Source organism: Solanum dulcamara, chromosome 9, assembly GCF_947179165.1.
Source record: "Solanum dulcamara chromosome 9, daSolDulc1.2, whole genome shotgun sequence".
Lineage (NCBI taxonomy): Eukaryota > Viridiplantae > Streptophyta > Magnoliopsida > Solanales > Solanaceae > Solanum > Solanum dulcamara.
In genome coordinates this window covers 22,225,375-22,297,463 of record NC_077245.1, presented here as the reverse complement: position 1 = coordinate 22,297,463, position 72,089 = coordinate 22,225,375, and the positions used below count along the sequence as shown (strand labels likewise).

The window sequence follows — 72,089 nt, the reverse complement described above, 5'->3', positions numbered from 1 at the left end:
TTTAGATAATTAACTTTTATTTTTAAAATTTAATACAACATTATAATTACACTTGTACAACCAAACATTACACTTATAATTACAATATAATTACATTGTGATAGACAAACAGGTCATCATAATTACTAGATTGTGTTATTACTAGGCTGGTAATTACTATCTTAGTAATTACACCAATTTCAATTCTCAGGTGGCTTTCCAAACAGATCCTAAATGATATAAATATCTAAAACATGAAATAAATATCAAAAACACACTCGAACTATTCCTCCTCTTTTTTGAGCTTCATACATAAGCTATTGGAGCGTAAGCTTAAAACACACTTCTTTCTTTTATTCCACTCTCATCATGGTGTGTGTATTATACTCCCTCTTTTATTTAAAAAATTTATCACATTACACTTCATATGGACAAAATATTCCATCTTAACTAAAATTAAATTAACTATTAGAATTAGTTAAAATTAAGATTAAAGTATTACTATCTCCCGCCCCAAATAAAATAAAATATAAATATTTTTTTTATCTCACTCCACCACTTTATCTTACCATACCCCCTCCCCTCCCTCCCCCGCGCTCGCCCCCAAACCCCAATTTTTTAGTTTTTTTCTATTTATTAAATTTCTCTTATAAAAGTATTTAAAAAAAATTCTTACTTCTGTTTGGGGGAGGAAGCACCACAACTAAAGTTTGATATGATGAAAATAATGAAAATAAATTGGACACGAGAATTTTACGTGGAAACCCCTCTAACTGATAGAAGGGAAAAACCACGGGGTAGAAGGATCTCACTATAAAAATATGGAGTACACAGCTCTCAAATACAAGGAGAAAACAATAATAAACACTTCTCTCTTGTAAAAGGAACAACTACTAAAGAGGACACTCAAGACTAAAATATTTATCTTGGTGTATAACTCTCTTTGTATTCTTACTCTCTCTTTCTGGGATGGGATAAATGAGGGCAAGAGGTCTTCTATTTATAGGAAACTAGAAACGCGTAAAATCCGCGTATTGAACCTCCCTTTTTGACTACGCATTCAAACGCGTTTTGTTCCTTTTTTGGCTACGCGTTCAAAACGCGTTTTGTTCCTTTTTTGACTACGCATTCAAAACGCGTTTTGACTATCTTGCAACTTCATCTCCCCAACCCCCACCCCTCCACACACCACATACACTTAAAAAAAATTCTACCCCCTGCTGCCTAATCTTCCACTCTATTGTTTTCTCTTTTTGTGTTATATCTATATCTATATATCTATATATATATATATATATATATATATATATGATTTTAGGAAAATATTTTTTACTTGCCACAAGACTTTTCATAAAATAAAATTTTTATTTGTTATATTCGCTATGCAAATAGAAAAAAATATTTTCCAAAAAATATATGTACATATCTAACACAAAACGAGAAAAATATAAATATAACTCATACATATACATGTTCAGATACAAGAATCATGTATATGGAATATAATGGCATATACATATATATGTTCATATACAACTCAGATACATGAATAAAGTTATTATTTTTCATATTCATAAACTCTTACGCAGATACATGTGTAAACCTAATAGATATATAAAGACTTACTCTAATAAAAAATTATTAGCCATCAAAGTATATGAAGAAAATCTTAAATCAATGAAATTTTAATAATTTGATGTAACTATTGAAAAATAGAAGAAACTATCAATTGAAAACTAGAGATAATCAAATACACACTTAAATAATGATTGAAACAGCTACAAACCTCAACAATCGAATTGTATTGCTCAATTTTCGATTAAGTTTTTCAGGGTTTAAGTGAAGGAGATGGTGTGAGGGAGAAGAAGGAGAGAGAATGTGGGTGATCAACGAGGGATTGAGGAGTGCGAGTATGTTGATTTGGAGTAGTAGCGAGAAATAGGGGATAGATTAGCGTGTGATGTTTAGTATAGGCTATAGGGACCAGTGGATCTTAATGTATCTCACTACAATGGTATAAAATTCTTAAATAGTGAGATAATATATATGATATGAATGTATGCTTAATTAGGTAGTTTTCCCTTTCAATTGCTAGATGGGGTTATGCACAGGCCGACAAATTAGAGTTTTATACCAACCAATAATTTTTTTTTTCTCGAAACTAGTAGTCTTCGATTCATATTTAGTGTAGTTTTAGTCATGCAAGTATCAACTATATAAGAATTAATTATGAAGAGATTAGTTATGTGAGTAATAATTATGTAAAAATTAATTATTTATATATTAATTATGTAGAAATTAATTATATAAATATTAATTATGCAAGTATAATATTAGTTGTTATGTCGGAAATAAACGATTTAAAATTAATTTTAACTTCTAGAGAAAAAATCAATTTTAGAAAAGAAAAGTCGTCATTTAATTTTTTAAAGAAATTAAGAAAACTTAATTTAAAAGACCCTAACATATTTAAGTCTTAAAAATTTAGAGAAAATGGGTAAGAGGTTCTTATTTCCACTTTGAAAAGGTATTAAGTACTCAAAGTGGCCGCTAATGTGCGGTTATCCGACGATTTGAAAACTTATATTTTTTACTAAATCTGAAAAAAAATACTTGAAAAATAAGATAATTAAAATCATTTGAGAAAAAAAATCAACTTAAGACACCTAAAAATAATTTATAAAGAAAATAAACTTTATCAAAATTGACTAAGAAAGAAAATTTAAAATTACTTGAAGAAAAGCAACAAACTCAAAATATTTTAAATAAATTAGGAGTGATTAAGACTTTAGCAAAAAATAGATCAAGTAAGAATTTATTTAAATCATTTTAAATATAATAACTTAAGCCAATTTAGTCAATTAAAGCTAAGCAAGAGACTATCTTCAAATAATTAAAGACCTAAAAAAATTTTGACTAAAAATATTTGATTAAGTAAATAAAGAGCACATGAGTTGATAAAACTAAATTCGCTACAACAAAACCACACAAAGGAAATAGTTCATCTTTTGGGGAATTCAACTAAATTAATTTAAAAAATCTAAAGTTAGAGTTGATCAAAACAAACAATAAATTATCTCAATTAAATAATTTAAGAGAAATAGAATTTGGGCCCTTTGGCCTGGATTTGTTGTTGTCTCCAGGAATTGAACTGTTGCTGATGTGTTTTTGGGTTTTCGACCCATTTCCGCCTTTGTATATTAGTTGTATAATAACTATATATCAGATGTATATTGCAGTATACCAGTCCCTTTCCCCTGCGTTTTACTTTCGTAATCTCTGCATTTTGCCTTTCGTAATCTGTATACTAGCTTCCCTTTCATTGTATATCAACTTCCATTTCCCGAATTGAAGGGGCTGACTCAGAAAAAAGAAGATACAATAGAACTTGGGCCACCGTGGCCGATTTAGGAATGCAAAACGAGAGAGAGAGTCCACCATGGACTCGAATGGATATGTTCATGTGAAAAGAAACAAGTGAGAAGAATTAGAATAGGAATTTAAATATCGAGAACAATCCTTCACTGTTACTTAAAGAAAATTAAATAAGAGGATCACCTACATATTACAATAAATAAGATGCCAAGGAACATAACTTATCATAATGAGCCTTTACTAAAATAGTTGAATACGTTAATGAGTACTCTTTTTGATAAATGTCGATACGACAAAACTTTTTATGTTGAATCTAAAAAGAGATAGTCCTTACATACCTTACTCAATTCCTCTTGAAGCTCTGCTCACTCTCCCGCCACCACTATAAATAAGGAAATCACAAGTCTAAGATTATTTCAGAAATTTACTAGAACTAGTTGACACTTGATTAGCTTATTGTGAAGCTAGAGATTCGGGACTCCAATCTTAGCAAATAGTCAAAGATAAATGACTCTTACCTTGAGTTACTCCAACCGCTAATCCCGTCTACAAGTTTTATCATTTATCTCCTACAAAGCTTTTCAGAAGAGAATTAGAAAACTATCGTGCATGGTATTTACATATTTTAACTTGAGGAGTTGCTCCCCTTTGATTCTTGATAACTTTAAGAGAGAATTTGATTTTTTAGGTGTATGCTTGAATCTTGGAAAACTTGTAGAATGATCCGACTATGTACAAGGTACAAATAGAAAAGCCACCTCCATATAGTGCCTCGCAGAGTGAGGCTCAACGTGAGGGGCTGCTCCTTGCAGCGCGAGTCTGCGGTTTCGACACTGGGCTTCACCCAGCATGCCCCTATCCCCCCAAACTATATGTTTTTCCTCCCCTTTCTTATTTTCACACATACATATTAAATTTTTTGATATTTTTTAATGTATAATAAAAAATCGATGAAACTGACTCGTGAGCCTTATATTACTAAGCTAGTTACTTTGTACATACAGGGTGAAACAAAATAATCTCAATGCAAATATAGCAAAATATATTGTAGATAAAATCTTGACTCTAGAAGTAATAATAAAATGGAAAGACTTTGGTGGATGCTTGAGACATATAAAATTTTATGTCAAATCAACAAGAAATTACATAAACACACAGAGAACATTGGAATGATATGCAAAAAATATTTGGAAAAATGATCAAGCCATGCAAAATATCATTTTCTATGTGGAGAGTATGAAAATTCAAGATTTCAATTGATGATAAACTAAAAAGATAAGGTTTATACTTTCCATCAAAGTGTTAGTGTTGCACTAATTTAAATTTGTCATGACCCAGGCTAGGCCCTGCACGAGACACAACCATTAAGATCCCAAGAGATCCCAACCAACCCTCTTAGCATAACATGAGTATACATAAGATAAGTATGACAACATCAAGAGATAATCATGAATGCAAAATATAAGTCTCAACATGAAAATCTCGATATAAGAGAAATCAAGATAAATCTCTGAATAAACAGGACAACATATGCATAACAATCTAATATGTCTCTACTACTATAGATGAGGCTTAGAAAAAATTCCTAATTCACCAAAACATAATGAAGTGAAAGTCATCACGGAACATAAAAAAATCATAAATGTTGTGTCCTCGAAGCATGAGGACTCACCAACAAATAAATAACAAACTCCAAAATCTGGCCACGAGGATGAGTAGAATGATCATCGGATCCTACATTATAATAAATGTAGGCAAAAGTATGTGTTAGCACATGGAATGTACTAAGTATGTGAGAAACATTCATGAACAAGAATAATTGTACATAATCAATATGAACATGTGATGCATGACCAAATATCTTGAAAACATGAAATAAAACTTGAAATGACTTAAAAATATTTAATGAGGTCAATGCATCATAAATCATCACTAAAGGGGTTATAAGAAGAGCATATACATATGTGGTATTTTAACCATAACCAAGAATTAAGACCATGTAAGCTATAACATGAAATCCGATGTAATTTCCACACTGATAAAAGAGAGGCTACTTGACAAGGTAGACTCCGTATAAACATGAACATGAGCTATATGTGGATCCACTAGCTAGGCCATAAAGGCACCTACGGGGGCACGCAGTTTGGAACTAGGGGTTGCTATTAGGGACTCCCTTACCAAGTTTCCACCGCAAAATTCTCTCGGTGCTAAGTTAATCCCAACAGAATACATAAATTATAGTCATTAGGAAAGACAATATTCAACCAATCCACATCATAAAATACATCATAAGAATAGCTCCTTAAAAACCATGATCATAACATAAACATATAAACACTTACCTTTCTAAGCATCTAAATCATGATTTTATTAATATTGTGAGAAAATCTTTCGCAATTCATGTTACTTGCTTGAAAACATACTTGGATCATAATTCATTACTTCCATAAATCATACATAATACTTTATCAAATTCATGACCACAAATCCATAGTTTATACTTGAAATTCATAACATAATGCATGAATCATTGTAAAACTCCTTGAAAACACGTAATTTAGATTGAATCATAAATGAATATATTATTGAAATTGAATAAAAGCATAATTGAATTGACTCAATACAAATCATCAAAACTAGGATTTAGGAGAATTTCATAAAAGAGATAATTGAGAAAGCCATTGGGACTCTATGGATGAAAGAAGATCCATGGACGTATTCCCACATATCTTGATTAATGAAAGCTCTAAATGCAATTGGAAGTGGAATACTTGAGCTTGATCTTGAAAATCCTTAGCTTGGAGAAGAAGATAGACTTGGGAGAGAAATCCTAGAGAGAGAATTATTATTTTTTGTATTAAGAGAGTAGTTGAGAGAATGAGGGATTAAAGGAGGATTTTGGGTAGTTAATAATTTAGGAATTAGTCCCAAAAACATCCAAGTAACATAATAAAAGAGTGGGGGGAAATTCTGACTTATCCCTTTAAAATTACTAGTCGGAACCCTTTTGCGAAACACTCCACGGACTGTGAAGCCTTCTACGGTCTGTGAAGTGATCCATAGAAGCCAAGGGAAAATTCTGGATTGCACACTTCGAGTCTATGGGCTCTTTCACGATCCATTGAAAGTTGTACGAGTCGTACAGCCGATCGTGAACTTGAACCCCCAATCAAACTAAAGCCTCTTTCCATACGGACCTTCCTACGGTTCATGACCCATCTTGTGGTTCGTATAACAACTCATGAAAGCCAATCTTGCCTGGGACCTTTAGTAGTCGGGTTCACGGACTATTCTATGGTTCATGAAGCTTTCCACAACCCGTAAATCCCTTCGTATACTTTTCTCTTCTTTTTTTTTCCATTTTTTCAGTTCCCTCATATGGAGACCTTCCATGGCCAGTGGTGAGTTCTATGGCTCATTAAGGGCTTCGTGAAAGCCACTTTGGTTAAATTTTTTTGGGATCTTTCTTTTTCTTAACTTTTCAACTTAGGTATTACAAAATTAGGAGACCGCGTCCTACCTTTTTATGAAATTGACAACAGTTATTAGGACTTGGTCCTATTTTTCCTCTTTTGCAAGTTTAAACCGAAGAACTACACATCAAAAATATTATTTTCACATGGTGGAAATTAATCAATTAGAAATAACATGAATCATACTTTCATGTTATTCCTAGAGTTATTTGTGGAATTTATGAAAAAGAAGAAAATATTGCAAGCATAAAGGAGAGACTATATGACAAATAAAATTATTACTCTATTCACTCATACACTATAGCTGTTGATCAAGATTAGGAGTACATTCCAGCCAAGTGGTCAGATATACTTCAAAAGAAGATTAGGATTGTAAAATTTCTGTCGTAAAGTTAAAGTGCTAAAGGTTCTCTCACCAAAATAATAGTTAAAAGTGACTGCATACGGTGCATTTAGAGGTAATCAAGGAGAGTTTTCCTATACTTGTTGTTTTAGATATTCATATGGATATTTAGTGTATGCAACAACAAAGGAGATTGGACAAAATATTAGAAATTGAAGTGCTAAGAATGTTCGAAGCATATAAATACGATGACGAGAAGCAGTTTAAACAAGTAACCATTTAAATCGACTCATTGATTCTGAAAAATGTCTTAGAAATAAATTGGAAACCTCCTTAAAAGATCATTAGCTGGATATAGAGATTCAATAGATTATGCAAAAGCACAAATACAAATAACTCACATTTTAAGGAAGAAAAATCAATTAGCTGACCATATAACTAAATCAACTATGTACTACGAAGATATGAAAAACTAGTCATTTCATAATTTGAGAATAGAGGGGGAGAATCGTCAATAATAACACGTCACTATGTCCATACTTTAGAATCAGAACAATATAAAATTATTGATACACAGACAAGAATGAGCAAAAGTACAATCAAAACGTGAAAAAAGTAAGTTCACGCAAAGATGGATCATACAACCAAAAAAATAGAATTTTTTTTAAATTACATTACGTCGTGAGTAGAGAGAATAGAAGGAACTATTACAATATATTTCATGAAAAAACAACATATTTGTTAGAGAAGGTACCAAAACAGAAAAGTATTACAATCAAAAGTCTGATAAATATACATTATTCTCTCTCGGACACAAATTCATGGCACGGAACCACCCAATATATAAAAAGAAGTGAGGTCACGTCTTCATTTCTCTTCAGTAGATAGAGATCATCCAGACTATAAACTCAACATACAAAAAGAAAAGAGAAAATTAATATGAACACAAGGAAGAGAAGACGAGGAAATTAATCCAGTAACAAATCGAGGTGCAACAACAATGACAAGAACACAAAAAAGAAGACATATAGATAGATTGAAATCAAATTAAGACCACAATTCACTTAGTCCGTCGGTGATGAAGCTTAGTCAGCATGGATCTACAACTGGGTGCAAAGATAAAGATATTGATGAAGATGAAATCCTCATAGAGCTATAGAAATGTAAAAGAGGGAATTTTCAAATTGTGATATTTTACTCTTGTTGTCTTTACTTTTATTGTTTGTGGTGAAGCTAATTTGGGCGTGATATTTTTTCATTTTGGACCTCTTTTATCATTTAGTAAAACCGACCCAAGAGTCATAATTTGCTTTAAGGGAAAAATGATTATTGGATCGAGTCTTTTGATATTATGTTATTTAATTTGGGATTTAGGTATACATGATAAAAAATATATATAATTCAGTGATTATGTAAGAGAAAATTAAAAAGTTGAATAATTTTAAAGTAAAATGGTCTGATGTACCCTTGAACTTGTATAAGTTTTTATTTTGAACCCTTCTACTTAACCTTTTGACATTTGAATTTTTAAACTCATTGAAACACAATATTTTAAACCCATTTTTTTGACTTAATATCCAATGTGACATGACTAAGCAAAGAACGTGTAAAACACATAATTTTTAGAGCGTGTGACCTACTAAAAAGGGTGTAACAATCACATTTAAACTTTAAGTTCAGCCATCTCTTCATTCTTTGCATTATACACCATTGTTGTACAAAATTAAGCAATATCTTGCATCTTTCTCTTCTCTCCAAATTTCTTCTCCATTTTTTTTTGTTCTACTCCTCTCTCTTTTCTTGCATTTTCAGTTCGTTGATTTTATTGTATTTGTTGGTTTGATTTTATTTTTCTTCAACATGATAGTTCATTGTTGCTACTGTGGACTCTATGTTGTATTTAAGATGTTAAGAACATTAACTAATTTTTGAAAAATGTTTTGGGATTGTTAAAAATATGCATATGATAATGGTTGTGGATTTTTTTAAAAATAGGCTGATGCAAATGATTCAACATGCAAAGAACAATACTATATGAATAACCCATCAATGAATTCAGAGCAAGAAAGACAAAAAAGGCATGAAAAGCAAGAAAGATCAGGCATTAGTATCGATATTACTGTTATTACGATTGTTGTGATTTGTCTTCTGGTTGTTATTTTTAAGATGTATTAATTTGTAAGTTCAATATACAATGATAATGAACTATAATGAAATGACAAATGCAAATTTAAAAAAATACAAATCTTCAAATTATGCCTTATAATTACTAAGAAACATATCACAAATTCATAAATAAAAATAAAGCGTTCAGAAAAGCAACTTAACAACAATTGAAAATGAAGGTTGAACCAAAACAATTGGGATCAATTCATTAAGCTAGACAAAGAAAAATCTATTATGTGCCTTGAGTGCTTGGTGTGAATAAGTCTTTATGGCGTGAATATCTGTTGTGGCTTGAGTGTTTGTAGAAGAGTTTGATCTTCTGTAACTTTCTTCTTGTAGCCGTCTTTGAGTAACTGCATCTCTTCCCTTCCACCTTAATTTATTGGGTTTGTAATCAAGATCAATATTGATAAGAACTGAACTTGTCAATGTAAGACTATGTAACACTCTATCAATAGTTTCAGACTCAGAAAACAACAAATATTTTCAGTGAAAGATGCACTAATATCAATTGAATGTCTTTAAATGATATAATATCTATCTCTCTATTACACTGCAACTTGATCTAAATAGCACACCAAAATTAACTGTTTTACATTCTTTTGTCTTGGTCTTTTATATCTAAGAGTTGCGCCACCTCTCAAAGTTGTGTAATTCTTTCTGTAAGACCCCGAAAGTTGGAAAGTCAGAAATCGAGGTTCAATGAAAGTTTCTCAAAAAATCTCAACTTTTGGTACCATTTGATCCTTCATGAGACCCTTGAAGGCCCGTAGTGCTCTCCACGAGCTGTGGAGAGTGCTCGTGAAGATCACCAATAAAAGGAAAAATTTAGAGGAGGGACCACAAATGGCTTCATGTCTCGTGTGGTGAACCACGAGCCGTGGTGTGGCCCGTGAAAGCCAACTCCTAAGGCCTCTGTTCAGGATGCCCACTACGGAAAGGCATCACAAGCCATGGTGAGCACCACATGCCATGATGGCCTACGTGGAGGTCACCCCTCAAAACTCCTAATTCCCAGAATCCATGTCAAAGGCCACGATCACCACCACGGGTCATGGTGAGGTTCACGGACCGTAGTGGGTCCCCTTTGCAGGTGCAATTTCAATTTTAAATTGGGGGTAGTTTGGTCATTTCCTGTATTTTCATTAATGAATGTGGACGATTTTTGGGCATTTATTCTAACTTATTAACTACCCTAATCCCTCCTAACCCTCTCATTCTCACCCTAACACTCTAAATCAAAATCTTCTCTCTAAATGTGTGCTCTCCAAGTCTATTTCTTCCTCAAGCAAGTTCTAAGGATTTCTTTAAGATCAAGCTTCAATTTTCTGCAATTTAGGGTTTCTAAAGGTCAAGGTATGTGGAAATTCATCCTCGGTCCTTTTCACCTATGGAATCCCAAAAATTTCTTCTCAAATCTCGTATGATTTTTTCCTCTAAAATTTCTAATTTCATGATTTGCATTGGGTCTTTTTAATTATGTTTATTGTTCATGCATACTTCTCACATACTTAGTGCATTTCATGTACTAACACACCAATGTAGGGTCCGACGATCACGCTCATCCTTCGGTTCTTGGCTAGAGCTTATTACCCTTGTACTTGTGGTGACTCCTCATATTTCGAGGATGTGACACTTTAATTTTTTATGAGTTTATGATATTCTTTCATCGGTTATATTGGATGAGATAGGAGTTTATCTTACACACCCATCTAGTTAGTAGAGACATGTTGGATGTATGGAGTCTATGTCGTCTTTCTCATTGAGACTTTCATGTTTAGATTTTAGTTCTGCATCTATGTTTTGCTTTATTTCTTATTTATCTTATGTATGCCCATGAATAATATGCTAAGAATCTTAGTTGGGGTCCGTTGAAATTCTAATCGTCATATCGCACCTAGGATCTAGCTTGGACCTTGACACTTTCTTTTTTGCGCGTCAACCCTAAAAGTTGATTGTTGAGTACCTAATAAAGTTGTTGGTTGAGTAGCACTTCCAAATACTATAGAATCAGTTGTAGGCCTCACATCACTTGATGTAGCAATTTTAGACCTCACACCAGTTGATATAGTACTAATATGTCTTTTTTCAGCTGTTGAAGCAGTTGCAGGCCTCACACCAATTGATGTAGCACTGGTAGGCCTTTCTCCAAATGTTGAGGCATTGCAGGCCTCATACCAGTTGATGTAGCATGGCAGGCCTTTCTCCATATGTTGAGGCAGTTACAGGCCTCACACCAACGGTGGAAACAACGATAAGTCTCATACTTGAACATGCATTTATACTTGGTTGACTCCCATTTGTAGCATTGGTAAAATCAAATGTAGTGGATGCTCTAGAATATTTACAAGTTTCAACAGTGAAATTATTTTTCTATAAATATATCTTAAAGTCAATGGCACAATAAAAATAGTATGATTCAGTAATAGAAAAATATTAGAGTTGGACATCCTTTGTTGTTATGCCCAAAAGTCTTGCACACATAATATTTCATTTTTCTTTTCTTTTTTGTAGCTTTTTCAAACGTTTTTTTAAAAGGCTCACCACTTTTCTTCAATTTTTATTTGGTCTTTCTGGCATGACAGTATTTCAAATGGCTCAATGGTTGATCTTGTGCTTTCTAGCAATATCTTAATATGTTTCATAAGTTGAACAAACTTATTATATGCTTTCAAGTATGTTTTCTTCTTATGAAAGTCATTAACAAATGACTCAACAACCCAATCTTTATAATTAATTATAGTAACCGCATGAGCACAAGAAATTTTCTTTAATTGTCATGACCTACAACTACACACCTTCTTTTTGATATCCACAACATGTTTATATACTAGATCATGAATCTCAAAGTCAAGATCACTATTAAACTTCACCTTACAATTGACTATATGTTCAACATTTTCTCTACGAACTTCAATAGAAATTGGTGATACATCACTAATCTATCTTTCTAAAAACTCTCTCATTTGATTTATCTTGACTTTACTCTTATTTACTCTACCATAGTGATGATTGATTTGAATCTAGCACCCAAAATTCAACTGTTGAAATTCTCACACGTGTTATTCTCAGCCACATCATATTTGTTATGTTCTTTAAATTTTTTTTGTATACCATGCTTCATTGTTATACTTTAACAAGTCTTTCGTAATGCCTTATCCTAACTAATTCCTTTTATTAAATTTTATTTGTAAAAATACCTCAAATGATGTCCTGACAATCTATTAGAATTTTTTCTCCTCTCTTCACCTCTCCACTCCTTTTTTTAGTAGGCCTATATATATATAGCATACCATCAAAGTTCAACATTTGACAATAATTCAATAAGTGCTAGATGAAAATCCTGTCAAACAAAGAGAATAAGAGATAATACAATGTCAAATGTTTTATTATAGAAAATTAAAAAAATAAATTTAACAAAAAATTTAGTAATACCTTCTACGTATCAGACTTCAGTATTAGTCCTTCAACTTCAGTTTCTGTAAACTTCAAATCATGTTTGATGCACTTGAGAAATTAAAATTTTGTGTCTTTGATTTCTTTATCAAATACTGCCTATGCTACATGGTACATATAATTATTTTCATATTTGAAAATGTAAAATAATAATTTATTTTTACATATATTCTTGAGATATACACCATTTAAATCAATTACCCTTCCATATTCTTTTATCCATCCACTTTAAAAGGAACCAAAACAAATATAGATATCCATAATTTATCTTTTTTTTTTGAATTTGTATTCTTGGATGTCCTAATAAATACAGTAATTTTAAGATTAGTGATTTCCAACTCCTCAACATAATTGTACACCTAGCAAAATTCTCTATGAAATCATTCAAATGTTCATTCATAACTTTCAATTTTGCCTTTGCACAGTTTGTTTTACCAACATACAATCATGCTTCTTCAATAAAAAAAGCTTGAATCTGATGCAGTTTGATGATAGCCTCACTCTTAATTCTTTTCTTATATTTTTTACTAATTCAAATTGGGTTATACAATTTCTTTCTTGTCCTTTATAACACTTGTGGATAAGAAAATATGTCTTCACATTGTAGTTTTTAGTATTACCATCAAGACTTTCAAAAATATGTCAAGGATAATTCTTTTTCTTACACTTTGTCCTTGTTCTTTTCTTCTCATTAGGTTTTAATTTAATATTAACACCCTTCTGAATAGTGTAGGTTTGCAATGCCTTCCTAAATTCAATATAATTCACAAAAATTATATACAACTGAAATAAATATTTTCGACAGTTGAGTTAAAATAGATATTGATACTTGAATTTCTAGATGATGCATCTACCACTCTATCATTCTCAATAGGGATCTCCTTCATATTCGCTAATGTCACTATTAGGATCTGAGCTATCAAAATAAGGGGTCATCAACACTCAATTTTTCTTCAAATCTTTCTGTCTTACTCTAATAAATTTTTTCAAAACCAATATTTATACCTACAGGGCCAGATGGTATTTTATCTAGATTTACCCTATCAATCTTCTCTTTAACTTGTTCTTAAATGTTAGATTATCTAGCTTGAAGCAACTCCTTATCCAAGTCATTTAAATCATTAATGCTTTTCTCAACATCATAGAGTGATTCAGAATCTGAATGTAACTTATCTACATTTACTTTAGTGGACAGAGCTTAGTTCAAATCCCTATTTTTATTTTGATCAAGTGATTTAAGTAAAGACACAAATATCCTATCTTTTGGTGGGAAGAAGGACACCTCAACATTAGAAATAAGCAATATAGATGTCTCCTCAACAAGTAAAGGTATACTAATTTGATGTAACACAAATACATCAATAAAGTATCCACCATTCAAATTATTAAAAACATCAAAATCAGTATTTAACACGTAATAATCATCCTTGTCGTTGACTCTACATCCAAATATTTTAATTTTTCACACTCGATTCTAGTTCTAATTTATGAAACAACATGATATGCATTTTATTTACATATATGTTAATCTTTTCAAGATCACTGACTTTATTTGCATATCTTAGCTCATCGTTTGATACAAAACAATCTCCACAGTGCAGTTGAAGTGTCACTACTATTGTTGAAACCACTTACTTATCATACTTTTAAAAAAAGTGATAAGAAAAATAATACTTTTAGAGAATTTATACGTCTTGAAAAAGATTCTAATTTTAAAAGTAAAAATAACAATTTTTAAAAAATTTTGTAAGACAAAGTTCTTATACATGTTTGATATATATCAATGGACCAATAATAGACTCCATATCCAAGACAATTGATGGGAAAAAATACGAATTTCGTCAAAATTATAATTTTATGAATAAACTCTAGAATCTAATCGAATTCACGAAATATGTCATTGATGTCAGGCGAAGTCATAACATTACTACAAAGTATATTACACAAATATTAGGTACGAAACAAAGCAATGTAAATTTAAAAAATCAATGTTAATTGACAATAAAATCAAACAAATACACATATGAACAAATATAAATAAATATAAATACAAACAAATAGAAACACAAATAAATACGACAATAATTTGAAAAACTTACATAGATAACTTGAAAATCGAAGATTATGAACAACAACCCTGAAATAAATTTGTGGGAGAATTTGTCGGAAAGAGGTGAAAAAGGAAAAGAAAAAATAGAAATGTCTTGGATGAACAATGAAAAAAGAATTTTTGTTTGTTTACATACCAATCATTTCCTGCGTGTAATAAAAAAAATTGCTTATTAAATTATGTGTAAGCATTTGTGCTACACCCACAACGCCAAGTCAAAAAGTCTATATCTTCTATATCTAGATCTATATATCATTACTAATGGAGGTTAAAGACTTCACATTAAGCCATATTATTAATAGTAGAGGATAAAGACTTCACATTAAGCTAAGTGACATCCTATGAATAAGCCATTTGACATCTTAAATTAAAAATTAGTTAGATTAATTATTTAGTTATTATTTTAAAATTTTAAAAAATCGAATATCAACAAATTAATTTTAAAAAATATTTAAAACTGTAAAAAATGACAAACAACCGTGCAAATTAAAGCTTCGTCTTATTTTTTTCAATTTCCATTTTAATGCAAAGAACATTAAATTCTTATATTATTAATTATTTAAATTTTTTTAAAAAAGAATTACATTTCTTTCTAAAAAAAATAGAAACTTCACAATTATTTTTTAAAAATTGTCCCACGTTGGCATTTATAAAAAACAGATCAGCAAATAAAAGTTTTAGAAAAAAACTGTCTATTTTTTGATTTGTTTAAATTCCTAATTTTAAAATACATTTTAAAAAAATTGAAACTTCACAATAAAAAAAAGTTGAATTTTTCCCATGTTGGATTTTTTTTTTTAAAAAAATAATAATCAGCAAATAAAAGTTTCACAAAAAAATCATCAAATAATTAAAATAAAATAAAACTGCCAATTCAAAACAATTGAAACTTCCTCCCACATTTGAAGAAATTGAAAAATTTCCTACTTTTGGAATACTTTTTTTTTCAAAAAAAAAGCTGAAAGTTCACAATAAAAATAAATAAATCTCCCACGTTGGCATTTTCAAAAAAAAGAGGAAAAACTACACAAAATATACCAACAGAATAAATTATTTACTTAAATTGAACCTACCCCAACTTATTTACCCTGATTGGACCAAAAGCCTAGAGTAATTACAACACTGCCCCTCTCCTTCTTCACGTGACCAGGCCCATTTCTGTCTTCGCATGAACTTCATTATACTGTATATACTCTGATGGTATCAAGAAATAATTGAACAGTTTATTCAGTGATTAGTTAAACATTTTTACTGCAGTATTATTTAGACCTTGATACTTTTATGATACTGTCAGAGTATATATATATATATTATGATAGCATAAAAAAAATAATTGAGCAATGTTTTTCACTGCAATGTTTTTCCGTTCATGATACTATCAGAGTATATATATACTCGAGTATATATATACTCTGATGGTATCAAGAAATAATTGATCAATATCTTTCACTGTAGTGTTTTTTCCTTGATGACGCATGCAAACTTCTTTTGGGGGCATGAAAGTAATGGAATATCCAATGATAAATAACTTTTCTCTTTGAGCACAACAATAATTATCCCATTCAAAAAAATTAAAATAACACGCAGGTACATATTTGTAGGGGTGTGCAAAAAGCAAACCGATAGATAAATCAAACCGAAAAAATATTATTGGGTTATTGTTAATGGGTTATTGGATTAACGAGTTTTTAATGGATTTATAAAAAAAATTATCAAGTTAACAGTTCGATTTCAGTTTTTCTTATTGGGTTATATTGGGTAAACCGATAATCTAATAAGAACCCTTCATAAATATTAAATATTAATAGTTAATAATTAACCTAACAAATATCACTATTTTAGTACTTTATAGTTTAGCGCCTTAGACTTTACTACTTATTCACTGCTTGCTGTTGCCATGTATTTTGGGGAGGAATAAATTTATCTCTCTATTGTTCTTTAAGGTGTTGAATGAGCAACTCTTGTCTTACCTCAGGTTGTTAGTCTATGTTTCCTAGGAGAGTTTGTGGCATGTAGTAGTATTGAACAGATACGGTAATAGTTAATAGAAATAAGATGATTGATAACAGACGAGACTTATTATATTTTGTTCGCTTCGTGTTGATTTAGTTGTCATCTTACCGTGTTCATTTGGGATGGGTATCATGTATTCATATCTGTCCAAATTGATATGTTCATCATTTTTACAATTCCTTATTTGTCCATTGAATTTGAGAACAAATAAATAAATATTGTAAACGTAAGAAAGTGAATTCAATCTAATTTTTAAAAATATTCTGTCATTAAATGTAAATGCTACAGTAATAGTCAATTAAATTGGTGGTTGTCTTTTTCTTTCAAGCTTTCTGATTATCTTGATTAGGAATTTGGTCAGAATTTTGCTGAATATTTGATGGATCTGGCAACTGCTCAATTAAATTGATTTTTGTTTTAGTTTCTAATTGTAGCTTTTGCAAGTTTGTAAATATTTGTAATTTGATTAACATCAGATATATAACATTGCGTCAAATTGTTAGAGAAGTGAGAAGTCATGTATTTATTTTATGACTATATTCTTATTGGTAAATCGAAAATCGAATCGTTAACGATCAAAAATCAATAAAAAATATCTTACTGGATTCTTATTAATTTAACATATTTAAAAATAAAAAACCAATAAACCAACTAAATAATATATAAAATCAAATCGAATCCCACACCACTACCAACGTATTTGAAAAATTTTCTGAGAGTAAGAAGAAAAAATAAGATAAAACAAAGTGAAGGAGGGGGCAAATCAAACAAAAATCACATAAGAGATGCTAAGTTTAGCGCCTTGTATTCAAGAGTAGTGAAACGAGACTTTGAATCTCCGTCAGAAGATGACTTCGCTGGCCTTCCCCAATCAATGGACAGTCATGGCAGAACACAGTAACCAAATACTCACCTGGAAGGTACACTTTGTGAGAGTATTCAAGAAAACCAACCCATTAATCTACTTCCCTAAAATCTCTCTTTACAACCATCACTCGCATTTCCAACTTTGCTTTTCGCAACGTTCCTATAATACTCACGAAAAACCCAATTCTTTTGTGACAAAAGGTTTCATTCTTATAACCTTCTCATTCGCTCTTCTTTCCCTTCGCGTAATTTCCACAATTCTTCTTCCCGAGTTTCCTCAAAGATGGAGCCGACTCATCGAATTCTCTAAACAAGCTGAGTCGGAGCTGATGAGTAGCTGTCCACAGCATTTGATCCGAGCTGTGGTTGCCTATGAGGATAGAAGATTCTTTCGCCATTTTGGCATCGACCCAGTTGGCGTTGCTCGTGCTGTTTTGTCACTCTCGTCTCGTGGTGGTGGTAGCACCATTACCCAACAGGTATGACTATGCAGATAGAGTGTTTGTTGTTATGTCTCAATGAACCTTCTAAACGTTTTGCAATGTTATTATGTCTGGCCCACAGACGAGCAGGCCCTATGCCCAAACACATCGGGGCAAGACAAATAATTAAGCTCTCTGGATAATATTCATTTTTGGGCGTTAACTGCACTTAAAAATTACTCCCTCCGTTCACTTTTTCCCTATTCCAGAGGTCCAACTATATGAGTTTTGAGGATATTTTAAGATAGTAATATGACAAGATTGCAACTTATAATATATTTCGGATAATTTTGGAACATCTAGATTTAAAGTTAAAATATTAAATTAGTTTGAAGATGAGTCAAATTAATTCTATTGAACAAAATGTGATAAGTAAAAGTGAATTCCTTCTGTCTTCAGAAAAGAGAAAGCCAGAACTCTTTCTTTATTTTCTTCTGTTTTAGCGGGATTGAGGCTAGGATAGCTAAAGCTGACAAAATAATTTAGCAGTGAAACTTTCATTTACTTTAATTATGGGGAGGACTCTTTTTTCAGTTTAGAAGTAGAGTCGTCTGTCTATGGTGGAATATTTTAGAGAAGAAATGAGCTGTCAGAAAAGCCAGAGATGTGGGCAAGTATATGGCTTAATTTAGGTAACAGTTGCTGTCAGGACAATTATCTTCAATAAAATAATCATTGAACCATAACTCCATGTATACTGCAAGTGGTCTGTGGTCAGAAGGATTACATGTCACAATTTGAGTTATTTCTTTAGAGTAGTGGGAGACCACCACTCTTGTTTATTAATCTAAAAAATTGGTATTGTCACCTCAAGTGAATATAAAATTTAAAGTAAACGATACCTTTTATTTGAATAATGACTCTAGAGAATATATTATGAAGTCATGGTTCATGAGTGTTCAATATTCTTACTATTAATGACCATGGATCCAGGCGGTAATGCCACATAGACGCTGGAAATGTCATATTTTACGTCCTCAGTTGTTGCTAGCACCTAATGTGACGGTATAGTTCTGCTTGGTCGCCAATCAATATCAAGTTGGTGTAAACAGAGTTAATTCATGTAGTCAACTATAAGCATTAAGGGGAAGTATGAAAAAGAAAATGCAGAAAGTAATTGTAGACCAATTCCAGCCTCATCTATACAATTTCCAGCCAAGCTGTTTTTGTTCTTTCTTTCATCATTACTCTATATGGAGTTCATCTTGTTCTCCCTCATTTTATCTTTGTCCAGTATTCCTGTCTTTGGTTTTACGTTGACAGAATTTGTCTATCCCAACTTTACCGCTTCCAATTTCCAATTTGTCGATAGCACCGGAAGTTTCTTGGTTTCTCGCAATGGAACATTCAAAGCTGCTATCTTCAATCCCGGTCCTGAACAAGTTAATTTCTATTTGTGTGTTATCCATGCTGAATCCAATACCATTATCTGGTCTGCAAATTGTGATGCACCTGTTTCAACTTCAGGAATTATGAGGTTGACCGAGAATGGTATTAGTATTACTGAAAAAGATGGCAGTTTTAAGTGGTCAACTCCACCATTAAAGTTAGCAGTATACGCGATGCAGCTAACTGAGGCTGGAAATCTCCTTCTCCTTGATCAGTTTAATGGGACGCTTTGGCAAAGCTTTAGTTATCCGACAGATACAATTGTGATTGGACAGAAGTTGCGTGTTGGCATGATGCTTTCAAGTGCAATAGCAGGTAATGACTTGTCAAAGGGTCATTACAGGCTTTCTTTGACTGCTTCCGATGCTATGTTACAGTGGCAAGGCCTGACATACTGGAAATTGTCCATGGAAACCAATGCTTATACTAATTCAAATTATGCAGTGGAATACATGTCTGTCAATCAAACAGGTCTGTATCTTTTTGGTCAAAATGGTTCTGTAGTTGTGATAATGGTGAGCTTGTTACAATCCAATTTTCGAATTGCCAAATTGGATGGTTCAGGTCAGTTGATCGTTATTAGTTTTGTTGGCTCTAACATCAAACGAGATTTTATTGGGCCAGTGGATGGGTGTAGAGTACCTTATGTTTGCGGAGGGCTTGGTGTATGCACCTCTGATGTGTTATCAGATAATCCTAAATGTTCCTGTCCTGCTAACTTCAATCTTGGATCACATAATTCAAGCAGCTGCGTGCCTAGTGACAGTTCCTATTCTTTGCCAGTTTGTAATTCCACCAACTACAGCAATCTGTTGAATTCTTCCTCCATGTCGTACATAAGACTTGGCTTTGGTATGGACTACTTCACCACTGATTTCACCAAGCCCTTCAGGGATGGGGTAAATTTGTCCGTATGTCAAAATCTCTGCTCAGTAGACTGTTCATGCTTGGGGATTTTTTATGCAAACTTATCTGGTTCTTGTTACAAACTTGAAGATGAAATAGGGTCAATTATGTTAAGGGCAAGTAGTAATGATGATCTGTTGGGATTTGTTAAGATCCTGGTAGGAGTTTCAACAACCTTAGGGGACAATGATAATTTTGATCAGGAAACTGCAGACTTTCCTTTAGTTGCAGTAGTGATCTTACCTTTCACAGGAATCTTCCTACTCATGGCGCTGGGTTTCATTTTGTGGAGAAGATTTAGATCCCAAAGAATAGGAAAGATAGAATCGAAAAAAAGCCAACCCAGTTTTCCTCCTTCTGAAGACCTGGATGTCTTTTCCATCCCAGGATTACCTGTACGGTTTGAGTACAAACAGCTTAAGGCTGCAACTGATAATTTCAAGACTCAGATCGGCACAGGAGGCTTTGGTGCTGTATATAAGGGTGTGCTCCCAGACAACACTCTGGTTGCAGTAAAGAAGATAATAAATTTAGGCATTCAAGGGCAGAGAGACTTTTGTACTGAGATTGCAATCATTGGCAATATTCACCACATAAACTTGGTCAAGTTGAAAGGTTTCTGTGCTCAAGAGAGACAACGCCTATTGGTGTATGAATATATGAACCGTGGATCGCTTGATCGCACTCTTTTTGGTAATGTACCTGTCTTGGAATGGCAAGAACGGGTTGAGATAGCTCTTGGTTCTGCCCGCGGACTTGCATACTTGCACAGTGGCTGTGAACAAAAGATTGTCCACTGTGATGTGAAGCCAGAGAACATTCTCTTGCACGATAATTTTCAGGCAAAAATATCTGATTTTGGCCTCTCCAAGCTGCTGAATCGTGAACAATCCAGTCTATTCACAACAATGAGGGGGACTCGTGGTTATCTTGCTCCTGAATGGCTCACAAGTTCTGCAATCTCAGACAAAACTGATGTGTATAGCTTTGGAATGGTACTCCTTGAAATTGTAAGTGGAAGGAAAAACTGCTCTTTAAGAACACAAAGTCACAGCCTTGATGATAGTGCCACTGGAGATCACTCATCATCTTCATCTGCACAGGGACTTGTTTATTTCCCTTTATTTGCGTTAGAGATGCATGAGCAAGGAAGGTACCTTGAACTTGCTGACCCAAAACTTGAAGGGCGGGTCAGTGGTGGAGATATTGAGAAGTTTGTGCGGGTAGCATTGTGCTGTGTTCATGAGGATCCATCTCTTAGGCCAACTATGGTTAGTGTTGTTAGCATGTTGGAGGGTGAGATACCACCGACTGCGCCAAGAATGGAATCTCTAAACTTTTTACGCTTCTACGGGCGACGTTTTTCAGAGGCATCAAACATGGAAGAAGCTGGAGGCCAGATTGATGTCATGTTATATCCGCAAGCAAATACTTCTCATACATCCTCTCGGAGCGTCTCTAATGCTTACTTCTCTTACATTTCGTCTCAACAGATCTCTGGTCCAAGATAAAGTCTAGTTGGTGCTACTTGATTCTATAGAAGTGGAGTGCAGATAATTTGTAAATTGTAGTCCAAATGTACATTCGGTTACTCATGAAGAAACATGAAAGTTGAATTTTTAAAAAGGGAATGCACTCCATTCATAACTCTTGGTTCAATCTTGTATAGATACAACAAATGTGTTTGATGTCTGTGTCCGGTAAATGGTGCAAGACAGCCTTTATTCTCTATATTTGATCAGGTTTAAGTATTGCTCCTTCCACCAAATAGGACAAAAGCAAACGAAACAAACTAGAAAATAACTAATACTGCATCTACTAAAAACCAAGATGTTTTAGTGGGAGAATTTTATAGAATGGCATGGAGGATGCTATGTCTGGGCTATAGTAAGTACTCAAAAATAAGAATAACTTGGTTTTGTGTTGAGGTTTGTTTGACTTGCAGATTATGTTTGGTAAAAAAGAAGCAACAGGAGATTTGGGTGTGGAACATCTAAAACTTGACAGCCATTCAAATGAGACCTAGAATTCTATATCAGCTTTGAGGTTCTTCAACAGTAGTTTTTTTTAGTTTTAGTGAGAGATTGGTGGTCCTAAGAGATGAGCTTCATCTTCATGATATTCTGATTTCTTTCATTGAAAATAGATAGCACTTTCTTATGACTTCCTTGTTCAATGTAGAAATGTATGTTTCATCCTGACACCTCCACTATGACCATCCCTTTTCCCTCCGCCCACCCTCCAACCCCAGTAATTAGGAAAAATATTTTGCTTTATGCTGAAGTATTTATTATTCTTCATTTATATGTGGAAAATGCTTCACAATTACAACAATCCAGATAGGAATTCAATAACCCAACCTCTTCGTTAAATGAGGACTAAGTGGAGACTACTGCTGCTAAGAGCTTACTCTAGATTTGTTGCACAAAGATCATTTCCCTTTTTCTTTTTTATTGAACACAAAGGGTACTTTCCTTCCAACTGGCCCCATCTGAATCTCATCTGGTGCGCTTGCAGGAAATTCAACTATACCAGCCAAAGGAATCAAATGTGATTTTTACAGCATCCCTAATTTAACATGATATCTTATGCCCACGAAGTAATATGTGACAACATCTTTCTGAAATTCCAACCTAAAGATCTAGCCAATTATAATGCCTTTTAAAGTTCAACTGGCTGCCTGCTTTTCTTTTTTACAACTTCATCAGTCAGGAATTCAGATTTTAGGTTCAGTTTGTTGATATCATGTTTGTACCATTACTAAAGTTTCATTTATGTGGCAAATACCTCCGTACCACTGGAATTCCTATTCTTTTTGGTTCTTCCTTTTCTTTTTTCTACTTCTTGTTTTCAATTTCTTCGAAATGTCTCCGTTATCTGAAAATGAGATATAGGAATTCCCATTTCTACTCTTTCTTTCTTCCGAATTATTGTTTCTTCTTTGGTCTTAGATACTGGCTAAAAGTAATATTATGCACTTGTCTGATGAGGCATCTTGGAGAACTAATTAAAAGTTTCATTATGGCGTAAAGTGATTCTTTGTTTGTTTCTCACGTCATCATCCCTGATACTTGTGTCAATCTTAATTTTTTGCGTCTCTGCTTAAAAAATTATATTGTCTACCACGGTAAAATGTTCTTTATTCTCTCTATTTACCTGCCATTTGGTTCTAATAATGGGAGGGGCAAAGGTTTGGCTTTTTGCGTGTGTTGCTTGACTCTTTTTGAAGTCGTGTATTTCTGTTTATTCAGTTGAATCTACTTATCCTTGGCAGCTTGTCAAAATTTCATTCTTGAAGAATGAACGCACATTCTTGAGGAAAATTGTTGAGATGATTCTGGCTTTAGCACTAGAGGGAACAATCTCAAAAATGGAAATCTTGAGTGCTTATTTGTCTAAGGTCAAGTACATCCTTATTTATTGCTATCATAACTTCATTCACAAATTACTTCAGCGACTGGAAAATAAAAGCATTTTGCCTTTGTTTCTTTCTTCATATTAATTTATTTTTTCATTAGATCAATTTGTTTATGGTCCGGTTGTGGAACTGGGAATGGAGATAAAACTGAGAAATACAAATTGACCTTTCTTGGATAAAAAGCATCGACCTAATGATATTTCAACTATATTATCAGATGGATATATATTTCATGTTAGTCCCTCCATGATATGTCCCTGTAATCTATTTGGTTTTCCTCTTGTTATGCATGAATTCTAACAGAGCCTAAGGCAAAACAGATATATTGGGGACATGGTATTTGTGGTATTCAATCAGCATCAAACTTGTATTTCGGAAAACACATATCCCTTCTTAGCTTGGGAGAATGTGCTATGCTTGCAGCAATGATACCAGCGCCAGAGCTCCGGTCACCATTCAGGGACACTAGCAGGTTGTAGCTCATAGAAACTTGTAACTTACTTTTTCCGGACGTAGCTTCTTCTGGTCCTGAGTGCTTCTGGTATTCTTTTGGGGTACTACTGCATTCTATTGCTTGTCTGGAAACATAAACCTTGATGTGATATCCTCAGAGGAAAGACCTTCCAAGCTAGAGTTCTGAAAAGGATGGTGGAATTTGGATTTCTTGATGTAGAGATGGCAAGCGTTGCTGTAAAACAGCATCTCAGATTTAATTCTGGAAGCCCAGATCACCCAGATGGATTCTTGGTTATATCGTCTTTCTCTCAAGAGGTGAATACAGATTCTTATTTTTCAACCTATAATTTTTTTTCTTTTTTTCCAGTTTCGTTTCAATACTTATCTTAAATTTTGAGCCGGTGCATTTTCCCTCTACAAAACTCAATGAGACGAATCATCTTTGTCAAATCCGTACAACAAGATCATAGTTTGTCAGCTCCTTTTCCCATCATTCCTCAGTTGAAGATCATTTTCCATGTTACATCCATTACGTGAGATTATTATCATGATCATTTTTACTTTTTCAGACACCCTAAGAAAAGCATTTAACATCTAAAACTTATGAAACATGGTAATTGGCCTAGGAATTACTAATACTTATCTAGCATCGACAACTCCAAAAATAATTTTTTACGCTGCTGGTTGAATGAACTAGCTTCTAATTTACTTTTTGTTGTTTCTGTTGAATTTTTCACTTAGCATTCAAGTATGGGCACAAAGTGTGACGGAGGTTCATTCTCGACCATCAAGAGAGTATGGGACTGGGAAACAGAAAGCAAAATCTGGGAAGTGAAAGAGGACATGGACAGATGGGCAACTGGTGTAAAAGATCGGGAAGCATCGATAATTCCAAGTTCAAATCAAAACTTCTTTTCATGATCAGATGTAAGAGATCTCTTCCAACATTCTCTATTGATTTCTGACACAGTTGGTGAGTTTCAGATTTGATTATCTCATGCTAGCTGATTAACGTAGTTTTTTGTGTGGCAGTGCTTTTGCCAAAGGTGCAATAAAGAGAAACAACAAATATGTGCCAGTGTTATTTGGTGGCAAGATATAAAAATTTCAGTCTTATATAAAGCACTAAAATTTAAATTGACGATACTTAAAAAATGGTATACCCTTTAAAAGACTGTAGTTACAAATGTCGTGCTTTTCTTTCTGTTATTCTTGTCTTCTTTTTGTTCTAGTTTTTTATGTTTTATTTTTATCTTTTGTACCAAGTTGAAAGGAAAACATTTTAGTGATTGATTATTTTGGACCAAAAAGTTTGAGCTGAAAAAGTACTTTCGGGTATCTACTCAACATTGAAAAACTACTTTTAAATGTTACTGCAACTCAGTTCTCTCTGCTAAACGATTTGCTTATTTTTGAGTCATTGAGCTTATTGAATAGAATTGATAATAATGAGTCAAGATTGAACTTAGCACAAATTTGATTAGTGAATTCATCAACTCATTGCGTGATATACAAATTGGTGTAATAACATCATGCATAAAGATCATTAAAAGGGCATTAGAAGGAACACGAAAAAGGTCCCAGGAGAATTCAGAGCTGGAGGGACTTTGAATATGTTCCTCGTGAAAACGGTTTCTAACTTCTGAAACATCTAAGTACATACTTTAAGTGACAAATGTCTATTTAAATGGATATATGTCTTGCATTCATTGGTTGGTGCAAGTATAGCGTGCATTTTAGTTTTCTCCAATTAGCACCGCCAGACAAGCATTTTCAATTAGGAACTGAGAATTTTGATGGTTACTTGTTATGAATTTCACCAATCACACATTCAATTCTCCCTGAATACGTTCATGGATGCAGTGAAAAGGAGCTAAACAGAAATTTAGAGAGAAAGGGAGAGAGGGAGCAGGAAAATACCTCTTCAAGCATTTTGATTCAATTACAACCGAGATGAATCACACCAGGATATATTCTAGTACACAGTTGGATTTTCTATCTTGACAGCTATACATACTAACTCACTCTATCAGTTAAGTCCACCTAACTTCAACTGCTAGCTAACCATAGTTGTAACTAACTTGTTGCAATTCCTCAGCTTGTAAACTCTCACACTCCCCTTCAAGCTCTAGGGTGTAGAATGTTTAAAAGTCCAAGCTTGCTCAAAAGGAAATTGTGTTGAGCATATCCAAGTCCTTTATTTAACAAATCAACCTGTTGATCCTTGGTTCCAATATGCTTTGTGTGACTTCTGCCTTCCCTGATCTTATCTCTCACAAAGTGACAGTCAATTTCTATATGTTTGGTCCTTTCATGGAAAATGGAATTTGCTATTATTTGCAAAGTAGCCTTACTATCTCAGTACACATTTACTGGAGTTATGATGTTCACCCCCAACTCTTTAAACAGTCCCAACAACCAAACAACTTCTAATGTGGCTGTTGCCAAACTTTTGTATTCTGCTTCAGCAGAAATTCTTGATACTGTGTGCTTCTTTGACTTCCATGAGATCAATGATTCACCAAACTTCTATATAGTCAGTCACTGGTCTTCTAGTGTTTGGATTGTCATGCCCCGAGTCTACACCCTAGGCGTGGCCGGCACTCTGAAACCATTGCTGGTTCCCAAGCGAACCCTTGGCCTGGCTACTCACTAAGAGGAAGACTATAGCTCAAGTACTAACTCAGATGGGCATATATAAGAATGTAAGTAATTCTAACTCATGATAATAATCTCAAAATGCTCAAGTTTGTATATAATAAATGGATAGTTTAAAACATAACTCTGACAGATGGGCTCAAACTCTGTCTAACTAGTCTATGAAGCCTTTAAAACTGACTCTGAAATAGGTACTGGGACAGGCCCAAGGCTACCCCAAAATACTAATAAGTAAAGACTGAAGTAAAGACTTAAGAGCTCCTCTGAATGCAAAGAGGTCTCACCAAAAGTTAGATGGAAATCTAATTCAACGATGAGCCTGTTGAGGATCTCTATCACCTGTATCTGTATCATAAAACGATGCAGTGCCAAATGACGTCAGTACATGGAATGTACGACATGTAAAATAGTTGAAAGGAAACTTACTCAAAGATACTCAACTGAACTCAATTCAATGAAATAGCTCAACACAATGAAACATGCAATATATATATATATATATATATATATATATATATATAATAAGACAGTGCTTTAAAAGATATGAACAATAAATGCAACTCAGTATGAAAATAATAATACTTTTACTCTTGGGGAGTTTCTCTAACCGATAACCATCACTTAGGAGTTATGTGATGATACAACGAACTGTTGTCGTTGTCGCAATCGTCCAATACCTTGCCAGGGTGAGGGATGCAACTTATCTCATGGATCCATATAAAAGCCCTCAATGAGGCTATGAGGAGTCGCCTGAATGAACGACATGATCCTATCCTACGCTGGCTACATAGTTTATGGGGTTCAAGTTTTTCTATACTTTTACCCAAATCGGTGCTCAATACTACTCCCAAAATATATTTATTATGCTCATATCTCAAGTGAGTGTATGTACTCAATTAGCTCATTTAGTCTCATTGGACTTTACTCTATTAGCTCAACTCTTCTCAACTCATCTCTTCTCTTTAAAGTAGTTATATTTTCAACTCAATGAATGCATTTAAAAGCATAACTTGATTTCTCAACTCAATCTCAAATAGATATTTAAATGCATTATTACTCAACTCATTTAGACTCAATAATAATCTTGCTCAAAATGGTGAATAAAGACTTCTCAAAGCTCAAACTCATGCTCAATTAAAAGATAAAATATGTCATTCTTTAAACTCAAAGCAATGCATAAAATTAATTAATGCAACTTTTTCAACTAGGTTCATGTGAATGTAGACATGAACGACAATTTAAGAACTCAAATTATGGGAACCATCATAATATATTTATATATACAGAGAACTCAATAAGGAATCTCATAGATAACTCAAGAACTCAATTGAAGGGCTTGAAACTCAAACTCAAACTCAATTTTGACTGAATAAAGAGGTGGGGCACGAGGACTAACTCAGTCCAACATTGTGATTAACCTTATATACCTGGAACGACGATTATCTAAGTGAAATAGGAAGATCTTGTTTGAAACTCTTGAACACTAGCTTTTCTCCTTCTCTCCAATTCTTGCTCTCAAAAGATTCCAAGTGTTAATGAGAGAAAAACCTCGTTGGGTACTAAAGAGGGACTAATTTTAGTCCCAAAACAGCTTGGTTTAAGTTTGAGAAAGGTGGGAAAAGACCGGAATACCCCCACTTAAAAACTGTCTCTGGCCGCTACGGGCTCTTCTACCGTCCGTAGAAGACTGATCGTAGAAGTTATGGTCCATAATTCGGACTTTCTGGAAATTTGCTCAATGGGTCTACGACCAACTTTCTACGGGCCGTAGACCCTAAGACGGGTTGTTCAAGGCCTCTCGTAGGAATTGATTGGGGATTGGGCTTGGGGTATACTGACCCCTTTCTACGGATCATGCAAACTCTTACGGGTCGTAGACCCTATCATAGGATCTAAGTGCACATTCCAGTAGCTACTGGAATGTGTCACTGAATCTACGATCGAACTCTACAGGTATTAGGGAAGTTGACTGGTCGTAAGGTGGGGTCATAGAAAGGGTCCTCAGTAACTCGAATTTGGCTAAGTATAGAGGGGTTCCACGAGCCCTTCCTACGGCTCGTAGAAGACTCTACGGGTCGTAGAGTGGGTCATGGACCTACTGACAGTGGTTTCTTCTCAGTTTTTCTCAAGGTTCTCAGAATTTATCGAACTTAAAAGAATACGGGGTGTTACATGGACATTGATGTACAATCTGCATTTCAGAAACATGCCAGGTTATCTTCACCTTTGTTGCTTAGCAAAATCCCCATTCTTGGACTTTGTTTGATCTATCTCGCAACTCTCAATTTTGCTTCCCAATGAGACATCTTAGGTGCTTGCATAAACTGACTGAGTGTTTGCACAACAAACACTATATCTGGCCTTGTAACTGCCAGGTAAATTGATCTCCCTATCAATCTTTGATATTCAGTGATGTCTTCTAATACTGCATCACCTCTTATCCCAGCATGTTTATCATACTCAACTGAAGTGAACTTTTGATTCAGATCTATAGGAGTAGACACTGGCTTAGATCCTCCGAATTCTAAATCTGAAGCTAATTTAAGTGCATACTTCCTTTGGTTCAATAGGATCCTTTTACTTGACCTTAACACTTCTGTCCCCAAGAAGTATTTCAATTCACCAATGTCCTTCACTTTGAACTTCAGTTTCAATACCTCTTTTGTATGAACTCTTCACTATTTCCAGTAATCATCAGATCATCCACATAGATCAAAATTGCTACAAACTTCTGTCCTTGCTGCTTAGCGAATAGGGAATAGTCATGCAGACTCTGCTTGTATCCTGCATTTGTTAAAGCTTCATTAAGCTTGATGTTCCATTGCCTTGATGCTTGTTTCAACCCATACAAGGACTTCATTAATCTGCATACATTTTGTCCCCTTCTCTTCTAAAGCCCTGAGGCAACTCCATATACACCTCCTCATACAAATCTCCTTGCAAAAGTGCATTATATACATCCTGCACACTCCAACCTCTGGTAGTAGCTAAGGTACGGATCTCACAATTACCATTTTGGCAACTGGTGAGTAGGGGTGTTCATGGTTCGGTTTGGAATTGTTTTGGGTTAAAATCAAAACCAAACCAAACCAAACCAAATATAATTCATATCCATCTGTTTGGTTCACTTTTTTCGACTTTTTAGAAACATAATGATATTTCTCTCTTTTATTTTTTCCTACAATCATCAAATAATTTTTCATCAGTTTCCAAGTTATAATCCGTTATTAATCTTTTATTGTGGTAGCTATAATTTTCTTGGATTATAGAGAAAATTTCGTAGTATCTATAAGCTTTAATCAAGTGAAAAGTTCATAAGAAATACAAAAAGAATATATAGGTAAATCTCATAGTTGTTTCGTTGAATAAAGGAATTTGGATTCATGACTTATGTTTAATAAATGAGCTTAAGGTGTAAAGTTCATTAACCTATTAAAAAAGGGCAGTCCGGTGCACTTAAGCTCCCGCTATGCGCAGGGTCCGGGGAAGGGCCCGACCACAAGGGTCTGTTGTACGCAGCCTTACCTTGCATTTCTGCCTGAGGCTGTTTCCAAGGCTTGAACCCGTGACCTCCTGGTCACATGGCAGCAACTTTACCAGTTCATTAACCTATTAGAGATAAAAATATATTTCAAAATACAAAAAAATATAGATAAATTTCATAGTTTTTTCGTTGAATAAATGAATTTGGATTCATGATTTATGAGTTTAAGGTGTAAAGTTCATTAACCTATTAGAGATAAATAAATTTTTCATGTAAAAGTATACAAAGTATTTAAAATTATTTACAAACAATAATATATTGTATATATATAATTATAAAATTTGTGTATATAAATTTATCGGTTCGGTTCAATTTTTGGTTTGGATCAAATTTTTAACCGAACTGTAAACACCACTATTGGTGAGAATGTCTCATGGTAACCTGGCCCTTCTTTTTGGTTGTATCCTTTTGCAACTAGTTTGCCCTTGAATCTGTCTACTTCCCCTATGCTTTATACTTGTTAGTGATTGTCAAGTGATTGTCATAGTACTAGTCGTACCCTTGTAGTTCTTGCCATATGTTGGTTATTGTGTTTTGAGTATTCACACTATTTTGCTGTTATTGTTTCTCTTGTTGACTCTAAATTATTTTTCATATTAATTGTTATGATTTCTTCATTGTTTTCTTCTTCCTTTTACTTGGGTTTGATCACTTGAGCCGAGGGTCTTTCGAAAACAACCTCTCTACCTCCTTGAGGTAGTGGTAAGGTTTGCGTACACTCTACCTTTCCCATACCTCACTTAATGGGGCTTCACTGGGTATATTGTTGTTGTTGGTGTTGTACACCCATTTTGAACTTATAGCAGTTTTTCCCTTTGGAAGATGCACCATCTCCCATGTACTATTTTCTTCCAAAGCCTTTATCTCCAAACTCATGGCTTCAATCAATATTTGATCCTTAGAAGCTTCTGCGTAGTTCTGAGCTCTCTAAGAGTATCATTTGAAAGATAGTCTGATAAATAATATAGGACTGTTCCATTGGCTTTCTTAGTGATGACATAGTCTTGATGCCACAATGGCTCTTTGATATTTCTATCAAATCTTCTGACTTCAACAGAACCTGGTTGAAGTGATTGACGTCCAACATTGTGTACTTCTGCTTCACCAGACATCTCCCCAACAGGTGTTCCGCTATCATCATCTATAGGTTCAGCAAATGTCTCATCTGTACCACTCTCCTTTGATGTTGCAAAATCCTCAATGCCAGGAATCTCATTGTTGGCAGGAAGCATATCACTCTCCTGTTTATCTGTTGCTCTTGTATGTGGTTCAGGAATGTGAAGTGACTCAAGATCATGAGAAGATACATCACTCCCCCTGTTATGAACTGTGAGAGGCACTTTAACTGTGGAAAAAGCTTTGGCAAAAGGAAAAATGTGTTCTTTAAAAATGACATCCCTGTGATGGTGACTCTCAACACGCACACAAGTGTACGTGGTTGTTCAAAGAGTACAAATTGGTGTAGTTAGGATATTGTACCCAAAGACTGGTGATTCAGCAAGAATCTCGTAAATTTTAATGCCGCAATTTTAGACAAGTGTTAAAGTAACTGAAAGAGAATTTCTTTATTGTTATTTATATCTACCTAAATTTAAAGATCGAAAGCAAGTAAAGATTGTGCTCACAAAGAGAGATTTCAGGGTTACTACTTTGTTTCACAATCTTGTAAAGTATTTGATTTCATCGACTTAATTCACTTAACTAGTTGTTGATTTATGGGTTTAATATCATGAATATGGTTTTTCAATCCTTTAATTATCTATCCAAAGTGGCTTCACACCTACATCGTTGGGCAGGGATATGGTAAACCAATTCGAACGCATTTATCTGTTTTTATTTTGTAGCCAACTAAGGCGATCCAAGTATATTCCTATTCTAGCCGCAAATCGATTCTTTATTTTACTAAGTAAAGATCTTATTCCCTATATTCTACGTTCTATCTCATGATTCTTTTTTTGAGTCCACAATGAGAATATAAATGTACTTCAATGGTAGCTAAGCCTTAAAATATAAGCTCAAAAATATAAGAATAACTGATATGATAGACATATACTTGAGAGACATGTCACATTATCTTTCTAATATATATATATATATATATATATATATATATATATAATATTATTAGGCCAAACACATACACAACCCCTTTAACTTGTACCTAAATTTTATTTTGGTACTCTAACTCAATCTTATTTTTTTTAATCCTCCAACTCTATTTTTCATGTGTCATTTAAACACAAAATGCTGACCGGACAAATTGGTGAGATTACTCACCCTTTAAAGCATATGAGAGATCCTTTATAATGTTAATATTCAATATTTTTTAACGATTAAAATAATTTTCACTATATAGTATAATAGAAGATAGATATAAACAATATATTAAAAATAGGTGGTGAAATTTGTCCCATTTTCCTAAAAAAATTATCATTTAATCATTTCCTAATATTTATGATTTTGAAAACAACTAATATATTACTTATTAAATCATTCCTCATTTGTATTACTAACATATAGGAACACTAATATTTAAAATTATTTTCACTTTACCTTATAATATAATTTATTTAGGACTTTTAATTAAATTATAATTTTAACATCATAAATTTGAGTCATTAAGAAGCTTAAATTTTAGATAAATATAGAAATGGTTGATAAATCAAACTCCAATCGTATATGTCTGAAGTTAACTTGCATAAATAATATGTCAAATTTTGGAAAAATAAAATAAAATTTCATTATAAAAAAATAAAACATAAAAACAAACAAAATAAAATTATCAAATCCATTGTTACAAGCAATAAAATTTGTTCGAAAGAAAATTCAATGACGTGGCAGTATATTATTTGCTGAAGGGACGTAAGAAGGAGAAAAACATGAGAAATAGAGATCGGAAGCACTGATAAAAGGTAGGCGCGTTAAGAAGTCTGGATTCTGCAAGACAGCTCCAACGAACCATGGCTTACGTCGAGAGAGGTAAAAATCTTTGATTCCATTATTAGTTCTTAACCCTTTTGCTAGTCCTTATTATTTGAACCCCTTTTACTTGTTGATTGGAATTGCTAGAGATTTTTTTTTTTTTTTGATTTGGTGATTTCTTCTCAATTTCTGAAGTAAAAAAAATTCTGGGTTTTGTAAATTATTTGATTTGATCTTTCATGGACTTGAATGGGGGTTTGGTCGCTGTTCTTGATATTATTGTAATTTAATATCAAATTCCTAATGTCTTTGCTTAGTTTATTTGACCTTAGGATCTTTTTGTTTAATTGATCCTTTTTTACATACAAAATCAAATTCCTAATGTCTTTTTTTTTTTTCATGTCATGGGGTCTGGAGTAATCTATCCCCGCACCAACAAAATGCAAAACAAAACAAAAATTAATATTGTTTGATGTTGGTGTAACGATTTGGTATAGATATGATTCTGGAAATGATTAGCGGTGATTTGGATTGCTAAATCTCTTTATTCAAGTTATTTATGGTTCCCTTTGACAATTTATCAGTGACTTTTGTCTCTACATTCTACATTTAATCAACTCAAGGAAATGTGATTCTAATAATCATTTCGTAGTAATTTTGCTATTTTAAGTTTTCCAAATCTCTGACATGATGATTATTAGAAATAAGGTTTTCTAAATATCCTAGATAGGAAGGGTTGCCAGACATTGAAGGATCGTAGGTAGCCGTGTGTTGTAGTACTCTTACGAGGAAGAAGTAGGGAGTTAGTCTCCTGTTTTCATCTTCTCCGTGTTTAGTAGTTTACCTAGGATCCACATAGTATCTTATTCTTCATTTTTTCTACTAGGTATTACTTCAATTGCTTTGTTTATCTTGCTATTTTGTTGTCGTTATTCTTTTTTGAATAAGGTACTAGTATTCAGTCCAAAAACATCAGCATCTAACACTGCTGATGGATCACTTAACAAACAGAATCCCAATACACTGATTTAACAGTGAAGGTCCCTTTGTTGCACAACTTCCAGACTGGTTTGTCTGTAATAGTAGTAGTGCCTGTAAAAAGGAATTTAACACCAGTTGCAAATATGCAATGCTAGAAATTTCCCAATCATTTAATGCCCTCCTAAACAAAAGGTTCCACCCTTGTTCTTTCCATACATGGGATACTTATCATCTTTTTGAAGACTGATAAGGTGTAAATCATGGAATAGAGTTCTAAGATTACTTTGCCCAATCCAATGATCTTCCCAGAAGGAAGATTTTTCCCTATCACCAACCTCTTCATGCTCAGATTTTCAATGCATTCATTCGACATCCTTCTGATGGTTTTCCATACACTGCATCCATAGAGTATAGGAACCTATCTAGCCTAGCAACACTTTGATGATCACCCCCCCACCCCACCCCACCCCGAACCAAGTGAATTTCTCTCCCATAAGACAAGGATCATGTAGCTCCAAGTCTTCAATCCATCATGAAAAGACATTCATGATGTTTGTAACTCTGTTGCACCCCCTTCTTTCCACCATATGCCTCACAATGTTGAAATCTCCACTTGTGACGCAAGGTCTACCACACAACTCCTTCATTGCAGCCATCTCTTCCCAGCACTCTTTAACTTCTCATTTCTACTATGTGGGGCATAATATTCCAATGAAATACCAGGAAAAGGAGTTTTGTGTTGATTCGAACTTGTAAGTGATTGAGTAGGTACTTTCCTCCACCTTAGTGCCAGTCCATACTTAACTATCCCACATAAGAAGTATTTCCCCCTTACTTCCATCTGCTTCAATGAATCCAAGCCTCATCCATCTTCAAGACCATAGTTGATATGCAATCCCCTTATTTACCTTAGTTTCCCGGAGACAAACCACACCTGCTTTCCATTTTTGCAAACAAGTCTTAACCAGATTCTTATTGGTGTTGTTGTTAAGACCCCTCCTCATGTTCCATGTGCTTAGCTTAATATTCATTGAAAGGCCAGACTCAGAACCCTCCCCCTGTTTCTAACACTTGAGACTAGATTGAAGCTTCTTCAGTTTATCCTTACATATGCCCCTGCTGTTAGGGGTGGTAATCGCTTTCCCATGCTTTTTTCTATCACGCTCTGTTTTCCTTCCGTCAATTCTCATGAGTAGTGCAATTATCTCCTCCTCAAATTCTTCGAATGCTACCCCATATGTGTTGCTCAACTCCAATATGTGTGAGTTGATCCAATTTGATGCCTCGGTTTCATCCAGATCTTCCTCTGATAGATTCTGCATATAACTGGTTCGGCATCAAGGATTTGCTGCAATTGTAGTTCCGTCTGGTTTAAATCTTTGGATGTATCCCCTTCTTCAGAATGTCTGCTTGTGCTATTCGCTTCAGTGATCTGTTTTGAATTTTGGGTTTGCATGTATTTATTCTTCTCTACCATTGTCGGTTCAACCAATCATTCCTCCTGTCCTTGGCTATGAACCTCCCCAATTTGTCAGCTATGAAATTCCACCCCGAGTTGAACATCAGTTCTGGAATGATTATTACTGACTTCTCTTAACCTGTACATTAATGATGCTAATGTATCGGCCAAACCTGTTGTAGTTTTTGGAACAGAATATCTCAGCAAGTCTGTCCCTTCTCTTCCATATTCTTTCCAAGTTACCATTCACCTTAGATGCCTTTCTCAGGATCTGACCGATCCAAACCATTGTGTTCCTGCTAAAAGTTGTTCTTCTGATGAAGTTGCTGCTCCTTTCTGTCCATTCGTACGATGTTTCTGCTGTCCCACTGTTTCTTGCTATGTCCTATGATTTTAAACCACCGCAAAATAAATGCTATTATCCAGTGAAATCAAAAGTGGCTAAAAGAAAAAGTAGAGGATTTTTTTCAGTGATCGGTCGAAGACATTGACCATCTTCTCCTTCATTGTCGGGTAGCATCGAAATTATGGTGGGAAATCTGGTGCTGGTTTGGAATATGTTGGGCTATGCCCAGCATTTTGAAAGAATTAATGTTTAGTTGAAATTGCGGTTGTTGGAGAAGATAAAGGGGCATGTAATGTTTGCTCCACTAGCTCTCACGTGGGTCATTTGGAGAGGAAGAAACATGGGAGATTTTGAATATGCTGAGATGACTCTGTACAATTGAGGAGTAGCCCCTTGTCTCTTGCTTCCTTTTGGTGCACCCGTTAGGTTCCTTTTTGTATATATAATTGGGTGTTGTTCGTAGAAAAAATCTCTTGTTGCAGTTTTTTTTTCTAATTTTTGGTATACATCTTGTATACGGGCGTCCCCATGTCCACTTTATTAATAAAAAATATTACTTCATCCCCCCAAAAAAGATACATGTAAAATTTAGATAACCTTTTGTTATAGAAAACTGCTAACCTTTAAAAAGAAAATTATTTACTATGAATCTGAAATGAAATGTGCCCAAATATAGCCAAATGGATATAGAGGATCAATATAGTTTACTCCAACTAATTTGGGATTAAGATAGTAGATTGATTGATTGTGTGGCTATACTCACTCATTTATGAAGTTGCTTGAGTGCAACAATGTTTCTGAGCTTGCATGCTAAGCACTTGTTTTGGCTGATTCAGTTGACCGACCTTAGCTTCTTACTAGAAGAAACTTAAATTCTTCTCTTGATCCAAGTCAGTCAGAAAATCATGCTGCTATATACTTACACTTGACTTATAATATTGTGAGAGAGCTCCTCATATAACCACCTCATTTTGCAGGTGTGGTAAAATCCAAGCGTTCTATATGGCGATTGAAGACTATCACTGATTTCTTTTGGTCCATCATCAACTTCATTAGTGTGTTTTTTGTTACTATGTTTTCGGTAATGATGTTCATTTCCAGATTAAGAACCACATATATGCTAGTATCATGCTTTTGTAGACTCTGTATTAACTACCTCAATACCTTCGTAGATGGAAAAAACAGATTCCTACAGAAAAGGTTCAGGATCCAGCAAGAAGTGGGATGGGGGTGGTCCTGGAAGTGGTCCATATGGTGGTGGTCCACGTGGGCCACCCCGTGGGTTGGATAATGTCCGAGGCATTGACCACAGTATGTTAACTGTTATCTTCGATTGTTTTGGCGTTTATTTGCTGAAATGTTCTTTGAAATTTTTTACTTAATCTCACCATTGTTCCTACTGCAGGCTCTCTTCCTGCCTGTGGTTCTTGCTGCGGATAAATGCTGCCTATGCAACTTTTGAGAATCTATGATTTGGGATCTTATTCCATAAACACATGTACTGAATTGGATGTAGATTTCTGCACTTGCGTTTACATTCAAAACTTGGAAGCGTGTTCATATGTCCCTTTCATCCTAAACCTTGAATAGTATAACTCAAGATGGTGTTCTTCTTTTGTATTTATACGTCTGTATGCTGGCTTCTGCTTTTTAAAAAATCTATATATTTCAACTTCTTTAAAAGGAAATAAATTGCATGTTGGATATGAATCTGTCTTGCTTTGAGCTAGTTGAAGCTTTCTCCTATTTCAGCCCATTTTTCTCGTTAATGCCTAATAGTGAAATTTGTGAGGGTAATGCGCACAAATGCCCCTTGGAGTGGCTTTTAATTTTTGCCTTTTAATTTGAATTAAAAAAAAAAAAGAAAACCGATAATGTTGTTGAAGGTGGAAAAAAACAAAACAAAAAAGTTGCTGAGGCAAAAGGAAATTTAAAAGGTATAAGTTTAAGGCCATGCTACATTGCATAAGTTCAATAACACAAGTAGTTTTCTAGGCATAAATTTAGTAGCATAAGTTATGTCCATTGACGAGAACTTCTGTCCAAGACACAAGTTATGTCCAATGCATATGTTCAATGCATAAATGCAATGGCACAAATTATGGTTAAAGACCAAACTTCTCTTTCATTCTCAAAAAAACTTCTCTCGCTCTATCCCCGCAGGGACAGAGAACCCGTCGATGTCTCGGCTGTGCTATCGGAAGAAATTAAGCTTAAGATATAAGTTATGTCCTAATACAGAAGTTTAGTGGTCCAAATTATGCCGTATCACATAAGTTCAATGGCAGAAGCTATGCCTCAAAGCATATCTTACGATAAAGTTCACTTAAAGTCTTATCTTGCGAATCAAAAGTTATTCCTTAAGGTAAGTATTCTTTAAAAATATTTGTGTGCAAATTTAGTTGTGCCCAATGAAGTTAGGTCATATGTAAGGATACTTTGATCCATAAACTATCATTAAATAAGCAGTAGGGGCAACAATTAAAGATCACAAATTTGAAGGGTAAAATTAAAGACCGCTTCAAAATAGAGATAGTTTGTGCAAAAATCTAAAATTTGTGAGATGCACACGATTGTACTTCTGTGGCTATAAATGCCTTTGATTTCTCAGACTTTTAACAATGAATTTTTTGAACTTCTTCTTTTGCACGAATAAATCTAGTGTATTTTACCTCAGTTGAGTGGTTCACTGACACCATTGATTTTGGTATAAGTATACTGGTGAGTAAAATCTTTCTATTCTGGAAGATATATTCCATTAACCTCGGATGCTTAAGAGGAATAATTTTCTGAAGGATACACTGTGGGTTTAATTTTCTTCGTTTCAAACATTATTTTTGTTTTTGCTACAGATCTATCTTCATTACTGATTTTTAACTTTCTAATTTTGAAATTATATTTTAAAGTTTGTTATTTCTTACGAATTTCTGCAAAATTGTTATTTTAACTATCTTAATAATACAGAGTAGATAACAAAATAAGTATCTAACAGTATTGGCTGTGTCTAATATATTTACAACTGCTGCAATAGATTGCCTGCACATAGTTTAATTAGCTGAATGCTGATAGTCTTAATAGCTGAGTAGTTTTATTGCACGTATGTACTCATCATTTTTGGAGTCTGGTTCATTGGATCCTAATATATATCGTGATTTACAAGTATCAAACAGTTTGTTAATACGACTTTAGAATAGAGATATTCACGTTTTTTGTCAGACGACGCAAGCAGGCACGTGAAGTGAGCCGGTGGAACTTTATATATATCTTCTTCTTCGATTTTTTGGTTAAGAACCAGAAAAACTTTGAAATCCATTTCTAGGAAGACCAATTAATTTTTAAGAAACTTATAAGATTTGTTATTACTGAATAAAAACCATTACACCTTATGGAATTGTGCTATAAGATTCATAAATTTGTCCAATTTTCAAGTTTTAATGAGAAGACAAAACGACAGCTCACGTGCATACAAATTCAGAAGAAAGTTTTGGGAATAAACACAATGTGTGATCATGCATGCACGGTTTTGCTGGAATTGGGAGCACATGACATGAAAAATAAATCTTCCCTTACAAACATATGATTCTCATTTATCTTTATAATTGTTACTCCTCCTGTATTAAGATTAGCAAATAAAAAACAATAAAGATGAAAATAAAAAATAGTATCCGAATCCACAGAATTCACTGTGTGTCCCTTAAGGAATTTAATCCACTCACTGTACCCGAAGTTATGGATTATTTCCTCCCAAGATAAAACGGATAAACTATTAAAGAAGTAGCGGTACCTTAAACTTCAATAATTTCAGCGAACTCAAAAGCCAGCAACAAAATCACACAAAGACTCAACTTTGTTTGAAAGAAAATATATATGCAGAAGAAGGAGAAATTTGATGTTTAAAAATGAGAGGAAAATTCTCTATTTATAGACAACAAAGGGTAGTGTGAACATGTGCTTATTGTGGCTCATCGGAACAGACACAACCTTCTCAAAAGACACAACCTTTCAGAAAAGTCGCAACTCTTTTTAAAAATTCACAACTTTTTAGAAAAGTCACAACCTTTCATTTCTCATTCACACCTTTAAAACCCAACAATAATTATATATATTAGGGAAAATACTCAAATATTCCATTGAACTTTGAGAAGAGACTCGCGTATGCCATCCGTTAAAAGTTTGGCTCATCTATGCCATTGCTGTTTAATAAAAAGCTCGTCTATGCCATTATTTTTTAATTCCGATTTTGCAAAACCACCTTAACAATTTTTAACACTTTTCTATTGGAGTTTTTGAATCGAATATACTCTTTTTGCTTCTTTTTCTTCTTCAAAAACACATGAAGAACACCAAAAACTCCAAATTTTCAACTTCTTCAATTTTTCACGAAATTACCTCAATTTTAATAGTAGCATCCCCCGAGCGAGATATCAAAATCAAATATCTTTTGAGCTCGAATTCAACCTAACCCAACAAGACACATTTAAAATTTCTTTAAAGTTTTAAAACTTCAACTTCTTTTAATGATAGAATTTTCGCCACAACTCTAAATTACTTGAAAATTTGAACATAGACTCAAAAAATGCTATGTTAAAGTTCACTATGTGTACGGTCAGAATTTCAAGTGATTTGGAGTTGTGGAGAAAATTCTACCATTAAAGAAGATTAAAGTTTTGAAAGTTTGAAGAAATTTTAAGTGTGTATTGTTGGGTTAGGTTGAACCCGAGATTGAAAGATATTGAGTTTTGATATCTAGCTCGGAGGGATGCTACTAATGAAATTTGAGCCGATTTCGTGAAAAATTGAACAAGTTGAAAATTTGAAGTTTTTGATGTTATTCATGTGTTCATGGTGTTCTTGAAAAAGAAGAAGCAAAAAAAGTACATTTAGTTCAAAATTCTAATAGAAAAGTGTTAAAAGTTGTTTGAGTGGTTTTGCAAAATCAAAGTTAAAAAATAATGACATAGATAAGTCTTTTCTCAAATGGCAATGACGTAGATTAGGGCCGGCTCAACGTAATTGGAGGCCTAGAGCAAAATTACAATTAGAGGCCTAAAATCTAAACAAACTTATTTATTTGAAATTTATTTTTCTTATATTTTAGATGAAAATTATTAGAATTTAATATTATTTTTTCTGTTATCAGTCTTAGGTAAGATTTTATTAACTCCACGTTGAAAACATCCTTTCATGCTTGTTGTAAGACTTGAAAATTTAAGAAAAAATAAAAAAAAGAATTTAATTCGCTTTGTTCAACACTTTTTGTTATTGATTCATATTATTGACAAAATACAAAAGGAGTTAAAGAAAATACAATAATATAATTTTTTTCTACAAAAAAATTAACAAATAATATATTCTTGATAAAATTTGAGGCCCCCAACATCTGCCTTGTTTTACCAAGCATAGAGCCGGCCCTCACATAAATAAGACAAAATTTTAACGGATGACATAAAAAAAGCCTTTTTTTTAAAAGTTCGATAGCATATTTGAGCCTTTTTCTTATATAATAATTACCTGTTAACTTGCCTATAATTAATTAAAATAACAAATAAGATTAGGGATTGCCATCTTTTTCTTGTTCTTGTTCTGCATAATCTTTATGTCCAGGGGTGGAGCTAGAATGTAGCGAACCCGACAATTTTGTTTTAAATTCTAGATTTATTTTAAGAAATTAATTTAATATGTATAAATTATTAATTTAAAATTAACTAATTTAATAGGAATTGATATTTTCTATGTATAATAGTTCAATTTGTCCAGGCTCCTCTTCTTATTTATATTTTATTTAAATTTCAGCATATCAATTTATGCCTAGCCTATTCTTTTTTTTGTGTTTTTCTTTCTTTTTTATACCTTTATAAAAGGCAGCCAACAACAATTGTTGAAAAGTTATTGCTAGCCAGCAACCAACAGCCTCTTTTTACGCGTTTTAATAAAACACGAAAATGCGTAAAATCCTTTTATGCATTTTCATTCTCCTATAAATAGAGGGCCTCATGCCCTCATTTAATTCATTCAAAAAAAGAGAGAGTAAGAATACAAAGAGAGTTATACACCAAGATAAATATTATAGTCTTGAGTGTCCTCTTTAATAGTTATTGCTTTTATAAGAAAGAAATATTTATTGTTGTTTTCTCCTTATACTTGAGAGTAGTGTACTCCCATATTATCATAGTAAAATGATTCTACTCCATGGTTTTTTCCCTCTATCTTTTAGAGGGGTTTCCACGTAAAATTCTCGTGTCTAATTTATTTTCATTATTTATTATCATATCAAACTTTAGTTGTGGTGCTTCCTCCCTCAACAGTGGTATCAGAGCCCTCAGTTATTCTATTTATTTTATACGAAGGTACTATTTTTGAATAGTAAATTTTCGTGAATAGTAAAATTTGGTGAAAAATACTATTCATGTAAATAGTAAATTTCAATGACGGTACAGTTTGTCACGATTGTTCGCAAAAATATTTAAAACTGATCTAGAAGGGTGTGAAAGAAATAATAATGTCGAGTACAATAAAGTTTGACGTTGAAAAATTCAATGAGACTAATTTCCCATTGTGGAAAATAAAAATAAGAGCGATATTGAGAAAGAACAATTGTTTAGCTGCAATTGAAGGCAGACCCACAGACTTTACTAATGATAGCAAGTGGAACGACATAGACAACAACAAAATTTCTGATTTACACTTGACACTAGCTGATCAAGTATTTTCTAGTGTGGTTGAAAAATAGACGGCGAAGGAAATATGAGATACTCTTACGGGATTGTATGAGGTCAAGTCTTTGCATAATAAAATATTCTTAAAAAGAAGATTGTATACTCTTCAAATGGTAGAGTCCATGTCGGTTACTGAACACATCAATACTTTGAATACTCTATTTTCGCAACTTATAACAATGGGTTGCAAAATAGAGGGGAATGAACGTGAGGAACTTCTTCTTCAAAGTCTGGCTGACTCGTATGATCAACTCATCATCAACCTGACGAACAATACAGAAAGTCTAGTTTTCGATGAAATTGCAGCCTCCGTCTTAGAAGAAGAAAATCGACGCAAAAATAAGAAAGACAGACAAGCAAGTTCGCAGCAAGCTGCAGTTTTGATGATGGTGAGATGAAGACCAACAGAATGTGGCCCCAATGGGAGTCACAATCATGGTAGATCTCAATCAATAAGTAAGAAGAATATCAAGTGTTACAACTGTGGCAAGAAAGGGCACTTCAAGAAAGATTGTTGGTTCAAGAAGAAGAGTGAACACCCTGAGTCATCAAATGCTCAAGGAAATGTTACAAGTACCTCGGATGATGACGATATTTTATTTAGTGAAAAAATATCAAATAATGAAGGTAGAAAATGTTTCACTGATGTTTGGATCATGGACACAGGAGCAACATGACACGTGACTTCCCGAAGAGAATGGTTCCATCAATATAATCCTATCTCAGGAGGGTCTGTGTTTATGGGAGACGGTCATGCTTTGGATGTTATTGGTATTGGATCCATCAAAATAAAGATGTATGATTGCACAATACGCACCATCCAGGAGGTACGACATGTAAAAGACTTGAGGAAGAATCTGTTGTATTTGGGACAATTAGATGATAATGGATATTCATATAAGACTCATGGTGGAGTCATGAAAATATCCAAAGGAGCGCTTGTAGTGATGAAAGCAGAAAAACTTGCTGCAAATCTATATGTGCTTAAATGTGAAGCACACCAAGAAGGAGAAACATCAACCGCTTCAGCAAGATCATTTGAAGAATCAACGATGATATGGCATCATAAACTTGACCATATGTCGGAATGAGGTTTGAAGATTCTTACTGAGCAAAAGCTTCTTCCAGGGCTCAAAAAGGTTTCACTATCCTTTTGTGAGCATTGTGTTACCAGTAAGCAACATAGACTGAAGTTTAGCAGCTTTGTTAAAAGCAAAGAAATATTAGATCTGGTCCACTCTGATGTCTGGCAAACACCGATGGAGTCCCTAGGAGGAGCAAAATATTTTGTGTCATTTATCAACAATTACTCTAAGAGAAGTTGGGTGTATCCAATCAAAAGAAAGACAAATGTTTTTTCAATTTTCAAAGAGTTCAAAGCACGGGTGAAACTTGAATCTGAGAAAAAGATCAAGTGTTTGAGGACAGATAATGGAGGAGAATACACTGGTGATGAATTTGATAACTTCTGTAAACAAGAAGGTATTAAATGAAAGTTCACGGTGGCATATACTCCATAAAAAAATAAAGTAGCAGAGCGGATGAACAAAACCTTGTTGGAACGGACAAGAGCTATGTTGGCAACTGCAGGGTTGGAAAAATCATTCTGGGCAGAAGCAATCAAAACCGCCTATTATATGATCAATCGGTCACCATCAACCACAATTGATCTAAAAACGCCAATGGAGATTGTGGACAGGAAACCAGCTGATTATTCTCGCTTACATATATTCGAAAGTCCTACTTACATTAATAAAAAACTGCCAAAAAGCAACGCAAAAAAGCGACGGACTACGTCGCTTTTTTTGTCAAAATCGATGAAAAAGCGACGCAGTCACTGTCGTCAGTTTTTGCTTGACGCTTTTGAAGGAGAGACGGACAGGGTCGTAAAAAGCGATGAACTACGTCGCTCCTAATTTTTTTAATTAAAAAAATATATAAACAAATACAACGGACTCCGTTTTTTTAGTTTTTTTTTTAAAAAAATTATTTAATATAAAGCGATGGACTTTTAGTCTCTGTTCGTCGCTTTGTTTATCTGAATTTTTTTCAGAAAAGCGACGGACAGGATCATTTTGTCCGTCGCTTTTCTGGAAAATTATTTTAAAAAAAAAACCAGAAAAGCGACGGACTAAAGGACCCTGTTCATCGCTTTTCTGAAAAAATATTTTAAAAAAATAACCAGAAAAGCGACGGACTAAAGGACCCTGTCCATCGCTTTTTCTGCAACAATTTTGACAGCAGAAACCTGCAGTTTCTACTGTCCACCTGCAATCAAAATTCAATTCAATTGTATTCAATTCAGCCTATTCAAACACAAATAACAACAAAAAAAATTCACAAAATACATAATAACAAACATAATTAAATACTTAAAATGAATAAAATTATAATTTAGAATGATTTAAAGTGTTTCAAAATTAACAAAAAATATTCAAAATGTTCATAAACAAACATAGGGAACCCTAAGGACTATTTGCTAGATATTCATCACTATCGTTGGAATCATCCGGAGTGGACGCTCTTGAATAACGGGGCGGAGGCTGACGGACAAGGTTGAAAACTTGTTCTTTAATTTGCTCAACTTGTTCATTCATACTTTTTTGATCCTCGATCCTTTTTTTCTCCGATTCTATCAATGCGCGTGAAAGTTCTGCAATTTACTGAGACATTGCAGCTATCTGAACCCCGTCAATGGCCTTGGCTTGACGCGACGATCCAATACTTTCTAAACCTGATTGGAGTCGTCGTACATTATTCTTAGAGCCCATTCCATATATTCGGCCCTTGTGGCTGCCTCCAACCACTTTTTCTGTCCAAATTTGAGTGGACTGTTCAGGCGTTAGCTGAACCGAATCTCCCATCTCACGTACGTGCCGCTCATAATCTTGCTACATATTAGAAAATAAAAGTTTTAATCAAACTATATATATATATATATATATATATATATATATATATATATATATCAAAATACATTATAATATATCTTGAATAACTTACATAGGCTCGTTCGGTCCTTTCTTCCACCCACTCATCCGGATCCGACTCATTAGTCTTTTTCTTCACATGAGTCTTTTTAAAGACTTCATGGCGATAGAGAGTGCGTCCCAATTCTTTTTTCTATAAATAAAAATACAATTAATGAAATAATATTTTGTGAAATAATTTATTTCAGAAAATAAATTTAAACTTAAAATTTAGAAATTGTACCATCTCCCTCTGAATCGTACCAACACTCTTTGCACCTCCGGTGTGCAACGAGCCACCCTTTAGGTTGACTCTTGCTTTTTTTCCTTGATCGGAAAAGGCCTTGAATTCTTCGGTATCCCAATACCGGCATAATTCTTCAAATATATGAGGTAGCATCCAACTCGAAGGTGCCCGATCATCCCTAGCTTTCTTTAGCCAGCTAGACAGTCTGGCGCTCGCTTTTCTTTCAAAAGTGGTCGCAATGATCATATTGTACCTTGGCTCCCAGGTACATAAAGTCTGAAAAAAATGAGTAACGTGAAATAATTAGTTAAGTAAAATATTAAAGGTAACTTAAAAAACTAGAATTAAATATATATATACCTTGAATTCATTAAACATTGCCTGACGAATATTGTTTAGAATCTTCCGCCAAGAGTGATAGGGCTCAGTATATAGCCTCCTAACACTCTCCTGAAGAGCCCTAGAAGCATCCTTCGAAGGATGTCACTTGCAAGACACATAATAAACGTGTAATTATATCATCACTAAGTTATTAATCTAGCAATAATAAATAAATAAATAAAACATTAAACTTACGAGGATCCATCAGGCTCAATCATGACTCTCCCAAGTCTGTCCCTCTTCCCAAGAGCTAACCCAGACACATCATGTAATGCCTCTGTTCTAGCAGTAGAAGAAGGTGTAGGTGATGTTGTGGGAGTGTCAGTCTCAACACTAAATTTTCTAAGTCTCAGATTAGATATGGTATGATCTATAAAACTTCTTGCACCGTCAATAAATTCAGGTTTTAAACCACCACCAACTTCATAATGCATGTTATACATCCACAAACGATGATTCATCTACAAAATTACATATATTCAAGCGTAATTAGTTCATAAAGACTATAATTCATTGAGACTACAACTGACATTAATTCAAGTTATAATTAATTAATTCATATAATAATTCAGTTCAAGTTATAATTAATTTAAGTTATAATTAATTAATTCATGTAATAATTAAGTTCAATCTCTACTTAATTCAAATTGTAATTAATTCAAGTTATAATTAATTAATTCATATAATAATTAATTCAATTTATAATTAAGTTCAAGTTCTAATTAATTCAAGTTATAATTAAGTTCAAGTCCGAATTAATTCAAGTTATAATTAAGTTCAAGTTCTAATTAATTCAAGTTATAATTAAGTTCAAATTCTAATTAAGTTCATATTCTAATTAATTCAAGTTATAATTAATTAATTTATATAATAATTAAGTTCAAGTTCTAATTAATTCAAGTTATAATTAAGTTCATATTCTAATTAATTCAAGTTAACATTAATTTCATGTTCTAATTAATTCAAGTTATAATTAATTTCAATTTCTAATTAATTCAAGTTATAAGTAATTCAAGTAAAAATTAAGTTTCAAACCTCATGACATTCAGGTTGAAGTTATAAATTAAAATATCCTAAAATTCAATTATCTAAGTTATTCAAACTAGCTATAAAGTTTAAAGAGTTCAAAATTTATACAAACCTAAAAAATTTCTAAGTTTAACTTCAAAAGTCCTAAAGTTCAACTTCATGACTTTAAATATAACTCTACTTAGCTTAATTAGTTCTAAAGTCTAAAGATTTCAAATATTATACAAACCTAAAGTTCAAAATTAATATCTAAGTTATTCTAATTATAAGTTCTAAACTAAAGTCCTATATATAATTCAAGTATCCAATTTCCAATATTTTTCTAAGTTTCAAACTTCAAAATTTTCTATATTCATGTATCTAAGTTATTCTAAAGTTCAACATTAGCTTAATTAGTTCAAAAGGAAGTTTAACCTCAACAAGATTTCTAAAGTAAACAAAAATTTCAACTTCAAAGTTCTAATTAAGTTCAACTTCTATATTTAAGTATCCTAAAATTCAAGTATCTAAATTATTCTAATTATAAGTTCTAAAGTCCTAAAACTCAAGCCTCTAATTAAGTTCCAATATTTTTCTTTAAGTTTCAAACTTCAAAACTTCCTAAATTACAATCCAATATACAAATGAACTACAACAAACTAAATGTAATGACTTAATTAACTAACTAACATCATAAATTACTAAAAAATTTACAATCTAATTCAACAACCCAAATCTAAATTAAGCCCTAAAATCAAAATTATAACTACATTCACTAATTTCACTATCCAATATACAAATGAACTACAACAAACTAAATATAATGACCTAATTAACTAACTAACATCATAAATTACTAAAAAATTTACAATCTAATTCAACAACTCAAATCTAAATTAAGCCCTAAAATCAAAATTATAACTACATTCACTAATTTCACTATCCAATATACAAATGAACTACAACAAACTAAATGTAATCACCTAATTAACTACCTAACATCACAAATTACTAAAAAATTTACAATCTAATTCAACAACCCAAATCTAAATTAAGCCCTAAAATCAAAACTATAACTACATTCACTAATTTTACAATCCAATATACAAATGAACTACAACAAACTAAATGTAATCAACTAATTAACAAATGACAAATAAAAAAAATTAAAATTTAGTTTTAGGTTTAAGCCCTAATCTCTTAAACATGACTAATAGTCCAAAAGCTCCAAAAGACGGCGGCGGCGGCGGTTGACTGACGGAGGACTGAGATACAATGGTGGGGCGGTGGTGGGACGGCGGTGAGAGGGAGGGATTTAGAGAGAAGGCAGGGAGAAATAGAGAGTTTAGAGAGAAAGGGAAAACTAAAAAAAGAACGTTCAGTCTTGAACATATTTAACAAAAAGCGACGGACAGCGTCTCTAAGTCCGTCGCTTTTAAAAAAATATTTGACAGCCATTTTGACCAAAAAGCGACGGACAAAGCGACACCGTCCGTTGCTATTTTAAATATGTTGACCAAATATTTTGACCAGTAGCGACGGACTTAGCGACCCAGTCCGTCGCTACGTTAAAAAAATAGAAAAAAATAAAAGAGACGGACTAGGCGTCACTGTCCGTCACTCCTATTAAAAAAATTTTAAAAATAAAAAAAACGACGGACAACATCGTTTTCTCCGTCGCATTTTATTTGCGACGCAGTCCGTCGCTTTTTGTTCGATCGATTTTTGGCAGTTTTTTAGTAGTGTTATGTTATGTACAACACCCAAGAAAAATTGAAGTTGGATCCGAAATCCAGGGAATGCATTTTCTTAAGGTATGCTGATGGAGTCAAGGGGTATTGCTTGTGGGATCCCACTGACCGCAAGGTGGTAATCAGCAGAGATGTTGTATTTGTTGAAAATAAGATAGAAGCAAAAGAAGGTAGCACTTCAAAAGAAATATCAGAGACTACTACAGTTGAAGTTGAAGAAAGAAAAGAAGTTCCAGTTTCTTCTGAAGTAGCACCAGAACACGAAGAACAAGGGCAAGCTAAGATCGAAACTCCACAAGTTCGATGGTCAACTAGGGAGAGAAAAGAACCAGCTTGGCACTCAGATTATTCTATGGAGGGCAATGTTGCATACTGTCTATTAACAGAGGATGGGGAGCCTTCAACTTTTCACGAGGCTATGAAATTCCAAGAATCATCTCTGTGGATGGCAGCAATACAAGAAGAAATTGAAGCTCTTCATAAAAATAAAACATGGGATTTTGTTCAATTACCACAAGAAAGGAAGGCCATTGAAAACAAATGGGTCTACAAGATCAAATACAATGGTAATGATCAAGTAGAGAAGTATCGTGCAAGATTAGTGGTGAAAGAATTCGCTCAGAAAGAAGGTATAGACTTCAATGAGATATTTTCTCCGGTGGTCCGACTCACAACAATTCGAGTGGTCCTGATGATGTGTGCTATATTTGACTTGTACTTGGAGCAGTTAGATGTCAAAACTATATTTCTTCATGGAGAACTTGAAGAAGAAATTTACATGCTCCAACCAGAAGGTTTTGAAGAACAGGAAAAAGAGAACTTGGTTTGCAGATTGGACAAATCTTTATACGATCTCAAACAGACGCCGAGATGTTGGTATAAGAGATTTGATTCCTTCATTATAAGCCTTGGATACGACAGACATTGTTCAGATCCTTGTGTTTATTACAAGAGATTTGGTGATGACGATTTTGTTATTTTGCTGTTGTATGTTGATGAAATATTGGTAGCAGGCCCCAACAAAGATTGTCTCACAAATTTAAAGGCACAGTTAGCTAGGGAGTTTGAAATGAAGGACTTGAGACCAACAAACAAGATTCTAGGGATGCAAATTCATCAAGACAGAAATAATAGAAAGATTTGGCTTTCTCAAAAGAACTACTTGAAGAAAATCTTGCGACACTTCAAGATATAAAACTGTAAGTCAATTTCTACCCCACTTCCTATTAATTTCAAGTTATCCTCAAGAATGAATCCTAGCAATGAAGTAGAGGGGATGGAGATGTCTCAAGTGCCATATGCATCAGCAGTGGAAACTTTAATGTTCGCCATGGTATGTACAAGACCTGACATTGCACAAACAGTGGGAGTAGTTAGTCGATACATGGCTAATCCTGACAGAGAGAATTGAAATATTGTTAAGAGGATCCTGAGATATATCAAGGGTACCTCAGATGTTGCAATATGTTATGGAGGATCAGACTTTACTGTTAAAGGTTATGTTGATTCAAATTATGTAGGTGATCTTGATAAAAGCAAGTCCACCATAGGTTATGTGTTTACTCTTGGTGGAGGAGTTGTAAGCTGGGTTTCAAAATTGCAATCTATAGTAGCTACATCTACGACGAAAGCAAAATATGTAGCAGCTACACAAGCTAGCAAAGAGGCAATATGGATGCAGATGTTACTGGAGGAGCTCGGGCACAAACAAGAGAATGTTGCTCTATTTTGTGACAGTGAGAGCGCTTTGCATCTTGCAAAGAATCCGACATTTTATTCAAAGATAAAACACATACGAGTTCAGTATCACTTTGTTCGTGAGAAGGTGAACGAAGGCAGTGTGGATATTCAAAAAATTCACACTAATGACAACCTAGCAGATATGTTTATGAAATCGATCAATAGTAACAAGTTTAAATGGTGTCAATCTTCTGTTGGCCTAGCAGAAACATAACATTGAAGTAATTAGGTAGAAAAGATGGTGTGAAGACTTAATTGATTCTAAATTAAATCTTCAAGTGGGATAATGCAAGAAAAGTCAAAAAAGGGAGGAAAAGTAAAAGGCAGCCAGCAACAATTGTTGAAAAGTTATTGCTAGCCAGCAACCAACAGCCTCCTTTTACGCGTTTTAATAAAACACAAAAATGTCCCTAATTATTATATTTTTTGGCTAAAAAATATCCTTCAACTAACAAAGTAGCTCAAAATACCCTTCTTACTAACAATTACTCCAAATAAGGAAAAATGGGTTAGTATTTTTTTTTTGGGTTGTGTGTGCGTGTTTGAATGTGTATAGAACTTCCAATTTTAAAAAATAAAAAAGATGACATATATACCTACTTTTTTCTTTTTCTGGTTCCTTACATATTCTATTTTAAATATGATATTACGTACCATTTCTTACCTAACTAATTAAAATTTATTTTTCTACATTAATAATAATGAATTTATTTTACTAACTCTAACAATGATATGATTAAAAAAAATAATCAAATTCAGTTATACCTTAGTATGTTATACTAATAGTACTTATTGTAATTTTTAGTCATCCCAAGTTATATAATAGTTTGAAAGAAATACTAGGATAAATATCTAGTTGAAAAATTAATGCAGGTAATTAAAATTTATATAAAACATAAAATTGACATTATATAAAAATTATGATTTAAAATAATCAAATTAAATAGACAAAAAATTGAATTATTATACATAGAAAATATCAATTGAGAGTTATGATTTTAAGTCGAAGTTCGGGTAGTCATCCAAACAAGGTTTTGGGGTAGTTTGAATGAGTGGCTCCTCATACTTTGTAAGCTAATTTGAGGTAGGTTGAAGGAGTGGCAGTTATGATACCAAGTATCGCTTTCCATCATCAGTTACATGTTTCTTATTTAATTTTCATTTCAGATTTTACACAAAACAAATAATAAGTTGAGTTCAGTAGGTGGTATTAGTGAACCACAATAGTCCACGAGAAAAAAAAAAGAAAAGGATCCCCACTTTGTTTGGTAAATCCTATTTCCCTTCATAATGTTAGGTAAAGGCAATAAAATTGGCAAAAAAAAGGTTTGAATGAGAAAGAGTAAAAATACACCGCGTCACTTTCCTATAAAAGGGAAATAAAATGTGAGGGGACTAAAGAGAAAGAAAGAAAAACAAGAGTTCAAGGTTCAGAGCACAACAACAGCCCTAACGATGGAGGTGGCAAGGGTCCAAGCAATAGCATCAACAACAAAATGCATGGACACAATTCCATCGGAATATATTCGTTCAGAGAACGAACAACCTGCAGCGACAACGCTGCAGGGAGTGGTTCTTGAGGTGCCAGTCATCGACATAAGTGATATTGTCGATGAAGAAAAAGTAGTGAAAGAGATTAGGGAGGCTAGCAAAGAGTGGGGTATTTTTCAAGTGATAAATCACGGGATTCCTGATGAATTGATTGCGAATTTACAGAAAGTTGGGAAGGAGTTCTTTGAGGAAGTGCCACAAGAGGAAAAAGAGTTGATTGCAAAGAATCCAGGGTCGCAATGTATAGAAGGGTATGGGACTTCTTTGCAGAAGGAAGTTGAAGGCAAAAAAGGTTGGGTTGATCATTTGTTTCATAAGATTTGGCCTCCTTCAGTCATCAACTATCGTTATTGGCCTAAAAACCCTCCTTCCTACAGGTTTTCTCTCACTTTATCTCTTTTATCTTTTTCCTTATTTGGTTGTTGGTTAGAGTTATGCATCTATTAGTAATATAAAAATTAGTTATGAGTGAATATATGTATTATTTTATGCATGTATTAGGTATTTCACTTTATATCCTCCATAAAATAATACATATTCTCTAATAACTAATATATGTATTAGTTATGCAGCAAACCTCGTATTAATTATATATATATGAATAACTTATTTTTTATCCACCTACCTAATGTTGTATAAATTATACAAAAAATCAATACATGAATAATTTATTTTTATCCGGCTAATAAACGATACCTAACTATATTTTATGTATTATATATACAATATGAGAGTAGTAAAAAATAAATAGATTACCTATTACTTACAACAAGATTAAAAATATATTAGTAATAATGAAAATTCATTAATGATGTGAGATGTATATATAAGGTAAATAATTAATGAAAGAAATATGCATGCACGCAACCATTTTCATGGTTGTTACGGTAGTGTTGTCATGATTTGTTTAAAGCCTTTTGCGTTCGTTAGGGCGCCATTTTTGCTTCTTTGTGCATTTATTATAGTTTGCTTCTTTAAGTTTTCAAGTTAGACTAGTTTACTACTACTTTGTTGATGAATGCTGTTGTAAGATGGATTGAGCTCCTCTCTTTTTTTGTCTTCTAAGTTCTTGTTTAGATCGAAGATATATAGTATATCTTAAAATTAAGAGATAAGTGTCAAAAATACACCTAAATTATTATATTTTTTGAATTTCATACCTAAACTATTACTTATTAGTTTGGAAAACTAATAAGTCATAGTTTATGTATGAAAAACTCACACTCCCAATAGTTTAGGTATAAAACTAAAAAAAAGAGGATAATTCAGATGTGTTTTTGACACTTATCTTTAAAATTTATGATTATAATTTAATTGTCTAAAATAAAGCACTAATCATAATTTAGATAATTAATTCCTTTTTTAACAAAAAATTAATTTATGTGATAACATCTTAATTTTCCCAAGATCAATGTTGAAGTTATATTTTTACCTTTTTTTCTCCATTTCAAAATATTAACTGAGAAAGAAATTGAGAAATGGACAGTAAGAAAGATAACATAACGGAGCTGGAAAATTAAGTAGGAATATAATATTTTAAAAATATATATATTTATGAACAAAATAATATGTAGTGTTTGTAGGATTACTACAAAATTTGGAAGCAAATATATAAAAAATTAATTATCTAAATCATAAATCATAATTAGGATCTTGCTTTAGTCAATTAAATAATTTATATTAATTTTAACTTGTGCCACATGTCTTCGATTCAAGCAAGATTTTAAAAAATTGAATATAAGACAAATGAAAATTAGGAGCGGGATCCATGTTAGATGTTTATGATTGAATATAATATAATATTCTAAGTTTATTACGTACGTAGTATAAATGAACGAAAAGTAACTAAATTCATTTTTCTCAAAACTCCTTCGGTTTATATACTCAACTACCACACTTAAATTCCTGCATTTAATCACAATGTCCAAACTGTCCAACAACCATACGGAAAACATTCAAATGTAAAATCAAATCATGCGGCTAGACTTTGATAAGTTTTAAATCTTAAATTCGTCATATTAATTTATTTATTTATATTAATTTTTTAGAGAAAAATCAAATAAAATGTCTATTGAGTCAAAATTTTTATCTAAAATAACTCAATTATCATTTTTTTTAATAAAAAATATCATTCAACACTTTTCAATTGCAAGGGAATTGTAATTCGCCGCTTTCTTCCCTTCAATGGTCAAAAATTTTTGCTCCCCTTTTTCTTTGTCTTCATCTTCGGTTGTCTCCTTCTCTTTCTTTTCTAATATTTGTCCTCTTCAGGTCGTTGAGGAAGATGAGCTAACATATATGGATGTATCTATTTCTGATAAATGATTATACATCATATATACACGATTATATATTATCTACACAATATGATACATTATATAATTATGGGATTCCTATAATTATTTATACGATATCAATACATTACATATATATACGACCATTTTTGTTGAAAATAGTTTTTGTCACCGATTACATAATTAACCAATTTATTTTTTTATTTTTGTAGGGAAGCAAATGAAGAATACGCAAAGAGGCTGCGAGAAGTTGTAGATAGGATCTTTAGGAGCTTGTCACTTGGGCTTGGTTTGGAAGGCCATGAAATGATGGAGGCAGCTGGTAGTGAAGACATAGTTTACTTGTTAAAGATCAATTATTATCCACCATGCCCACGGCCCGATTTGGCTCTTGGAGTTGTGGCCCATACAGATATGTCGTATATCACCCTTCTTGTCCCAAATGAAGTCCAAGGCCTCCAAGTGTTTAAGGATGGCCATTGGTATGATGTCAACTACATACCAAATGCCATAATTGTCCACATTGGTGACCAAGTTGAGGTACATCTCCTATTCCCTTCTTGTTTATCATACTATCATTTTCGGTGCATTGAACTTGTTTCTAGGGTTAGGTTTTCCCATACCCCAAACCTAATTGGACCATCACCAAGTATTCATATATTCAACTTCAATTTTTTTTCGATTGTTAATAAATTTTAAATACCCTAGTTATTATTATTATAGGTATTCGGTAAAAAATTTCACGGATTTTTAGAATGATGATTTTAAATGATAATTACTCACTCTGTTAACTTTTACTTGTCACTATTCCTAAAATAGATTTTAAATTTTTACTTTTCACTTTTAATATATATCAATAAATGAATTTTTTTTTGTTCGTGTTTTATTCTTAGTATTAACTACTTATTTTCCAAATCATTAATAAACATCAATTAATAAGGGTAGTGTGGTAAAATAATCATGTAAATCATTGTTTTCTTGATGGGTGTTTAAAGTCTAAATGTGACAAGTAAAAATGAATGAAGAAAGTAGTAATTAGGTCTTAAATTTAATATTTGTACATATTTAATGAATTTCTTAATTCAAATATACATTCGAGTAAAAGTTAGATTTGTCCAAACACGTACACGGGCTTCTAGCCCTATCATACTCTCTCTCTCTCTTTCTCTTTATGTTCCTATTTCTGAAATTGAGTGAATGGTTGAACAGATTCTTAGCAATGGAAAATATAAGAGTGTGTATCATAGGACAACAGTTAACAAGGACAAGACAAGAATGTCTTGGCCTGTTTTCTTGGAGCCTCCATCAGAGCATGAAGTTGGGCCAATCCCTAAGCTGATTAATGAGGCCAACCCACCCAAATTCAAGACCAAGAAGTACAAGGATTACGTCTATTGTAAACTTAACAAACTTCCTCAGTGAAGAATTATGTATCCATGTCCTAATTAGCTTGTACTTCATCAGTGACATATTTTATTACACTTGAGAACTTTGTGTTTAATTTTAAGCTGTTCGAAACAAGCTAATGATGATGACATGTTAATACATACGCGTAGATATTTCCTTTCGTTTTTGACCCATTTCACTGTGTTTGATTCTAGGCATGTCAAATTATTAATGCATACAAGGTCTTAAATCTGTGAAGATTTAACAAAAGGTGTTTTTAAGTCTTGTTTTTAATATTGGTGACTTTGGTTTGGTCAAATAGAAATAAATGAAAAGTAGACTTAATTAGAGTAATTAAAAATCTGTGTGGGGTATATTAATATTTTAAAAAATTTGAAAAGTCTTTCTTATCTTTTTAAATTTCAAATTTCTTTTCTCATTATCTTTTTAATCTTCCTTTTTCTCTCCTTTTTTTCGTTTCAAATTTCTCTCTCCCTCATCCGTTCTTTCTTCTCTTTTTCTCTTCCTCTATTTTCTTCTTCTTCTTCTTTATGGTCTTTTTTGCTGCAGTCATCACCGCCTACTTTCATCAATGAATATTGCGCTCTTTTCATTTTCTTTCTTATCCTTATTTTTACAACCTGTTGCAACATGTTAGCAATATGTTGCAATAAGCAATATGTTGCAATAAGTTATATGTTGCAACATATGTCATCATCTGTTGCAACATATGTCGTCATCTATTGCAACATATATAGTCATATGTTGCAACATATATAGTCATGTGTTGCAACATATGTCTATTTATTGTAACAAATGATATCTGTTGCAACATATGATTTACCTGTTGCAATAACTTTAGCAGTTGTGAGGTGAAGGAGAGAGTGGTTATGGCAACATAAAAGGTGTTGATATTGGTGGTAACAATGAAGGTGGATATGATGGTTGTTGTGGCGGCGATGATGGAGTAGAAGGAGGTGGCAATGGTGGTGGTGGAAGACGAGGAGGTGGTGGTGATGGAGGAAGAAGAAGAAGAATTTATGGTGGTGGAGGCGGTGACGATGATGGAGGAGAAGGAGGTGACAACGGTGGTGGCGGAGGAGAAAATGGTGGTGGTGGAAGACGAGGAGGTGGTGGTGATAGAGGAAGAAGAGGAAGAATTAGTGGTGGTGGAGGTGGTGACGGCAGCAGAAGGGGGAGGGGGAGAGGTGGGATGGAAAAGATAGGGTTTTTGTATAAATAATAAAACTTGAGGGTTTTAAAATTAGTGTCACTAGGAATAATCTTAAATTTGTCACCTCTACTCAATAATTAAGATTTAAGTCACTTTTTCTTAATTTTAAAACTCTTTTGTCGCCCTTAATTAAAATCCTCCTTAAACTTTTGAATAATAGTAATAATACTTTTTATTTTAGAGTCTACTCTTCTAGTTTGCCACTTGACTGGTTGGAGAGGGGCGTTCAGGCACTTGACGGTAAGGAAAGGGGTTTTGAGAAAATTAGTTCACACCTATCTTTGATGAAAGAAGCCGCAAGTTTAGGTAGAAAGAACAGTTAGTGTCAAAGAGATGACTTCTGTTGAACTCTTCCTTTACATGAAGGGTAATATGCAAAGTTGTTAATATATTTTTTGAAGATTAGTTTGAGATGCAAAGTTTTTTCTTTTTATATGAAAAAATATACTTTTTCTATAAATAATACTCCTTCCATTTAAATTTGTTCGTATGATTTTGACTTGACACTGAGTTTGGAGTTCAACAAGATTTTTTTTTTAATCTTGTAGTGTTAAACTAAATATTAAAATAGACACTACAATCTTTTAATCTATATTAAGAATACTTATAATAATCTTATTATTGTGAAAAAATGAAGTTCCTCAAATTTAGGGACTTAAAGACAAGTGTTAGATTGTAGTTTAGATGATTTGACAAACTTAAATCTGGTATGGGACCTGATCCCATATTAGAATCGAATTACTTTGTGCAACTGAAAGTGACAACCGATAAATAGCACACTGCTATAACTATTTTGTGAGTGCTCGAATTGTGTCAGTATAGCTGACCTCCTAACCAATAGAATTTCTCTAAGAGGACATAATCATCCTATATTATGTCTCATTTATATTGGCACAAACAAGCTTTCAAGAAATTATCGTTCTCACAACCAAAAAGGCAAGAACATTTTATTCTCAAGAAATAGAAACGAAGGAACAACAATGGATTTCGAGATTGTCATTGTGTGTTGTTTCTAAGTTTTATTTCTTCACTCATTTTATGAAAACCATGTCCTAGTCTATAAAAGAACTTGGTGTTTGCTTTGAATCTGTCGTTTGCTCACTCCATAATCCGTAGCTAGAGTTAGCTAGGATGAGTTATTTTGAAGTCTAAATTAGTTTGAGGAGATTAGTTTAGTGGGAAACAAAGTTATTGCTTAATGGTTGAAGATTCCAGGTATCATAGTAAGGGGGAAGGGATTAAGTGTTTAATCCCTGAGATTGCAGAGTTTGTAATTATTTGTTGCTCCTTCTTTGATAATGGATACTGGGTGAAATCCTATGAGACAGGTCATAATTTTTCCTCCCTTTAGCAAGGAGGTTTTCACGTAAAATACCTTGTGTTTTTACCTTTTCTGTTATTTATTGTTCTTGCTGTAATAAGGGATCAGGTCAAGTGTTTATCGATAGAAGCTTACATGCCATCAATTGGTATTAGAGCGAGGACTCTCTATAAGGTTAACACCTATAGAGGATCTTATGATAACGACTGTTCCTACTAATCTAAAAAAAGGACAATCAACAACTCGACCTCCTCATTTTAATGATCAATTTTATTGATGGTGAAAGACTAGAATGCATAACTATATCATGGTTGAAGATGTGAGCTGTGGACATTGTGATATATGGATTACATGTTCCTATGAATGAAGTGAAAGAAGGTGAGATTACTAGACTTGTTCCCAAGACACGAAGGAAATATAATGAAGTTGATAGAAAGAAAGTGGAGAAGAACTATAAAGCAAAGAAGCTACTTGTTTGTGATATAGGACCTGATGAATACAACATAATTTATGCTTGTGAATCAGTAAAAAAAATCTGAAATTATTTGATAACTGCTCCTGAAGGTACTATTCAACTAAAAGAGTCAAAAATGGACATGCTAACCATTCAATATGAAAATTTCACTATGAAGGAAAGAAAGTCTATCCATGATGCATACCAGGCTCTTATCTATTACAAATGAACTAAGGCGTTTGGGGAACCTATTCACCCTAGTAAGAAGTCCATAAAGGTGTTGAGGGTACTTCCCAAATCTTTAAAGAGCAAGGTTGATATAATCACTGAAGCAAATGATTTGAAAACCCTCACCATAGATGAGTTGATTATTAATCTTCAAACTCTTATGCTCAACAAGCAACAAGATTCTTAGAAACAAAGAAAGATAGCTCTCAAGGCTGTTCCTAGTGATGATAGTGAGGAAGATGAAGACATGGCATACCTGACTCATAGGTTCAAGAAGATACTGAGAAAGCAAGAAGGATTCATGAAGAAGGAGAAATCATGTAGGTCAGCTATTGCTATTGATTTATGTCACAAGTGTGGTAAATTAGGATACTTTATTAAAGATTGTCCCATGCACAAATTGAACTATAAGGATTATGTGATGTCTGGAGGTGACAAGCATAAGAAGAAGGACCAGGTCCCTGAAAAATTCAAAAAAAGAGTTGTAGCAGATCAGATAGTAAAGAAGGCCTTAGCTGTTTGGGGAAACTTCTCAAGTAAATCAGAGAAATCTGAACATCCTGAAGATGTTTTCATGCTGGCTATCAAGAATGATTAAGATGCCTTCAGTTCAATATTTGCATTCATGGAAAAGTCAGATGATGAAGAGGTAACTCCTGATGACTTTAAACAAAACTTGAATGCTCATTCTTCTAGAAAATTGCGAGGCCTAGCTGTTGTATTTGTTGAGTCATTAAATAAGATAACTACTGAAAGGGACCTTTTGAGCAATAATCTCGACAACTTTCAAGATGAAAAAATTGCTTTAGTTATTCAAATGTCTGAAATGAAAATAAAAATGATTCTTCTAGAATTTAAAAATTTAAAACTTTCAAGGAAATTAAAGAATTAAGTTAATTGTGTCTCTAAGGGAAAGTGTGAAGCCAATAGATTACAAATTGAACTTGAAATCAAGCTAAAATCTGTCGAATTAAAGTTGAATATGGCTTTAGAAAAAAATAGTCAGTTGGAGAGGGACATGTTAAAGAAGAACTAAATAAATCACTCAAATGGACCACCTCTTCCAAAATACTAGAGAACTTAACTCATTAGAGACGCAATGGTGGAAAGAGTTTAGGTTGTGTAAAGATAGATCCTCCTTATAACCCTCATAGTAAACATATTACTGTGTCAGACAATTTTCTATGCATCCATTGTGGTGGAAATGAATATCCCAAACAGAATTGTCCGTCCTTAAAAAGAATTAAAGAAAACTTTTCAAAGTATTCTGAACAAAAGAAACAGTTAAAAGTTGGACCTTGTCCTTGATCAAAGTTAAAGAAAAATATTTACCTGAAGAAAATGGCTCTACCATACTGGACAAGAAACATACTTGTTCCTCCTTTATCTTCTTACTAGGAACTCATACTTAATTGGGTTTCTAATCTTAACAAGTGATCTGTGTACATGTGAGTGAAGGAAGCAACAGCCAGTGCTAGTACATGGATTGTGGCTGCTCAAAGTACATGATTGAAAATGTTGAAAGTTTTCTTTTACTCAAGGCACTTCAAGGTGGAGGTGTCTCATTTGGAAACGATAAAAAGGTCTATATTCTTGGTATTGAAAAAATAGGAAAAACTCTTGAACAGTTAATTGAAAATATGTATTATATGAATGAGCTAAAATGCAGTTGATTAAGTGTATCACAAATTTGTGACAAGAGAAATCAAGTCAGATTTCTGTCTGAAAAGTGCGTTATTACAAATTTGACGTCAAAAGAAGTAAAAATGCAGCACTATGACACAAAAAACTTGTCATGTCAGTACTTCATTGCTCAACAAGATTATATCCAAGGACCTGGTTCGAGGTTGCCAGAGATGCAGTTCACAGATAGCACGATATGTGAAACTTGTGTTAAGGGAAAACAAACCAGATCTTCTTTCAAACAAAAGAAACAAATCAGCACAACGAGATCTTTGAAACTAATTTACATGGATCTATGTGGACCAGTTAAAATTCAAAGCAAAGGAGGAAAGAAATTTATTCTACTGATTGTAGATGATTTTTCAAGATCCTCTTTGACCATATTCTTAAGAACTAAGGATGAAACTTATAATGTACTTATGATCTTTGTCAAAATAATACAAACAAAGGTGAACTGTAAGATTGCTGGGATCAAGTCAGAATATGAGACTGAATTTGAAAATGCCAAGAAGGATAATTTTTATGTTGAAAATGAGATACATCACAATGTATCAGCTCCTAGAACTCCTTAGCAAAATGGTGTGGTAGAAAGAAAGAATAGAACTCTAGTGAATATTGCTAGAATTATGTTGATAGACTCTGTTCTTCCAAAGAATTTCTGGGCAGAGGCAGTGAATACTTCTTATTATGTGACTAACAGGTGTTTGATAAGACTCATTCTCAATAAAACACCATATGACTTGCTGAGCTATAGGAAGCCTAGAGTGAATTATCTAAGGGCTTTTGGGTGAAAGCGTTTTGTTCTCAACAATGGTAAAAATGATCTTGGTAAGTTTGATCTATGAAGTAATGAAAGTGTGTTTATTGAGTACTCTACTTATGGCAAAATATATAGAATTTTCAACAATAGAACGTATTGCATTGAAGAGAGTGTTCATGTAATCTTTGATGAATCTGGTGAACTTGAGAGATTGAAAAATCAAGATGAAGATGAGGTTGAAGAGCTACTCCATTTTTAGAGAGAAGAAATCAAAGACAAACCAGCTGATGATAATCAATATCAAAAATAATGATCATCTTAATTTTCTTGAAGATGCAGGTATTCCTGATGAGGGACCTAGTTAGACTGATAGACTAGAACAAAGTAATGAAACTTAACCAGAAAATGCTAATGATGGTGACACAAATGTAGAAGCAAAAAAAAGTCATCATGAAGTAAAAAGGTCAACATGAAAGCATCAATTTTCCCATCCCATTGATAATGTCATTTCTCCTTCAGATTCAGGTGTTCAAACCAGATGTAATGTGAGAAATATGGTGGTATTCTCAACATTAATTTCCTTTATTGAACCCAAAATTGCAAAAGAAACATTGAAAGATGCTGACTGATCAAGTCTATGCAAGAAGAACTATATTAGTTTGAAATAAGTAAGGTGTGGCTTCTGGTTCCTCGACCATTTGATAGAACCATCATAGGGACCAGGTGTGTATACAGAAATAAGCTTGATGAACATGGTATAATTGTTAGAAATAAGTCGAGATTAGTGGTTTAAATCAGAAAGAAGGCATTAATTATGATGAAACCTTTGCACCTATAAAAAGGATGGAAGAAATAAGAATACTCATTGCTTTTTCTGCCTTCACGGGTTTTAAGTTATACCGGATGTCAAAAGTGCTTTCTTAAATAGCTACTTGAAAGATGAGGTCTATATTAAACAATCTCCCGATTTTGAAAATGCCGATCATCCTCATCATGTCCTTAAGTTGGACAAGGCCCTTTATGGCTTGAAACAGACACCAAAAGCATGATATGGGAGATTTTCCAAGTTCTTATTGGAAAATGGCTTTAAGAGAGGCAAAATTTATAACACTTTGTTCTTAAAGACAAAAGGAAGGGACCTATTGATAATTCAATGATATGTGGATGATATCATCTTCGGTGCAACATCAGAACCAATGTATGATGAAATTTCAAGTCTCATGAGAAGTGAGTTTGAGATGAGTATGATGAGAGAATTAAGGTTTTTCTTGGGCTTACAAATAAAGTAATCTTTAATAGGGACCTCAATTAGTCAAGTAAAGTACATCAAAGAGCTTCTGAAGAAATTTCAAATAAAGGATGCCAAGCCTATTAACACTCCTATGGGGACAAGCTCCAAACTAGATGTAGATGAACCTGATCTTAAAGTAAATCAGACCATGTACAGGGGTATCATTGGTTCATTGTTATACTTGACTGCGAGTAGACCAGATATTGTGTTCAGTGTTGGAATGCATGCTAGGTTTCAAGCAAGACTAAAAGAATCTCATCTGAAGGCTGCTAAGAGAATTCTAGGGTACTTGAAGAAAATATAGGACATGTTCTTATACTATCCTTCAAGTGATTCATTTGAATTGGTAGGCTATGCTGATGCATACTATGCAGGGTATCAAGTTGATAGAAAAAGCAGTTCTAGGATGGCTCATTTTTTAGGGTCATCTCTTGTCTCATATGGTATTAAAAGGTAGAATTCAGTTTCTTTTTTAACAGCTGAGGCTGAGTATATAATTGTTGCATCTTATTGTGCATAGTTATTGTACATCAAATAATATCTCAAGGGTTTTAGTGTGCTTTCTCATACTATTCCACTTCTGTGTGATGACACAAGTACTCTCAACATGGTAAAAAATTAAGTTCATCACAAGAGGACCAAACATATTAATGTTAGACATCACTTTTGGGAAAACAATGTTGAAAAGGGGAATATTAGCATGCAGTTCTGCAAGACTATAGATCAGATTGGTGATATCTTCATGAAACCTGAGTAAAGACATGTTTGAGAGAAATCAAACGAAGATGGGTCTGTTGAAAAATGCTTAAATGACTAAGCTCAGCCTTCACTCTTCTATTTTGACTATGATCAGAAAGAAGGTATCCTACTTTATGATACTTTATGTTCTTTAACTTGGTTTACTTCTTGCCTTTTTAATGATATCAAAAAGAGAAAAATATAGGTTGTACTTGGTGAAGTCTGAATGCTCTGTTTTTAATAAGGAATGGGACCTGATTGAAAAGGGGAAGTGTTTATGATAGGGGGAGGTTATTGAGATTGTGAATGGGGGAGTGTGTGTTGATTATGGTGTTGATTGTGAATGAGAGACTGATAAACTTTTTGTATCTGAGTTTGTCATCATTACAAAGGGAGAAATTGTTAGATTATAGTTTTGATGATTTGACAAACTGGGATCTGGGATGGAACCTGATCCTATGTTAGAATCGAATTTCTTTGTACAACTTGATCCCATGTTAGAATCGAATTTCTTTGTGCAACTGAAAGTGACAGCTAATAAATAGTACACTACTATAACCGTTTTATGAGTGCTCAGGCTATGTCAGTATGGTAGGCCTCCTGGCCAATAAAATTGCTCTAAGAGGACATAATCATCCTATATTATGTCTCATCTATATCGGCACAAACAAGCTTTCAAGAAATTATGTCTCTCATAATCAAAAAGGCAAGAACATTTTCACTCTCAAGAAATAGAAACGAAGGAACAATAATTGAGCTCAAGATTGTCATTGTGTATTATTTCTAAGTTTTATTTCTCCTCTCATTTCATGTAAACCAGATCCTAATCTATAAAGGAACTTGGTATTTCTTTGAATATGTCTTTTGCTCACTTTGATATCTGTAGCTGGAGTACTTTGCTAGGATGAGTTGTTTTGAAGTCTAAATCAGTCTGAGGAGATTAGTTTAGTGGGCAACGGAGTTGTTGCTTAATGGTTGAAGATGCTAGGTATCATAGTAAAGGGGAAGGGATTAAGAGTTTAATCCTTGGGATTGCAAGAGTTTGTAATCATTTGTTGATCCTTATTTGATAATGGAATTTGGGTGAAATCTTGTGAGACAGGTCCTAGTTTTTTTCTCCCTTGAGCAAGGGGGTTTCCATGTAAAATACTTGTGTTTTAATTTTATTGTTCTTGATATAGTAAGGGACCAGGTCGAGTGTTTACTGGTAGAAGCGTACAGGCCATCAGCAAGTGTCTTATTTTTCAATGCATAAAGTCGCTCCTGTCCATATGTATAATAACTAAGATTAATAAACCCTAAACTCAGCAAAATTATATTATAATGATAAAGCTATTCACTAAAATGATTTTTGTTGAATACATAATGAAAAATTGTACATATAGTAGAGAATGGACTTACTAGAAAGAGGTAAAGTTAGAAGGAAATATGATCAGTGAGGATTTTCTTATGAATTAAAAGTTAAATTATCTCAATATTTTTTTTCCATATGCGTGATCAATTGACATTTGGTGCCTTGGTGGGCGACTGGTACTACATTATTTCTTTATTTGATGACAATATCAAAGGCTTAAACTAAGACTGCGTACAATAGACCCTTGTGGTCGGGCCCTTCCCCGGACCCTGCGCATAGCGGGAGCTTTAGTGCATCGGGCTGCCCTTTTATCAAAGGCTTAAACTAAATTATTTCTTTAGTGTGAACCATACAATGTTGGATGAAAGGAAGTTTATGAGTCTTTCACTTTAAAAATACATGTAATTGAACTCATTATGTTTTTGGAGAAAAAGAGAAAAGAAAAACTCCCAGCATCAGAAAAAGCAGTAACCACATTATCTGAACCACTTGACAGTAATAGCCCTTGCCCAGGTTGCCTCTTTAGATATCTAACTATTCTTAATACAGCATTCATAGAGACTTCTTAGGCTGCTGTAAGAACTGGCTCAATGTTTGAGTACTAAAGGATATATCAGGTCTTATAATCTGTAGATACAATAGCTTTCCTATCAACCTTTGATATATTGTTTGATCTACCAAAGGATCATCTGAGACTTCCTTGGTTCTGTTCACTTGTTCATCATACTTCTTAGAGGTTAATTTGATATTGGTATCAATTGGAGTTCTTGCAGGCTTGGCTAGTGATATTCCAACTTCAGCTATAAATTCAAGAGTGTATTTCCTTTGGTGCATTAGTATACCCTCTGATGATCTGGTGAACTCAATGCCTAAGAAGTACTTTAAGTCACCTAGATCTTTCATCTTAAATGCTTGTTGTAGGGCCTTCTTTATTTCTTCTATTAGCTTCAAACTGCTGTCAGTTACCAACATATCATCTACATATAAAAGTACAATGATGATCCCTTTCTTTGACTTGTTGATGAATAAAGAATAATCATATTGATTTTGCCTAAACTTTAGTTTGATGAGAGCTTCAGTAAGCTTATGATTCCATTGTCTTGGTGCCTGTTTCAGTCTATATAAGGACTTTGTCAGTCTACATACCTTCTCCCTTTGACTAACAAAGCCTTGAGGCAGTTGCATGTAAATTTCATGCTCTAGATTACCTTATAGAAAAGCATTAAACACATTCATCTGATGAATATGCCATTTCCTAGAAGCTGCAAGTGCCACTATAGATCTCACTGTAACCATATTAACCACAGGTGAGAATGTTTCTTTGTAATCTATGCTTTCTTATTGATTAGCCTTTAGCAACTAACCTGACCTTGAATCTCTTTATTTCTCCTGCTAACTTATACTTAACTTTATAGATCCATCTACAACCAATAGGTTTCTTATCCTTTGGCAACTCAGTAACCTCCCATGTCTTGTTTCTTTCAAGAGCTTGAATTTCAGCTTGCATAGCATCCACCCATCTTTTGTCCTTCACTGCCTCTGCATAAGTGGTAGGTTCCTTAATAATGGAAGTTGCTGCAATATAACACTAATAAGCAGGAGATAAATATGCATAGATCATGTAGTTTTCCATTGGATACTGAACTTCCTTATCAATGTTAAGAGACACAAAGTCCTTTAACCAAGTAGGAGTATGCTTTGTCCTGGTAGACCTCCTGATAGGAGGTGCACTTGAACCTTCTTGAGCAGTGGGAACTAATACTTCAGGCAGAAATTCAACATCTGAATGATTAGGCTCAGAATCATCTTCAATACAGTTAGTCTCTAGATCAACACTAGTAGGGTCATTTGATGTAGTATCCACTGATACACTTGGTGCTTGAGCAGGAATGCTAGACTCAAAAACCAATTGAATAAATTCTGGAAATAGTACCTCTGAACCTGGCAATGTGTCTATAAACATTGGTTGTGACTTAGAACTATGTGACTGAGAGAAAGGGAATAGGTCCTCTCTGAATATAATATCACTACTAACAAAAAATGATCTAGTAGATAGATCTAACAAAACATTACCCTTATGCACCTTTGAGTATCCCACATGGATTGCTGACTTAGATCTAGGCATCAGTTTATTAGGCTCATTAAGATTTGTGGCAAAGAACAAACATCCAATAGTTCTTAAGTGAGTTAGAGCAGGCTTGGAACCATAAAGTCTCTCATAAGGAGTTTGATAATTAAGTACACTACTAGGTAATCTGTTAATGAGGTAGGATGTTGTAAGTACCTAGTGACCCCAAAACTTCAAAGGAATTTTAGATTGAAACCTTAGTGCTTTTGTTACCTCAAGCAAATGTCTATGTTTTCTCTCAGCCACTTCATTCTGCTGTGGAGTGTATGGACAAGTTCTTTGATGAATGATTCCCAACTCTTTGAACATAGTGTTACACACTGAATTGACAAATTCTATACCATTATCAGACCTAATTACCTTGACAGACTTCTCAAATTGAGTTTTGATATATTGAAGAAACACTTTAAGAGAGACACACACATTAGACTTATTTTTCAGCAAAAACAACCAAGTTATTCTTGAAAAAATCATCCACAACTGTAAGGAAATATTTATTGCCATCAAGAGTAGGAGTATGATAAGGACCCCATAAATCAACATGTATCAAATCAAAGCATTCACAACTTTTGATACTACTAGAATGAAATATAAGTCTTGTCTGTTTAGCATAAGGACAAACTAACCACTTAGAAACCTTACACATGCTTTGTTTGTTCATAGCAAATATCTTAGTGAGTATTATAGGAGACACATGACCTAATCTTTGATGCCACAATTTCATATCTTGTTCTTTAACACTTGAATGTACTTGATTAACAGCTACTGCAGTATTCTCTTCATCACAATCAGCCTTGTGAATCAACCTTTTCAATAACAGATACAGTCCACCTTCTTCTTTACCAACTTCCTTCACCTTCCCACTATAAAGCTCCTGGAAAACGTAAAAATCAGGGAAAAAGGAGACTGAGCATCCTAATTCCTTTGTGATCTTGCTTATAGACATCAAGTTATACTTGAAATCTGGTAAATGAAATACATTTGCAATAACACTTCCAGCTGACAAGTTACAAGAACCAATATCTGTGACTTGAGTAGTGCCACCATTTGGTAAGAATACATCTTTGGGAATATCAAGTTTTTTTACAGAATTTTTGGCCAACATATCTAGTCTAAACATTATATGGTTTGTTTCTCTAGTATCTATAATCCAAACCTCACTGTTTTCAGATACAAATAAAGTTTTACCTGCTGTATTTGCAAAAGATTATGTCTTTTGATTAAGCATCTTAACAATATGATCATATTGCTCCTTTGAGAATATGCATCTCTGAAGCAGTTGTTTCACCTCCCTTTCAGTTTGACTCACCTGCTTGTTTCTGAATATCTCAACTGTCTCAACTGCATTCCCAACACTATTAGTATGATGAGCATGGTTACCTTTACCTACAGGTACTGGAACATTAGTATTCATCCCATAAGAATAATTAGCTTGCCTAGACTGAGTTTGACTATGACAGCTGGTATCATTAGCATTGTAGGCTGAGTTTTCATTAGAAATTTTCTTTTAAGACTTAAAATTTGTAGGATATCCTACTATTTTGTAACAATTTTTTTTGTTGTGTCCTTTGCATTTACAAAAGTCACACAGTAATATAGAGTTCCTTTTGAACCTTTGGGATTTCCCTAAACTGCTACCAACTCCTAAGCTATTACTAATCTTTGAGTACATAGCAAGATGATCCATACTTCTTGAGTTCAATCCAATACTATTACCCACAGTAGTCATTCCTAAATTGTTAGAGCTAGTGACAACAACCTTTTGACTTTCATCTCCTACTATCAAGGCATATGCATGATTATAGTTGGCAAGGGATCCATCATTAGAATTTGACTCCTAGGTTATTGATATGACTCATTTAAGCCCATTAAGAACTGATAAAAGCTTATTTCTATTCATGTGAGCTACAAAGCCTTTGGACTTTTCATAGTTACAACAGGGAGATGGAACCAAAACTTCAAACTCATCCCACAAGGTTTTAAGCCTGGTGTAATAAGAAGAAATTGATGTTGTACCCTACTGTAGATATGCAATATTTTTATGTAGACTATATGTTCAAGATCCATCTACCTTATCAAATCTCTCTTTCAAATCATTCTAAACATCCATTGCACTAGATGCAAATGCAATACCACTCAACAAATTTTTAGAAACTGAATTCATCAACTAAGTTAAAATAATTGCATTCACTCTTTCCCATTGTCCCCATAGTTCTTCACTATACAACTCTTTTCTGCATGAACCATCGACTAATCCAAACTTATTTCTTCCTAGTAAGGCTAGTTTAAATGATCGATTTCATAAAGTATAGTTCTCAATTTCAAACAATTGAAAAGAGATAAGACTAACTCCACTCACATCAGTAGGACTAAGGAAAAAAAGATGATTATAGTCAATACCTTGGCCTGGCATATAATTGCAATTTAGAGATGATTATGTACCTTGTCCATTGTTAGGCATCTCCCCTGCTACGTTTGCCATTGCTGGAACTTCACAGAAATTGCGGAAGCAACATACAATTTTAAAACATAACTCTCATCTATTGTTGAAGGAAGATTCAACTTCTTTGATCTGCTAATCAATATTTTTGGAGTACCACTGAATCGATGAATCAACTATTTGATTCTTTGATCCTTTAACCAAATTGCCTTTCACAGTAATCACTGTGATGGCTCTGATACCATGAAAGTAACTGAAGAAAAACATAAACAATGAAATGAAGATGAAGAGAAAAACTATTCTTAGAGAACTTTCATCCTTCAATGATTGAATGAATGTGAATTATACAAGGGCATGCTGCATATATAGCTCTTACTTCTTAGTTTGTAACTAATTCTTTCTAACTAACTAACTGAAGGTTGTTATAGGTTGTTGTAACTAACTATCACAACTGACCATTCTACCCTCACACTCTAACTCACTCTTAACAATATCTTCATATCACAACACACACGATAAAAATATTTGTAGCAAGAATAGTCTTTAAGAATTTCAACAAAGCATAAATGAATCAGGTATGGCTCCAGGATCTTTATTTAAACAGAGCAAAAGAAAAAAAAGCCTAATTAAAAAAATATATTTTATTAAGATTCTAATATTCATGAGAAATTTAACTGTTCAAATTTATACTTATTATTAAAGAAATTAGATTTTATACATGAACTATTTATTTCGTCTTTATTCTAGCATAACCTCTTTCCAAACTAATAATGAGTTTCTTACTGTAAATGTGTTCTAACAGCAATGGAAAACTAATAAAATATTCGGACCTCATAGCAAGTTATTAGGATTTAACACAAACACCTTTAATAAATTTAAACAATCTTAAGAAAAAGCAAACTTTGACTTAAATTCAAAAGAAAAAAAATAGGAAGGTGCCAAGAAAATTGATAATTTATTTTATTGAACTCTAATCAACCTTTGGTATATTGCCGACTACCGAGCTGTAATGATTCTTCCGTTGTTATTAGAAAGGACACCTTGTGCGAAACATCAAATATTTTTGAGAATATATTGTCAAAATAAATTGGGATGACATGACGAAAATTTTGAAATTTGAACTTAGTCCTGGCATGAAGTCATCCTGTCATAGCGAGCACACTTTCGCTATTGCGATGCCTCTTTAGCGGGGTAGTCGGGGGAGAACCTCAAAAATGCTGATTTTTATATTTTCTTTCTCCCTTTCAGTGGTAAACTAGACGGGGGTTACTTCAAAAATCCTCAAAAAGCTTCTCCAAATTTGGGAACAAGAAAGAGGACGGATTCTAGCGTAAGAAGGTCGAAACCCAATGATACTCAATCTACGTTTGTTAGGATTCACCTTTATGGAGTCAAAAGCCTGTGATCAAAGTCTAGCAGTGTTTAACGTCCAGATAGGCTAGGTTTTTTTAATTGAGTAGCTAGATCTATCCTCGCTTATCTAATATCTTATAATTTGTTGGGAGGTTTCCATGCATAGGCCTCCGGACACGGAGGCTGAGATGGTTCTTGTAGGGACTGAGAATTGCGGATTGAGCACCTCAAGTTTGGTTTTAAGGATACTTGAAGGGTCTGGGTTATTTGAAGGCTGAGTGAGGTTCAGGGATGGGTGAACGTGAGGGTCTATTCATGTCTCATATAAGTTTAGGTTTGGTTGATGACCCAAGATCTGATTCTTAGTTGGTTACTTGAATTGTGTATGTCTGTTAAAGTTGTATGGGATTGATCTGATAGGAATTAGGCTTGAGAAGCCTTAGTATTGTGGTATGAAGAATATGCTTGAGAAGATACTTAAGTGTGATAGAGGGTTAGATTTTGATCAATTGTGAGAAGATGGCTACTTCTTAGTGGTGGAGTTGGTAGCGGAATAGTGTAGTGATATGTTAGAGTAGGGTGAATTGTGAATGTAGTGTGGTTAGTATCAAAGTCTATGGATTAATGATCAATGTGGTATAATTTCAATTTGCATGATTTTTATTGTTAATTGCATGATATTATGAGGTGGATTTGGGTTTCCGATGATGTCTATTAGT

At 33.5% G+C, this 72,089-nt stretch overlaps 3 protein-coding genes across 3 annotated transcripts; all 3 read left to right on the top strand.

Moving 5' to 3' along the window:
- Positions 1-17,615: 17,615 nt before the first annotated feature.
- LOC129902631 (uncharacterized) lies at positions 17,616-32,344 on the top strand. Its single transcript, XM_055977967.1, is given in 7 exon segments — positions 17,616-18,261; positions 23,834-23,959; positions 24,298-24,449; positions 24,589-24,748; positions 25,175-25,310; positions 25,313-25,360; positions 31,693-32,344. Coding segments are annotated over 7 exon segments (1,122 nt in total). The 5' UTR covers positions 17,616-17,763; the 3' UTR covers positions 31,695-32,344.
- Positions 32,345-33,509: 1,165 nt separating this feature from the next.
- On the top strand, positions 33,510-38,053 carry LOC129904329 (uncharacterized). Its single transcript, XM_055979889.1, has 4 exons — positions 33,510-33,614; positions 37,321-37,424; positions 37,516-37,654; positions 37,749-38,053. Exons 1-4 carry the CDS (start codon positions 33,596-33,598, stop codon positions 37,781-37,783), a joined length of 297 nt encoding a protein of 98 aa, XP_055835864.1. The 5' UTR covers positions 33,510-33,595; the 3' UTR covers positions 37,784-38,053.
- A 14,291-nt stretch (positions 38,054-52,344) lies between these two features.
- Positions 52,345-56,567, top strand: LOC129902967 (flavonol synthase/flavanone 3-hydroxylase). Its single transcript, XM_055978431.1, has 3 exons — positions 52,345-53,083; positions 55,213-55,540; positions 56,210-56,567. The coding sequence occupies exons 1-3, from the start codon at positions 52,611-52,613 to the stop codon at positions 56,420-56,422; spliced, it is 1,014 nt and encodes a 337-aa protein (XP_055834406.1). The 5' UTR covers positions 52,345-52,610; the 3' UTR covers positions 56,423-56,567.
- The last annotated feature ends 15,522 nt before the right edge of the window (positions 56,568-72,089 follow it).

Excerpts from the sequence above, each read along its gene's own strand:
- LOC129904329 (XM_055979889.1), top strand. Across the intron at positions 37,425-37,515 it reads TTTTTGTTACTATGTTTTCG|ATGGAAAAAACAGATTCCTA; the intron begins GTAATGATGTTC and ends ATACCTTCGTAG. Across the intron at positions 37,655-37,748 it reads TGTCCGAGGCATTGACCACA|GCTCTCTTCCTGCCTGTGGT; the intron begins GTATGTTAACTG and ends TTCCTACTGCAG.
- LOC129902967 (XM_055978431.1), top strand. The coding sequence starts at position 52,611 with ATGGAGGTGGCAAGGGTCCAAGCAATAGCATCAACAACAAAATGCATG. Across the intron at positions 53,084-55,212 it reads AAAAACCCTCCTTCCTACAG|GGAAGCAAATGAAGAATACG; the intron begins GTTTTCTCTCAC and ends TTATTTTTGTAG. Across the intron at positions 55,541-56,209 it reads ACATTGGTGACCAAGTTGAG|ATTCTTAGCAATGGAAAATA; the intron begins GTACATCTCCTA and ends ATGGTTGAACAG.